The sequence below is a fragment of the Quercus robur genome, chromosome 3 (genome assembly GCF_932294415.1).
Source record: "Quercus robur chromosome 3, dhQueRobu3.1, whole genome shotgun sequence".
Lineage (NCBI taxonomy): Eukaryota > Viridiplantae > Streptophyta > Magnoliopsida > Fagales > Fagaceae > Quercus > Quercus robur.
In genome coordinates, this window is record NC_065536.1 from 49,311,190 (window position 1) to 49,383,278 (window position 72,089).

The 72,089-nt window shown below is 36.3% G+C and overlaps 4 protein-coding genes, 1 long non-coding RNA gene, 1 other non-coding gene and 1 pseudogene across 10 annotated transcripts; 4 read left to right on the forward strand and 3 right to left on the reverse strand.

The window, feature by feature from the left end:
- Positions 1-328: 328 nt before the first annotated feature.
- Positions 329-1,802, forward strand: LOC126719701 (receptor-like protein EIX1; annotated as a pseudogene).
- A 9,527-nt stretch (positions 1,803-11,329) lies between these two features.
- Positions 11,330-12,088, reverse strand: LOC126719702 (uncharacterized). The gene has a single exon (XM_050422230.1). The coding sequence runs from the start codon at positions 12,086-12,088 to the stop codon at positions 11,330-11,332; it is 759 nt and encodes a 252-aa protein (XP_050278187.1).
- An 11,529-nt stretch (positions 12,089-23,617) lies between these two features.
- On the forward strand, positions 23,618-27,303 carry LOC126716409 (uncharacterized). Of its 2 annotated transcripts, none has more exons than XR_007652116.1 (3): positions 23,618-23,820; positions 24,170-24,263; positions 26,953-27,303. It is a non-coding gene; the product is annotated as an uncharacterized LOC126716409 (long non-coding RNA). The 2 variants fall into 2 exon arrangements; XR_007652117.1 differs by lacking the exon at positions 26,953-27,303 and adding an exon at positions 25,449-25,613.
- LOC126720150 (U6 spliceosomal RNA) lies at positions 23,658-23,760 on the forward strand. The gene has a single exon (XR_007653304.1). It is a non-coding gene; the product is annotated as a U6 spliceosomal RNA (small nuclear RNA).
- A 3,941-nt stretch (positions 27,304-31,244) lies between the features above and the next one.
- On the forward strand, positions 31,245-32,570 carry LOC126719704 (uncharacterized). Its single transcript, XM_050422231.1, has 3 exons — positions 31,245-31,718; positions 31,800-32,168; positions 32,376-32,570. Exons 1-3 carry the CDS (start codon positions 31,245-31,247, stop codon positions 32,568-32,570), a joined length of 1,038 nt encoding a protein of 345 aa, XP_050278188.1.
- A 4,111-nt stretch (positions 32,571-36,681) lies between these two features.
- LOC126719705 (uncharacterized) lies at positions 36,682-38,055 on the reverse strand. Its single transcript, XM_050422232.1, has one exon. The coding sequence runs from the start codon at positions 38,053-38,055 to the stop codon at positions 36,682-36,684; it is 1,374 nt and encodes a 457-aa protein (XP_050278189.1).
- Positions 38,056-52,954: 14,899 nt separating this feature from the next.
- Positions 52,955-67,558, reverse strand: LOC126718185 (protein BONZAI 3-like). 4 transcript variants are annotated; one of them, XM_050420274.1, is made up of 18 exons: positions 67,406-67,558; positions 67,209-67,296; positions 65,293-65,492; positions 62,156-62,203; positions 60,754-60,902; positions 60,586-60,634; positions 59,606-59,662; positions 57,879-58,058; positions 57,647-57,781; positions 57,470-57,531; positions 57,251-57,347; positions 57,030-57,144; positions 56,822-56,898; positions 56,018-56,155; positions 55,139-55,303; positions 54,837-54,950; positions 54,607-54,703; positions 52,955-53,824 (listed from the first exon to the last, which is right to left on the reverse strand). In XM_050420274.1, exons 3-18 carry the CDS (start codon positions 65,461-65,463, stop codon positions 53,706-53,708), a joined length of 1,773 nt encoding a protein of 590 aa, XP_050276231.1. In that variant the 5' UTR covers positions 65,464-65,492; positions 67,209-67,296; positions 67,406-67,558; the 3' UTR covers positions 52,955-53,705. The 4 variants fall into 4 exon arrangements, with proteins under 4 accessions (XP_050276231.1, XP_050276230.1, XP_050276232.1 ...); XM_050420273.1 differs by having other exon boundaries at positions 65,293-65,498; XM_050420275.1 differs by lacking the exon at positions 62,156-62,203 and having other exon boundaries at positions 65,293-65,498.
- Positions 67,559-72,089: the final 4,531 nt, after the last annotated feature.

Sequence of the window (72,089 nt, forward strand, 5' to 3'; positions counted from 1 at the left end):
TGTTAGCCAAAAGAAAGCAAAAGTAATAAAGACTTCGGCTGCCGACAATCTTTTGTGCTTCTATCAATTATTCAATTTCCTAAACATTTCCTCACTTAAGAGCTAAACACTTTGCCATGATTTCATCATAATGTATACTTTATTTATATATAGAATTCCCCAATTCATTTTAAATTAAAACGATATTGTCAATCTAAGTCTATGGCCCTGGCCCTTGAATGAGAAAGTGTTTTTTCTAGGAAAGACTACAAAGACGGAGGTGCTCCTATAAATTACCATCCAATTAGTATTGTTTTCACAATTAACCCTTACTTCTCATAATCTGATAATGGAGGGTTCCTTTGGATTCCTTTTCCTCACTTTTCTAATTATTCCTCTTCCTAGTTTTTTCATTTTCTACACCGGACACTCTTACTCTCACTCTCACTCTCAGCTTCATTGCATCAATACCGAGCGATACGCCCTTCTCACCTTCAAGCAAGACCTTATTGATCCTTCAAATCGGCTCTCCTCTTGGACTGTTGATGGGGACTGCTGTCAGTGGGTTGGTGTTGTCTACCACAACCTCACTGTTCACGTCCAACAACTCCATCTTAGAACCTTTTATCCTTCAAGTGGTTTTGCAACTGAAGAACAATATGAAGCTTATTTGCGGTCAATGTTTGATGGTAAGCTAAATCCTTCTCTGCTTGATTTGAAGCATTTGAATTACTTTGACCTCAGCTTCAATAATTTCTCTGCTTCTCCTATTCCCTCATTTCTTGGTTCAATGAAGAGTTTAACATCTCTTAATCTCTCTAATGCGAGATTTGTGGGACTCATACCTCATCAACTTGGAAATCTCTCCAATTTGCTCTATCTCAATCTCAAATGTTATTCGACTAATGATTTATATGTGAATAACCTTCAATGGCTTTTGAGTCTTCCTTTGCTACAACATCTCGATATGAGTTATGTTAATCTTAGCAAAGCCTCTGACTAGCTACAAGTCACAAACACGTACACTCCCTTCCTTGTTTGAGTTGCAGTTGTCATATTCCCAACTTCCTTTCATTCCACTAACACCCACTGTTAACTTTTCATCTCTTGTTGTTCATCTCCACAACATGACTTCTCATAGGCACCTCGATCTATCTGGAAACAATTTCAACTCTTCAATTCCCAATTGGTTGTATAGTTTTAGTCATCTTGAGTTTCTCAACCTTGGCTCTAGTAATTTGCATGGTACAATCTCCAGTGCCATTCGAAACCTAACATCTGCCATTAGTATTGACTTGTCAAGAAATGAACTTGGAGGAAAGTTGCCAAGATCGTTGGGTAATCTCTATAACTTAAGGGAAATCAGATTGTCATCCAACAAAGGGAGTCAAGAGATATCTGAAATCTTAGAAAGTTTATCAGTGTGTGTTTTAGATAGACTAGAGATCTTAGACTTAAGTAATTCTCAACTTCATGGTCATTTGACGAATGAACTTGGTCTATTCAAAAATCTAGCTGATCTTGTTCTTTGGAATAATTCAATCGCAAGTCCACTTCCGTTGTCTCTTGGAAATCTCTCGTCTCTGACATACCTGGATCTTGAGAATAATCAATTCAACAGAACTCTCCCTCAAAATTTTGGACTGCTTTCCAAACTTGAGACTTTATATATTGATTCTAATATGTTGAAAGGTGTTGTGTCTGAAGTTCATTTTTCAAATTTAACAAGTTTGAGGATACTTTATGCATCTAGAAACCAACTGACTTTAAAAGCAAGTCAAAATTGGATTCCTCCTTTTCAGTATGAGTCTTTATTCTTGTGATCATGGAATTTAGGGCCAAAATTTCCCACATGGCTTTGTTCACAAAGGCATTTGCAGTCGTTAGACATTTCTGATACAAGGATTTCAGATGTGGTTCCTCCTTCATTTTGGAAGTTGTCTTCTCAGTTCTGATTATTAAATCTCTCCCACAATCTAATATATGGAGAAATTCCCGTGATTTTGTCTGCTTTAGTGATTGATTTAAGTTCAAACCATTTCAAAGGTCCTTTACCTTGTATTTCCTCTAATGTGTTTGTGCTAGGTCTTTCTAAAAATTCATTCTCTAGATCCATTTCTCACTTTTTGTGTTTTAGAATGAATGAGCAAAAATATATAGGATATCTCAATCTTGAAAAAAATCTTTTTTCAAGAATAATACCTAATTTTTTGATGGATTGGAACTACTTGGAGGTCTTGAATTTGGGGAACAACAATTTCAATGGCAATATTCCAGCATCAATGGGATCTTTGACTTATCTTAAATCTTTGCACCTATACAAAAAATTTTCTTTTTGGAAAGTTACCATCATCTTTGAAAAATTGTGAACAGTTGGTAACTATTGATGTTGCTGAAAATAGGTTTGTTGGAAACATACCTTCTTGGATTGGGCATAGATGTACAAGCTTGATGATTCTTAACCTTCGCTCAAACTATTTCCATGGTCACATACCAAAAGAACTCTGTGCTCTAGCTTCACTCCAAATATTGGATCTTTCACATAGTAAGCTGATGAGGCCGTGAAATCACCAGTGAGCCGCACAGTCCACGCTCGCCGCAACTAGCAACCTGCAAAGAAAAAGAAAGTGATCTTGCCGTGGGCACCGGTGTGGTGTCGACCAAATACCCTCCGACGATCAAGTTAGAATTGTTCTCAACTCTAGAGTGCTAGAGAGGGTGTTTTTTGCGTACCTTGATTTGCGAGAGTATTCAAGCTTTTATAGTAGAAGAAAGTCGGTCTTTCCTCCTTGGACTAGAAGTCTTTTCCTTGTAGGACTCTTTTTCCTGAAATCCCAAACGTGATGGGCAAATATTTCCTTGTAGAGCGAGTCTTTTCATTAAGGTGGATCTTCTAAAATTGCCCTTGTGCGAACCTCCTGATTTTCTGGGATTCCCTTGGATTTTAAACGTGCGTATCAAGCATTTTAAGCGGGACTAAGCCTTGGGCCCCTGCTTAACGTCGGCCCACGATCTCGAATCCGTCAGGCCCAAATGTTGCACAATTTCTTACCCATCAGTTGCCCCCTTCACCCTATGGTCCGTCAATGTTTTTAATGGACGGATCATTAGGGTGACGGTTAGATAAATTTGGGGGATGACGATTAAAGGTTCATAATGATAACGGTTGAGAAACTGACGTTTCTAGATGGATCAACCCGTTGGCTGAAGATTCATAAAGTTGACGGTTCCACAAAGGGTACGATCCGCTGATGCGTGCTGACAGGTTGTCAACATTTATTGGTATGCCATGTGTCAATCTCGGAATGGGTGTTGTATCGAATCGAAGCGTCGCTTCGTCTTCCGTGCATCTCCCGTATATATAGAGCTCGTCAATCTTCCATTTCTACTATTTTCAGCCAGAAATTGTTTGTCAGAGCGAAGTCGTCACCCTTGTCAGAGCACTCCGTCGAGGACCAGTATCCGCAGATCACACCAACCGTCAACTATCTTCTACCAAGTGTGGTGAGTACTTATTTTAATATCATAGTCAAGTTAAATTTATGTCCTTGCATTTTTGTTAGGCTTACTACCCCCGTCAATACTTTCAAACCCGTCAGTCTTAGGTTTCTTCATCAATTGTAGGAAATGTCTAGTGCGTCAAGTAACCAGTCGGTGGTTCGTGACGGGACGGAATACGAGGATGTATACCCGTCCGGTCATAAAGACCAAGAGAGTCCCGGCGAAGATAGGAGTCCGTCTGCCTCCTCTTCATCCTCAACAAATGAGGATGTGGAGATAGTTGAAATAGAGGGTTCTGGTGACGACGGGAATCAAGCACTGGAGTCTGTTGTAGGTGCTGATGGACTAAGGCAGTTCATCATGTTACCAGAGTGGACGGTGCATAGGTTCACATCCGTCATCAGGGAGAGACATTTCAGTACTTTTAGATCCAACTTCCAAATTTCGGACAACATTCCCATCCGTCTACCCTATGTGTCGGAGAAGTGTTACTACGAAGGGGTAGAAGGTGTTGGGGTATACGAGCAGGTGTTGAAGGCAGGACTTCGGTTCCCGCTCAGTACACTTTATAGGGAACTCTTGCATTATCTGGGATTGTCCGTCACCCAGATATCTCCGAACGCTTGGAGGGTCTTCATAGCAATGGAGATTCTCTATGGTGCAATGTCGGATGGAGAAAGGAGATTGACGGTCCGTGAGTTTCTTCACTGTTACCGTCCTGATGAGATTGATAAATCAAGGGGGATGTATAGTTTTGCTAGTCGAAGCCCCTTGTTGAAGGTGATCTTTGAGACCCCAGACTTAAATAGAGACTGGAAGAGTCGTTACTTCTTCCTGGAGGGTGACAGATGGATGAACCGTCCAGAGGAGACGGAGTACATGCCGGTTGACACGACCTGGGGAGTGATAAATCAATCGTGTATGCACCCGTCCTATTTTCGTAATACATTTCATACCCGTCCATTTTTATATATATATTTTGATCGTCTTTCTCTACAGGTAGACGGCGCCCTCAAGTTAGTCTTGAGGAATTCAGTTTTCTTGAAAAGATTTGCAGAAAAACTAAGCCAGAGGAAAGGACTTGGGCCAAGTTGGTGAACCCGAAGACCATACATTGGTACTGTGACGGTCCTGAGCCCACTCAAGAGGCTATTAGATACGACGAGCGAGTTCACAGACATAAGCCCGTCAATTTTACTTGGCCAATTTATTTCATCGCTTATTTAGTTTAATTTCATCCGTCGTAATTTGCAGAGATGGAGGATGCAAAAAGGAGAGCTTTGATTAAATCTCAAGCCGTCAAGAAGAAGGAATCCGGTGAGGTGACACCAAAGGGGTCGGCTCCATCCTCGAAGAGGAAGCTGACATCAAAACCCGACCGTCCGTTCAAACAACCCAGGATTTCTCTTGAACCAGTTGTTGGCTTGATGGCTGAGGGTGCTAAGGCCGTCACCCCCACTAAGCATGGGATGGGGAAGGGTTTTATGAAGGCCCCGGACACCAAACAAGAGAGACCTCCTCCCCTCCTCTGTGACGACTCCAAGTTCGCATTAGAGAAGCTGTCGTCTATTATCACGGCGGAGGATTATGAGAACCTAGGAAATCACTCGACGAAGGCTATGGGAGAGACGGGCCTCTTTGCTATTGCTCAAGTGAGTTATGTCCGTCAATTATGTTTGTTTTTCCTTTTCGTTTAATACATTACGTGACGGGCTCTCTTTTCGTTTGTAGTCCTTGGTCATGATGAAGGGATTACTGGATCGGTGTCTCAATCGTGAGAGTACTTTGGACCGGGTGCGTGCAAAGGCGGAACAGACGGAGGAAGAGCTTGGTCAACTCCATAAATGGAGGTCCAATATGGAGAAGAAGCTGGAGCTCTCTGAGAAAGCAAGGAAAGAGCTGGAGCAGAAGACGGACGAGGCGTTGACGGTTTTGGAGAAGAAGGAGAAGGAGATCAAAGAACTGAAGGACGAGATCCGTCATGCTAAAGAGGTAGCCGTCAAGGAGTACCGCAACTCAGACTCCTTGTTGAGCGAGCTGGCAGACTCTTTTCTGCAAGGCTTTGACGACTCGCTTCGTCAGATCAAGAAGGTCTATCCCGAGCTGGATGTGTCAATGATCAAAGTTGACGACCAAGGCCAGACTTCTGCTATTCCCGTCGCTTCCGAAAATACGGAGGACCTCTTTGGAGATGAAACAGCTCAGGGTGACGGAGAATCAGCCTTGCCGAAGGACGTTCCGGATGCCGACCCTAAGAAAGTTGATTGATCTTTTGTAATTTTTGTATTTTGAGGACGGTTTGTTCCTTTTTATACGTTTGGAGCAGTTTCATGATAGACTTATCCGTCAATGTGTACTTTAAACTTTTATTTCTGCTTTATGTCAGCCTTCATATCGAACAATGTTTTTTTCTTTGACTATGTTTATGCATATTTTCGTTGTTGATTGAGCATTTGCATCCGTGAGGATTTTTCTCTCTGTCTTTCTGTATGGGAATTGTTAATTTGGAAAAACTTACCTTTTGGAGGGTCCGTCCCATCCATGAGCACGTGAATGGGTTGCACCGGTTTTTTAATCCGTCTGCTTTTTGAGAGCTTTTATCTACCATGGGGATCCGTCCACTTTATGGTAGTTATCTCACTTCTAATTGGATCCGTCTATTAGGTGGACTCATGGATATACTATCCGTCTACTTTGTGGTGGTTTACCTTTAATATGACCGTCCATTTCATGGTTAGCTCTTTTAACCGTTTCGGTGATCCGTCCGCTTTGCGGACAGCTCTTTTATCGTCGTGGTTATCCGTCCACTTTGTGGCGGTTATATCATCTTTAAAATCACCGTCCATTTTCTGGACTTGTAAAAATTTTAACATTTTCGGTGGTCCGTCCACTTTGTGGGCAGTTCTTTTATCGTTGTGGTTATCCGTCCACTTTGTGGCGGTTATATCACCTTTAAATGCACCGTCCATTTTATGGACTTGTAAGAGTTTTCACCGTTTCGGTGGTCCGTCCGCTTTGCGGACAATTCTTTTATCGCCGTGGTGATCCATCCACTTTGTGGCGGTTGTATCACCTTTAAATGCACCGTCCATTTTATGGACTTGTAAGAGTTTTCACCGTTTCGGTGGTCCGTCCGCTTTGCGGACAGTTCTTTTATCGTCGTGGTGATCCGTCCACTTTGTGGCGGTTGTATCACCTTTAAATGCACCGTCCATTTTATGGACTTGTAAGAGTTTTCACCGTTTCGGTGGTCCGTCCGCTTTGCAGACAGTTCTTTTATCGTCGTGGTGATCCGTCCACTTTGTGGCGGTTGTATCACCTTTAAATGCACCGTCTATTTTATGGACTTTAAGAGTTTTCACCGTTTCGGTGATCCGTCCGCTTTGCGGACAATTCTCTTATCGTTGTGGTGATCCGTCCACTTTGTGGCGGTTATATCACCTTTATCTGCACCGTCCATGTTATGGACTTGTAAGGATTTTTCACCGTTTCGGTGATCCGTCCGGTTTGCGGACATGTTCCTTGTAGCATATCCATATCCATGCGAAAAATTAAGTTGTCAGTGAATACTCAAATAAATAAATAAAAAACCAAGTGCCTGCCCCCTTGGGCTTAAAAAGGCACAAAAAGATTGTATCAAAAGTTGGAGAAAACGTCGTAAAAGTTAACAGAAAAATAAATACGGGAAATTGAAAATCTTTCTCATATTCTTCTTTTTTCTACGGGTAGTATTTCCGAAGATGCTCTGAGTTCCATGGGTGTTGTAGCTTTCGTCCATCCAATGTCTCGAGGTGGTAGGTGCCCTTCCTTAGCCATGACGTGATCCTGTAGGGTCCTTCCCAGTTGGGGCCGAGTTTTCCTTGTGAGGAGTCTCTGGCAGCACCCATTACCTTCCGTAGTACTAGGTCCCCAACCCTGAAGTCCCTATGCCTTACTTTGTTGTTTTAATGTCTTGCCATGAGATTCTGATAGCGTGCTAGCCTTTGCTCGGCCGTCGTCTGACTTCGTCCAGTAGATCAAGCTAGAGGCGCATAGCTTCTTTGTTCACATCTTCGTCGTAGCTTTCCACCCGGTAGCTGGTGAGTCCCACTTCTGCAGGAATGACAGCTTCTGTCCCGTACGCAAGTCGGAACGGTGTTTCTCCAGTGGGTGTTCTTGTTGTGGTCCGGTATGCCCATAGGACACTAGGTAGTTCGTTTGGCCATATGCCTTTTGCTCCTTCAAGACGGGTCTTGATTATCTTGAGTAGGGATCGGTTTGTGACCTCAACCTGTCCGTTCGCCTGTGGGTGTGCGGGTGACGAGTAATGATTCCTGATCCCTAGCTCCGCGCAAAAGTCTCTGAAAGCATTGTTGTCGAACTGTTTGCCGTTGTCAGAGACCAGTACCCTGGGTATCCCGTACCTGCATATGATGTTTCTCCAGACAAAACTTCGGATATTTTTCTCCGTGATGGTGGCTAAGGCTTCCGCCTCGACCCACTTGGTGAAGTAGTCTATGCCGACGACCAGGAATTTTAACTGCCTGACTGCTGTAGGAAGGGGGCCCATAATGTCAAGTCCCCATTGCACAAACGGCCAGGGTGCCGTCATAGGTGTCAGATCTTCGGACGGCTGCCTGATGAAGTTACTGAACCTCTGGCATTTGTCGCAAGATTGGACATAGGCTTGCGCATCCTTCATCATTGTAGGCTAGTAGTACCCTGCATGGATCAGTTTATGCACCAGTGACCGCGCCCCTGAGTGGTTTCTGCAGATACCCTCGTGTACCTCTCTCATTACATAATTCGCCTCTTCTTTGCACAAACACCTCAAGTATGGTCGAGAGAAACCCCTTTTATATAAGATGTCTTTTATCAGCACGAATCGTGATGCCTGGACCTTCAATTTTCTGGCGGCACCTTTCTCATTCGGTAACACCCCGGCCTTTAGGTAGGCGATCAATGGCGTAGTCCAGTCACCCTCAGAGTCCTCAACCTGCATGTTTGTTTCGTTATCGATTAATGAGGATGTTTGCATGAACGACAATACCTGTTCGAGGACCACTACGAACTCGGCTGATGCAGACTTTGCTAGTTGGTCAGCCTACCCGTTCTCTTCCCTCAGGATTTGAACGAATTTGACTTCGATACTGTTGGTCCGGTACTTCACTTCTTCCAAGTATTTCTTCATTCTATCGTTCTTGCATTCGTAGTCACCATTGATCTGACTTGTTACTACTTGCGAATCGCAATGGACAATTACGTTCTCCGCTCCTGCGGCTTTTGCGAGGTCTAGTCCCACCACCAAGGCCTCATACTCTGCCTCGTTGTTGGTTATTGGAAAATCCAGGCGGATGATGCATCGTATCGTGTCTCCCTGCGGAGTTTGTATTACGACTCCAGCTCCTCCGGCTCGCCTGTTTGAGGATCCGTCTGTGTAGATTTTCCACTGTTCCTTTACTTCTGCCAATTAGTCCTCCCCGAGAGTAAATTCGGCGACGAAGTCAGCTACTGCCTGTCCTTTCATGGCCGTCCGCGGGCGGTATTGAATGTCGAACTCGCTTAGCTCTATTGCCCACAAGGCCATTCTTCCTGCTGCTTCCGGGCTGTTCATAGCTTTCCTGAGTGGCTTGTTTGTTAAGACAATGATTGTGTGTGCCTGGAAGTACGGCTTAAGTCTCCGCGCAGCTATTACTAGTGCGAAAGCCAACTTCTCCATCTGGGGGTATCTCTCCTCTGCACCACGGAATGCACGGCTGGTAAAGTAGACAGGCTTTTGTGTCCCGTCCTCCTCCCTTACTAAAGCTGCGCTCACTGCGGCATGCGAAATTGCTAAGTAAAGGTAGAGCTCTTCACCTTGCATGGAAGGACTGAGCAATGGTGGAGATGAGAGATACGCCTTTAAGTCGTTGAAGGCCGCTTGGCATTCATCCGTCCACTCAAATGACTTTCTTAAGGTTCGGAAGAATGGTAAGCACCTGTCCGTCGCCCTTGAGACAAATCTGTTTAGGGCCGCAATCTTTCCATTTAAACTCTGGACTTCTTTGACCGTCCTCAGGGGTTCCAACTCCATTATGGCCCGTACCTTCTCCGGGTTGACTTCTATTCCTCTCTGGGACACCATAAAACCCAGGAACTTTCCCGCCGTGACCCCGAACGCACACTTGCTCGGGTTTAGCTTCATGTTGAACGATCGAAGTGTGTCGAACGTTTCTCGGAAGTCGTCTAGATGATCTTTTTCGCACAGGCTTTTGACTAACATGTCGTCAACGTAAACCTGAACGTTTTTGCCTATCTGGCGTGCAAACATCTTGTTCATTAGCCTCTAGTAAGTTGCTCCGGCGTTCTTGAGTCCGAAGGGCATTACCTTGTAGCAGAATAATCCCTGGCTGGTGATGAAGGAGGTTTTTTCTTGATCAGATACATCCATCCGGATCTGGTTGTAGCCCGAGAAAGCGTCCATGAAGCTTAGGAGCTGATGTCTTGCAGTTGAATCCACCAGGGTATCTATCCGTGGGAGCGGGTAGCTGTCTTTGGGGCAAGCTCTGTTGAGGTCTGTGAAGTCTACACACATCCGCCAATTCCCGTTTGCCTTCTTCACCATAACGACGTTCGCCAGCCAGTCGGGATAGTATACTTCTCTGATGAAGCCTGCCCCTAGTAACTTCTGAACTTCCTCGGCTATGGCCTTATCCCGCTCCTAGGCGAAGGCTCGTTTCTTTTGCCGGACTGGAGGAAAAGAGGGTGACACATTCAACCTGTGGACCATGACTGATGGGTCAATACCCGGCATGTCTTCATGGTTCCAAGCGAAGACGTCTTGGTTACTTCTTAGGAAAGTTGTGATCGTCTGTCGCACCAGCCAACTGGCTAGCATGCCGATTTTGGTTGTCCGTTCAGGCCGTGCGCCATCCAGTCTTACTTCTTCTAGCTCTTCAACTGGCTCTGCCGTTACTTTCTGTTTCCCGATACACATCGTTTGCTGTTGATCCTCCATTTCTATCATGGCAATATAGCACTCTCGGGCAGCGACTTGATTTCCCCGCAACTCTCCTGCCCCGTACTCCGTCGGGAATTCAATCATTAGGTGGTACGTCGAAGTTACCGCCTTCCAGAAATTGAGAGTTGGTCGGCCGAGGATGGCGTTGTAGGCGGACGAGCAGTCGACCACGAGAAATGTTACTTCCTTGGTGATTTGCTGAGGATAGTCACCTGCTATCACTGTTAGAGTTATTGCGCCCAAAGGGAATATCTTTGCGCCCCCAAACCCTACGAGTAGGGCGTTCGTGGGGGACAATCGTTCCCTGTCAATTCTCATCTGCTGGAATGCTGGATAGTACAGGATGTTCGCTGAGCTGCCGTTGTCGACGAGTACCCGATGCATATTATAGTCCCCTATCTGTAGGCTGACCACCAGCGCATCGTCATGAGGATGGTGAAATCTCCGAGCATCATCCTCTGAAAAGTGTATGACGAGGTTACCTATTCGCGTCATCTTTGGTACAGATCCTGTGAGTTGGACGCTATGGACCGTCCTATGATAGGTTTTGCGGGCTTTTTTGGAAGACCCGGCTGCAGCTGTGCCCCCTATTATCATCCGAATGTCCCCTATTGGTGGTCTGGGGCGCTCGTTCTCCCGTCGTGGGGTCTGTTCTTTCGGTTTGTCGGTCTTTTCCCTGCTGACGAACCTTTGTAACTTTCCCTGTCTGATCAGTGCCTCAATCTGCTGCTTCAGGTCATAGCAGTTGGCAGTGTCATGCCCGTGGTCACGGTGAAAGCGACAATACTTGTCCCTCGGTCTTTTGTTGGGATCTCCTTTCAACTTCCCTGGGAATGTCAATGCTCCTTCATCTTTGATTTGCATCAGTACCTAGTCAATTGGGGCGGTTAATGGGGTGAAATTGGTGAATCTTCCTGTGGGGGGTTTGAAGCGCCTTTCATCACGCTGATCCCCGGTTCTAGCGACCTTTCTCCCCCTATCTTGTCGCATATCCTCCTGCCTCTCCCTCTTCTTAGGTTTCTCTTCGCGGGCCAACAGTGCGTCTTCTGCATTCATATACTTGGTAGCCCTGTAGAGTACATCCGCCATGGTCTTCGGGTCGTTCTTGTATAAGGAAAACAAGAACTTCCCCTTCCGCAGCCCGCTTGTAAACGAAGCTACGAGTATCTTATCATCCGCTTCGTCGATCGAAAGGGCTTCTTTGTTGAAACGGGTTATGTAGGCTCGCAACGTCTCGTCTTCTCGCTGCTTGATGCTCATCAGGCACGCGGTGGACCTCTTGTACCGATGACCGCCAATGAAGTGGGAGGTGAACTGGGCGCTCAACTCCTTGAAAGTATTGATGGAGTTCGGTGTCAGTCTACTGAACCAAACCCTCGCAGGTCCCTTCAGTGTGGTCGGGAACACCTTGCACATGATCTCGTCAGGTACCCCCTGAAGGTGCATCAGGGTCTTGAAAGTCTCTAGATGATCGAGGGGGTCCTTGACCCCGTCGTAACTTTCGATCTGAGGCATTCGGAACTTCGGTGGCAGGGGGGATGAGTTGACGGACGCAGTGAATGGTGAGTCGGTCCTGTTCACTAAATCGTCGAGGTCGGAGGATACCCGCCCCTTGAGGGCGTTCATCATGACCGCCACTGCTCCTTCATCGCCTGCATCTCCGCGATGATAGGTGGGGGGGCAGGATCCGTGAGAGACGGAAGGCTCTCGTTTTGCCGCTCTTGTCGGCTTGGGATGTTGCTGTCCTCTGGATTCTCCCGCTCCCTTCGCTCGGCACTGTCACCTTCCTGGTTTCGTTCCTGAGAGTTAGGTCCTGCATCCCTTTGATGTAGCCGTTCCTCCAGATCATGATTCTGCTTTGTGAGTTGTTCGACCGCCGTCATGAGGGTCTGGACTTGCCTTTCCAGTGCGGTAGATCTTGGCGGTTCATCTCCTTGGGCGTTGCTGGTGGTGGCCATTGAACGAGTGAGTACCATGCAACTCTTACGTCTGGGAGGCGACAATCTTTCTCGCGTTTCCCACAGACGGCGCCAACTGATGAGGCCGTGAAATCACCAGTGAGCCGCACAGTCCACGCTCGCCGCAACTAGCAACCTGCAAAGAAAAAGAAAGTGATCTTGCCGTGGGCACCGGTGTGGTGTCGACCAAATACCCTCCGACGATCAAGTTAGAATTGTTCTCAACTCTAGAGTGCTAGAGAGGGTGTTTTTTGCGTACCTTGATTTGCGAGAGTATTCAAGCTTTTATAGTAGAAGAAAGTCGGTCTTTCCTCCTTGGACTAGAAGTCTTTTCCTTGTAGGACTCTTTTTCCTGAAATCCCAAACGTGATGGGCAAATATTTCCCTTAGAGCGAGTCTTTTCATTAAGGTGGATCTTCTAAAATTGCCCTTGTGCGAACCTCCTGATTTTCTGGGATCCCCTTGGATTTTAAACGTGCGTATCAAGCATTTTAAGCGGGACTAAGCCTTGGGCCCCTGCTTAACGTCGACCCACGATCTCGAATCCGTCAGGCCCAAATGTTGCACAATTTCTTACCCATCATAAGCTATCAGGAAGCATACCTAGATGTGTTAAAAATTTTAGTGTCATGGCCATAAATAATATTTCAAATGATCACTTGAATTCTTATGGTTCCTCAAATCCTTATGGTGAATCTTTCCATCTTGAAAGAGCATTGCTTGTGATAAAGGGAAAATTTCTTGAGTATAGCACCGTTCTCCAACTGGTAAAAAGAATAGACTTTTCCAAGAATAGTTTATCAAGAGAGATTCCCAAAGAAGTGACCAATCTTCGAGAATTACAATCATTGAATCTATCATATAATCTCTTGATTGGAAGTATTCCTATGAATATATGTACTATGGGTTCATTGGAATGTATTGATTTCTCTATGAACCAACTTTCAGGTCAAATTCCCTCAAGCAAGTCTAGTTTGACATTTTTAGATCATTTGAACTTGTCAAACAACAATTTGATTGGGAAAATCCCTTTAAGCACCCAGCTACAAAGTTTTGAGGCAGCTAGTTTCATTAGAAACAAACTTTGTGGACCACCACTTACTGATAATTGTATTATAAATGGTGTAAAACCCAACAATGAAAACATAGGGAGTAAAGGTACTCTTGGACTTGGCTTTGCCATTGGGTTTTTGGGTGTATGTTGTACTTTACTATTGAATAAGCAATGGAGAATTATCTACTTTCGATTGCTAGATCACATGGGGAATAGGCTTAGGGGTGTTGTTTTATTGTAATGTAATTAAATTGTCTAAGATTCTTAATATTTAGTTCAAATGTCATGTGATAATGTTAATTGATATTTTGTTGATTTCTATATAATATTTGTGCTGCTTACTACTTATATTATTACTTATGTTCACTCCATTGGCATATATGAATATGGTGTTTCTTCTTATAAATTTCAAAGGCAATCCAATTTGTAGTTTTGTTTAAGCAATATGCTATAATTTGAAATGATGAGGCAAGTGTTCTTTCAGCTATCCTTTTAGCTCTCTTTAGAATCTCCTAGCGATCACTTTATAAAGTCTCGAAGAAAGACAAGAAGATTGTGCATAACTTGGCAAACTTAGTGTGTTCTTTGTAACAAATTACTAGGCTATTAGGTAGATCCCTTTCCACCAGTTACTAAAATGAATGCCTACATTGAGAAAGCATGGGTATATACTGTCTACTTCTCATTCCATGTCAAATCTAGCCTTCTCTGCCTAGTTAATTTTTTAATAGCTCTCTCCTAAAAGACGCGTCTCTCAGCAGTTCTCACCTCTAGTTTCAAGACATTTAAAACTGGAGTTTCATTTTTTTTTTTAGAGATATCATTCATTTAATATATTGGTCGTGCTTGCAGGGTAGCAATAGCTAAAAGGTAATGTCTGAAAGGGATCTAGACTCTAACTTGTGATTGGCCATATGGAAGTTTTACACTTTTCTAAGCGATGGAGAAATAACAAAATTTGAGGCTTTGATTCATATCTTTTTTTTCTCTAAACATCATGAACACCTTGTTTTTGTTGTTTTCGATTTTTCTTCGTGATTAATATGATTCTTGTTACTTATCAAAAAAAGAAAATTCAAATTTAGGGGGTATCATGGAATGCTATTAGACTTACTGCACCAAATGTTTAGTAATGCAAGCTTTCTTGGTTTTCTAAATCTATTTGCAAGCTTAGTTTCATAGCTTGGCTAGCAATTAAGACTAGATCTAGGGATTGGTGGCTGCTATGGGTTACCAAGATGGTGTACTGTGTTGCTTGTTTAGAAGATGGGGAAAGTAGAGATCATCTACTGGGCTAGCCCATGGGTCATGGGCTATTTGATGAGCCTTAATCCAACATCAACTTGGTTGGTTTAAGATTCGGGTCATTAAATAAACAAGTTCAAGAAAGAAAAAAATATATATACCTTCATGCGAGATCCAGGGGTATTTTGGTGGTTCCTAAGGGTGAGGTAGGGAAGTATTCACTCAAATCTTAAATCTCAATAAGACCAAGAGATGACAAGCTTTTTTCCTAGGGTATAGGCTTGTGCTCACTCATAACCTGAACCTCACTAACTCTAGGAAACGACAAACACAATGCCTACTTCACTAGAACTTTTAAAGAGTGAGAAGAAAGGGATTTTGATGTCTTTGGAATGAAGGAGGACAAGGGTATTTATATTGGGTGATGGGGGTTTCGGAATGAGATTTAAGTAATGAGGGACTAAGGGAATTCTGAATTTAGGTTGAAGTTTGGAGTTATGGAGGTCTGACTAGTGTGGGGAGCAAGCAAGGAACCCAAAAGAAAAGAAAATAAGTGTTTTCTGATCGACACTTGCTTTCTTTTCTTTTTTTGCATGATTCACATTAATGCTTTGATTCACTCAATTTTTTTTATCCTTTCTTGCTATAATTAGATGTGTTTGGTTCTCAAGTTCAGTAAATTAATCTCAACTAGTAAGTTGCCTGTGTGATGCACGGATAATTTTGTAATATTTTATGTAAGACAACTTTGGATAATATTGTACATATATTATAAAGAAAAAGTAAACTAAATTAGAGTAAAAAAACATATACATTTTGAGATATTAAAAATTAGTTTAGTAGTTTCACTACATATTTGTAGCCTTCTCAAGGTAAGATTTAAAAAATATATATATCATGAAACCAAAGATAAAAGCAAAAAGTAACGGAACCATGAAAATCAACTAATTTGTGTTGTGTTCACATATTTCATACTATGAAATGAAAGTATACGCAACTCTGTCACTGTCTTTTACTCATCGACAGTATGACATTAAGACATGATGTGGGCAAGTGTATATTCATGTGTCTTATAGATGATTTAAAATTAAACCATGGTAGAATATGGTTTTACATTGCACACCACATATTCTCTCTACTTATATACCCAAAACAAAAACTATCCAACATTCCAACCAAATTACCCAAACCTAAATCATATTTAAGCCCCTAATTTTAAAAAGAAAGAAGAAAAATTACCCGTAGGGGTTTCGGTGTCTTGATGGTAGTGGGAGGCCAATATAACAGAGGTGGTGACCCATCAGATTCCTTTTTCTCTCTCTTTCAAATGTTTTGTCAATTTCATGTCTTTTATTTGGTAATATATAGTGAAACAGTATGTTTTATTTAACAATCCACAATATTTCTGTATCTCTATATCTCTTCAGGGCCTTATGTGGTTAGTTATTACTTATTATTATTAGTCCTTAATTATTATTATTATTATTATTTTGCTTTTTTAAAAATACTAAAATGGTGGGTATACTAAAAGACATGAAAAATAGAGAAAGGTGTGCTATAAGCTTAGGCAATTAATGAGATATTAATAGTATAGCAGTAAAATAAGTTAATGTGAATTTCTGTATCTCTATATCTTTTCAGGGCCTTATGTGGTTAGTTATTACTTATTACTATTAGTCCTTAATTTTTTTTTTTTTTTAAAAATACTAAAATGGTAGGTATGCTAAAAGACATGAAAAATAGAGAAATGTGTGGTGTAAGCTTAGGCAATTAATGAGATATTAATAATATAGCAGTAAAATAAGTTAATATGAATTTCTGTATCTCTATATCTTTTCAGGGCCTTATGTGGTTAGTTATTACTTATGACTATTAGTCCTTAATTATTATTATTTTTTTGTTTTTAAAAAAATACTTAAATGGTGTGTATGCTAAAAGACATGAAAAATAGAGAAAGGTGTGGTATAAGCTTAGGCAATTAATGAGATATTAATAATATAGCAGTAAAATAAGTTAATGTGAATTTTTGTATCTCTATATCTTTTCAGGGCCTTATGTGGTTAGTTATTACTTATTACTATTAGCCCTTAATTATTATTATTATTATTATTATTATTATTATTTTAAATACTAAAATGGTGGGTATGCTAAAAGACATGAAAAATAGAGAAATGTGTGGTGTAAGATTAGGCAATTAATGAGATATTAATAATATAGCAATAAAATAAGTTAATGTGAATTTCTATATCTCTATATCTTTTCAGGGTCTTATGTGGTTAGTTATTACTTATTACTATTAGTCCTTAATTATTATTATTTTTTTGTTTTTTTAAAAATACTAAAATGGTGTGTATGCTAAAAGGCATGAAAAATAGAGAAAGGTGTGGTATAAGCTTAGGCAATTAATGAGATATTAATAATGTAGCAGTAAAATAAGTTAATGCGAATTTTTGGATAACAGTTAAAAAAAAAAAAAAAACAACTTAATGAAAGAGGTAAAAAAAAATGCTAAATATAAAATTATAGCGTCATTTGGCAGGACCTCATGCTTTCCTATATGAGGTCTCTGCTTTTATATATATATTGATTGATTAATTATACTAAATCAAGTCTAATTAACAATTTATTTAACCACTGTGCATTCTTGGTGCAGTGGTCACTCCACAAGTATAAATGCTTGTAGGGTGTGGGAGGCAAGGGTCGGGGTTCAAGTCTCCAGGAGGGAGTTTCATACACATATACACTTTGATTAGGCTATAGTAGAAATTCTATCTTGTATAAAATATATATATATATATATATATATATATTATTTAACTTAATCAAGATTTGAATTAAAGAGCCATAGTGAAATTAATTGCAAATGTGCATCCTCAAAAAAAAATGTTAGCCTTTGGCCAATGAGATTATGACACATAATTAACTTTTATTTAACCACAATTGGACCAATCAAAATTAAATATCCATAATCACGTAGGGTTAGGCTCATCAATATGGATTTATCTTTAGTCGCCAAAATTTGATTTGACAATAACTTTCAATCCAATGGTCCGATTAAGGCATGTTATTAGTCATTTTGATTGTTAGGACATCAAGATCATGTTAACAAGGGGAAATTGAAGATCAATGGTCAGAGTTAAGATGTTATCCTCGGTTATGAAATTGCCATTTTTCTCTCTCATTGTGAGGTTAAATTAATGTAGGTTTCAGATTGGGGTGTTCGCACATACTTACATGAATGTTTGTTTCAATCTTTAATAATTTGTTTTTGGATGCTATAACATGTTATTTGGATTGATAGGCCAAAAATGTATTGACCTCTTTGGCAAATTAATTAATTGATTATCCAAGTTAATTAATTAAGTCAATTTAACATGTAATAGCGTGGTAGCACAAACAAATCACCAAATAACTAAATGCAGTAGAAAATAAATTCGATACGGGTGATTTGTTTACGAATGAGGAAAACCACTGAGGCAAAATCCCACCGGGTGAATTTAAGGTCATCACTCCCGAGAATCCACTATTATCAATCACAAGCAATTACAAGTAAAAGAAATCTCAGTACCTAATATCAACCTACAGTTGAACTCTTACCCCAATACCCAATTAGACTTGTATTGTAGCAGCAATCTTTCCTTTCAATGCACGAATCTTAGTACGTGACTAACCAATGATGCACGGATCCTAGTATGTGACTAACACATCAACTTGAGGAAGATGTTGGCTGCAATGTTCTTCAGTTCATCCAACAATGAAGATCAGGAAGCTCCTTGGTCACAAAACCCTTGGCACAAAGATACAGTAGCTTCTATAGAAAATATGATGAACTAGAGCAATTTTAGCTTCCGGTCACAATATGCATGGATTATTCTTTTGCAACACCTTGCATCCCCTTGTGGCGGCTTTTGAAATAATCCTTATATATGTCTAGGGTTGTGAGAAAAGAAACCCTACACAAATACTCAAGGATATGCGTCTAATCAGATTTGGAAAACTAGATTTTGTAATTCTCGACAGATATAGCTTATGTCGAGCTTCTGTCGAGCTTCAATGTTAAATCTCGATAGAAGTCTTTTTGTCGAGACTACTGTCAAGCTTTAATGAGCAGCACTTCCTTCACTTGTTTCTTAGTCCAATTTGTATGGCTTCAATACTAAACATGAACACTTGTTTCTTGAAGTACTAAACCCATCCTAGATTTACCCAATTACAAGAAAAGTGCATTTTGTCAAAGGATTAGCCAATTACTTCAAATATGTCCCTAACATGGATAATGTAATATGACCATTCACCACCATAGTTTAGAAAACTGGTTTCATTGGGTAAGATGAGTGTTTAACACCTTCCAATCTTGTAACTTAGTCTCTGAACTTAGATAGAAGGTTTGTTGATAAAAGTTTTTCCATATAATTTTCAATTTCTAGATTGTAGATAGGATTAAATCCATGTACCTTGTCTTAGATTGTATATAGGGCCAAAACCATGAAATGTTATTTTTTCAATAAATAAAAGTGATGTATTTTCATATGGTTTCTCATTTTCCTTTAATTAAAATAAATGACGATTCTATTGTAAAAAAAGAGGAGTCCAATATAAGTAAAATGACACAAAATTAAACTCTAATTGAAATCCAATTTTTATATTGAATTAACTCACTTTGTACAAAAATTTAAAAAATTAGATTAGATGGGACACATGACGTAAAATTAGACTCTAATTTATTTCAAATTTAAAATCTAATTGGATTTTCTCTCAGTTTTATCTATTAATGGATATATTATTAATCATGAGTTTATTCATGTTTAAAAGGGTCAATTAAGTCTAAATTCATATTATTAACCAGAAAATTTCATTAACAAAACTTAGCAGTATATATATATATTTATATTTGTTGATGAGAATGAGTGGTGGGGTAAGATAGAGCAGATGAAAGGAGGAGGGGAAGAGGAGATGATAATTAAGCACAATTTCAGTCGAGCAGGCCAGCAAACCTTATATGATATAGCTTATCAATTGGGGCTTTATTTGTAAGTGCTTATAAATAATTGGCATAAGAGTGGTTTGTGTGCATAGGTGAATTGTGCGTTAGGCGTATAGGAAATGCTGTTTGTATTGTCTATCTTCTAGCTTAGATGAGTATAGTTTGATTGAATTTGTATAATTTATTTGTGGGAGCTATGTGATGTGTCATCAGTGGATGGTTTACTTTTATTTTATTATATTGTGTGCTTCCACATGAGTATGATTCACTCTCATCACAGTGACATAAAATATGCTTTGGACAAGAAAGATTGTGCTTTATTATTTAGCAGGTATTGTTTGGTAGATTAGATGTAGAAATATGGGGATTTAGCAGGTATTGTGCTTACCAAACACCACTTTATCTATTTTACCAACCCATTTTTAGAAAGAGCTTGTAACTCGTGCAAATGGACGGGATTTTTATTTAAAAATTTTTAATAATTTTTTTGTTGTATTTTTGTAGCATCTCAAAAGTATTTTTTGTTTTTATATAACATCATCAAAAGTAAATCAAATCATACTTCATTATAGTAACATATATTAACACACTTTGAATAAGGGGGAAAAAATTAAACTTACAAAAGTGGAAAACAAATAGTTTTCTTCATAACATCATAAAAATTTAGGTACATAGCTCAAAATAACATTTATAATCTTAAAATAAACCAAAAGTCAAATAGTTTAACCCCTTAAAAGTTTATGGGTCTAATGTTGTGAGCAACCAAGCCATTGATGATCTTTTTGCATACTTGGACATATCAGAACTTTAAAAAAATATATGTTAAATTGATTCCAAATGAAGAACACATACAGATGCGAAATTAGTTCTACCATCTCAAATCTAAATCACATGAATTAGTGTTAGATAGCTTATCATTTCTTTTTCCTTTAAACACGTCTAATAAAAATCTCTAAAAAAAATATAATTAAAAAAAAAAAAAAAAAACAACAACAACAAAAATTATCATGAGTTTATTCATGTTTAAAAGGCTCAGTTAAGTCTAAACTCATATTATTAACCAGAAATTTTCATTCACAAAACTTAGCAGTACGTTTTTATGATACTCCCAATGTATTCAATAATTTTTCTTCTTTTATGAAACGAAAAAGAAAAGAATCATTAAAATTTTCTCATTAAATTAGAGCAATGTTACACAATAAACATTTTTTACAATTATTGAGTTAGTAAATTGTTATTGATTTTCGGAGTCATCATTAGGACAGTAACATTACTTTCTTGACTACTGTTAATAACTTATCATATGAATAAGGTAATTATGAAGTATGTTGTTAACAATATTGTGACTTTAATTTATCTTATTAATTTAATTTTCTTTGATGGGGAGGTGGGCTTGTTTTAAGGCCGAATCCGATAGACCCTTAGACCAGTGGGTGGAGCCGAAGCCTCTGATCAGTTGGATTCAGTTTGTTTTCTTAGTAAACCCGAATATTCGGTTTGGACAATGGGTTAACAAAAGGATGAAACGTGGATTGATGGAAATCCCACCACGTGAACACTTGGCACAATTTCCACTTCAATTGAATTTGGGATAGATGTTTACACACGTTTTTTTTTTAATTATTTTTTTTTTAATGCCACATAATGTTTTGACTTTTAGATGTAGGAGCCGTTTGGTAACGTTATTCTACTAATGTTGTTTGTATTTTTTTGAAATACGTGTAGGTGAAAAAAAGTGTGAAAATACGTGTAATATTGTTTAAAAATTGAAAATATATTGTTAAACTACTCTACCAAATGGGGGCCTTAGACTTTACACTAAGGCACATATTTAGTCTAGATTTATATCTCTAATAAATAGAATATGAATAGCCTATCAAATAATTGACCAATAATAATAACATAAATAATAAAAAAGAGCTAACCTTTGCTAAGAAAATAAGTAGTTAAAAAACCTCAATTCGTTGGCAACAGAATTTCCCAATTTTATGACAATCTCCTGTGGAAGGAAAAAACCACACCAACTAAGGACATAAACTATAAAAACATAGATGACCTTTGTTAAGACAATAAGCTATTTAAAGACCCTTTATCATATGGGTCACCAACAAATTTTTATGATAAATCAGAGTATGCTATAACACAATAAGGGGAAGAAGAAGAAATAGAAGCAAATGTGCTTATTTTTAAAGCATGGGCAGACAGTGCTATGTGTGAACTAATAGATGTGCTCACTATCATATCAGAAACGAACCACTACATAAAAACAATATCATATTTTGATAACTATAATGACCAGCTGATTGACAGTTACGCAGTTCGCAATTGATGAAGACAAAATAAAGTTATAAAGTTAAGCTTTGTTGTTTATTTTATATATATATATATATATATATATATATATAATTATTAATTACTGTTCACTTATAGACTATGATTGAGGGGAGTCAAACATGGTACAACTGGACGAAGACTAATTGGAATTTACCTTGTACTATATTTTTTATTTTTATCTTGCACTCGTAAATTGACAACTACACCTACACGCCTCTAGAGTCTTCTTTGCAAAAGCAAAAATCAAATTAGCAAAAGCAAAGATCAAATCAGCAGAAGACAGAAGCTCAGAATTGCTAAAATTGAAATGGAAATCCCATCTCAAACACTGTTCCACAGAATCCACACGCAAGCCTCAGTCTTCAATGAGTTCAATCCCATCTCAGATCTGTTCTCACTTCTCAATATTAAATCAAAATCTCACTCTCAATCTCAGAAGTCTCCGTTCTCTCTACTCTCAATCTCAAGTCTCTCTAGTCTCAAGTCTCAACCCTTCACTGACTTCACTCCATACCCTCCACAATCCAAACCCTAGCTGTTGCCGCCGCCGCCTCATCACCACACTCACGGTTTCGCCTCACTGTCCACCATGGGTTAAGGCTTCCCATGCTGACGGATCAGCTTCTTAGTCTCGAGACTCTCAAGTATATTTTCTTCCTTTTTCATCTATCTTTTTCTCTATTTGGGAATATGTTTTTTTCTCTATTTTGATATTTAGTTTTTTCTTTTTTTGGGTGTTTTAATTTGCTTATTCACAAAAACGAAAGAAAGCATAAGCAGATGAAAGAAATGAGTAATCAAACCTTAGGAAGAATTCGTTTTGCAGAGCAGGACCTTTAAAATTGTGAAGAAAAGTACAATCAGAATAGATGGAGAACCTCTTCCTATATAAGATACAGAAATACCCAAAGGCATGCATCATTGATACCGAGATATTCTTTTGAAATTCCATAGCATTAATTGAAGAACCGAGATATTCTTTTGAAATTCCATAGCATTAATTGAAGAAGAGGGGAGCTGTATTTTGAAGAAGAGGAAGGATTTTGGGTTTTGATTATTGTAGAAGGGGAGGTGAACCTGAAAATACGCGAGTGTGAAGAGCAGAATGTTTTATTCACTCAAAAAAAAAAAAAAAAAAAAAAAAAGCACAGCGTAATCTGATCCCACTTAATTTTAGACCGATGGAGGAAAGACACATGTCACAAGATCAGAGATCTAATTTGAAATTACAATCTGGACATATGACACAAAATTAAAATTTTAATTTGAAATTGCAATTTGAGTTTTTCATCTATTATTATATATATATATAGATTATTATTATTATTTGATATAAAACTTAAAACGCCCCAAATAATATTCTTGCTGGTTTTGTGTTTTTAATGAAATTGTTGCAGTAGTAGCTATAAGACTACAAAAAGACTAGTACATAACCCGACGTTTATTTTGTTTTTTAAAAAAAAGTCTTAGCACCGTAGAATAGTTACTACAATGTCGCGCTAACACGTGTGTAAAACCAAAAGCCAACTAAATTGGGCCTTCTGGTTGAGAATCAACAATCCCACATCGTTTAGTTACACAAAGCTATCTATGTTTATAACAAAGAGCGAGAGTGCAAGGCTTGTCCCTTCGGGGACATCCGATAAAATTGGAACGATACAGAGAAGATTAGCATGGCCCCTGCGCAAGGATGACACGCATAAATCGAGAAATGGTCCAAATTTTTTTAATTTCCCAAACCCCATGTTTGAATTCTTCCATGGCTTCCACTGTCTCCTTCGTTCTAGTAAGCTGAAATTTTTAGCTCACACTTCTTTTGGATTCTCGTTATGTCATTTTGTAGGGTTTCTTTATAGAATTATTGAAACCCTTCTGAAATTTGATCCAGATTGTAACATTCTGAAATTGGGTTTGATATTTTTGGAAAATTTAAATTTCGAGTCTTTCATAGCTGTCACACTTTTTATTTTTATTATTTTATTGAACGGTTGAAGCCTGTGAGGCATTCCAAATTTTGGATTTGCAATAGTTTTTTGTGGTTGGCTTGGATATTAGCACAATAATATTCCTGAATTTCATTGAATTTCATTTGCCGAGTTAGAGCTTCTTTTGATTATTGTAAATGATGTTTGTAGCACAAAGAAGTTGCACAGGGATTGCTGCTAGGACCTCCATCAGCATCATGTGGGACCTGTGAATTGCTCTTAGACTAGAATAAAACTTCATCAGGTGAATTTCAATCATTTTGAAACTCTAATCTCCTTTATATGAAATTTGATTGTACAAAAGCACACAATTCTTTTTATTTAAAATAGGGGTAAAAAATGCAGTGTTACAATCAAAAATTTGTTCAATTATTTGCTTAATCAAATCATGACCCAAATAGCTACTCCAATTTGCACCTTTGGCCATAGTCCAGAGAAAGGGCAAATGGTGATACTATCAACAGAAGCCCATAAAAGTATAAAACGTATGATCATTTCTTTGGTTCTCATTGAAGCTAACCAAATTGATTGAAGTTACACTTGAGTCTGCCATGAATGTTATGAGCGATTACAGCCATTTACATAGCTTATCATTGTAAAATTCAAAATGGTCGTCGTTCCTCAGCTTGGATCCACACCGTGAAAATTTTCAAAATACAAGTCACTATGGTAGTGGTGGTCAGGATTCCAGAGGTAGCATTTGAGCGGATCTCTCAATTACTGCTCTGCCTTCAGGAATCGAGTAGTGTTTGGAGTGTATGTATTTCACTGTCCCTATGACAGAACATTGCTACTGTGGAGATTGCATTGACTTGGCTCTTCATTTAGTAGAATCACTCATTGGAGTTTAACAAAATGCTGCCCCACCTGAAATCTGCAGGTTGCCTGACATTGAATTTGCAAATTTTTGTATTAATAAATGACCACTTATGTAATTTTAAAACTTTGGGAAAGGATCCCTGCCAATTCCCTTCAATTTTTAGATAGATGATAGACGTGGCATCTAAAAAATCCAATGGTCTTAAAAATCACACAAGATCAAATAAATGTCACTTGTCATAAATTTGGCTAAAAATTGGAAGGAATTGGAGGATTTAGATGGGAGGGGATCTTTCCTCACGGAGTTTTGTTCATTATCTAAACATTTGATTTGGAATTTCTTGTTTGATGGTGTTTTTTCTGCTTTAGATAAGTCATTATAAGCTCCGGATGAATTGGTGCCACTTGTAGTACCAGTGGTTTTAGTGTGTGAACTCCATTTGGACAGATATAAGTTTACAGTTTAAAGTTCAAACCAACTCTATAGGCTAGAAGTTTGTTAGGTATGAGTGCTACTCTTGACCATCATGATTTAAGATTTTTTTTTTTTTTTTGGATAAGTCATGCTTTAAGAATTTGCTTTAATCGATTGATTGTCTGGCCATGGCAGTGCAAACATTTTAAGAGGCTGATGCAGAGTAACATTGACAAAGCTGAGGAAATCGATTGGGTAATTTTTATAGAAAAGGAACAAGTGAATAGATAGATGAAATTAATGTTCAGCTATACAATACTATGTGTTTAGTTTGATGAAAATTTTGAAGTAGATTTTCTTATTCGGTTCATGATGCTTACTATACTCATGAAGCAAAGGAGCCTCTCAATATGCTTTGAAATGGAGAGAGTTCTTTTCATGGGAAAGATGTAGTAGTTAATAGATCTAAAGGTAAGTATAGTGTCACATCATTTTGAAATCAGTAAATCAGTTATCATTCCTTATTTGGTGGAATGAAATATTAAATTAGAGAAATGCTACCTTTATAACATTTTTCACAATAAATCTTTGGTGGTAAGTTATTATTAATTCAATTTGAACCTAACACTGAAAAGTGATAACTTGTCACTTGGGATTTGTTGTGAAAATGTTGTAAACATAACATTTCTCTTTAAATTATGTGGGGCTCATGTACACTATTAGATTCACTAAATCAGAACCATGAAATGAGGCAAATAAAGAGCATCCTGATATGCTGATGAATGTATGGTGTGCCTAATTACCTTAGGTTACTTAAGATATTGTTTTTCTTTTAAGAGCAAGAACAAAATTATGACAGTTGCTCACTGATTGGAATGCTGAATGATAACACGAGGTCCTTGGTTTCCCATCCTTGGGCAACGATTCCAAAATTTTTGTGATTTTAATGTTTTGTTTTGTTTTTTTTTTTCTTTTGGGCATTATTCTTATAGTATTGATTGCTCATTGTGTTTTTATTTTTATAGTCGTTTTTTTTTTATTTTGTTGCCCTTTTCTCTTTTGCATAAACAGTGTGATTCCTCCATGTAATGAATAACTGTTGCAGTCCACATAAAATCCTAGAGTCAATAAATTAGATAACTGCGTAGCTAATTGGTGGCCAATTTTTTTTCTGATAAGAAAATTTATCCATCTAACATGGGCACACACATCAGTGTGTAATTACTAATTACATAATTACTAATTAGTAATTAGTAATTAGTACACATGAGTGTGTAATTACTAATTAGTCTCTCTAGCTATGAGGTGTTGGGACCTGAAGCCATGTAGCGTGTACCAAACTGTGCCACTAAATGACCAACTGAGAATGGTATTGGATTTTTTCTTGGGAAAGAATGGACTGGTGATATTTGCGCTTGTACTAATGGAGGGGATTCAAAGAAGTTAATTTTTAAGGAGAATTTGTAATTAGTAGTAAGCTTTTATTAAACTCAATTCGAATTTACTAGTGAAGTTTGAAATGCTTACCTACAGATGACATATAAAGAAACCCTGCAACGGTAAAAGAGAGAGAGAGAGCGGTCTGTTTGACGTTTGATTGCATTATTGCTTTGCAGGCGGTTTTGTACTTATAAACATTGCTTTAATGTAAAGGATCGAGTGCTTTGTTTATGTTAATTCTTTGTTTTTTTTTTGGCAGTGGTTGTGGGTGTTTTTATACTCTCTTTGGTTTTACAAGAACAAAGAAGCTTAGTTATGAAGGCTGGTTGGTTTCTTCCACAACTGTGGTAGAGCAAAGCAAAAGATGTTCTTTCAGTTCCGTAGAAACCTCGACTGAAGAATTTATTTGGAGGGAAATAATTTATCCTCACCTATCCATCAGGTCATGTGAGTTTGTGACCAAGTCCAAGTCTTAGCCATACCATTTTTTTAATGGAAGCATTCAGTACCTTATTATAAAAAATCAAAAAATAAAAAATAAAAACCTTAAAAATGCAATATTTTTTATTAAATGATAGAAACAATGCAGTTAATCTATAACAATTTTTTTTTTCTTTCTTCTCATCAACAAAAAAAATCTATAGCATTTTTGATATATTTTCTTCTATAGCATTTGGTAATTATTATTTAGTAATTTTTTATTTAATTGAAACAAAAATGATAGTTTTAGATATGTTTTCAAAAGTATTATATTGTTGCTACTTAATTTATAACCTACAATAAACATAAATGACCCTACAATAAACATAAATGACGACCAAAGATATTTAAAATACACCAAAAAATATATACTATTAATTAATTAATTTATGTACCACAGACCTGTCGTGTCCTAGTTTTTTAGGAAATGCAAGAACCTCTTACTTGTACTCGTACTCGTACAACTTAGCATCTCAAGATTCTCAATTCTCAATTCTTACTTTATCTTTTATTAGTCTTCTTTTTTTTTTCTTTTTTTCTTTTTTTCTTTTTTTTGTGTGTATTCATTTTGTTAGTAGAAGAAAATTGTAAAATATCATGTATTTGCAAATTTTTTTTTTTTTATATCGATATATTCAAGTTTTCTTTTTATTAGATTTGTACCATTTAAGTTTCTTAATGACTATCCTAAAATAAATTCCTAAAGCTGCTACTGCTTGGCCTTAGTTGGTTTTGCAAAAGACTATATAAAAAGTGCCCGGTTAATTATTGCCCTTAGGGCATTTATAAACTATTTTAATAAAGTTTTGATATTATTTTTATAGAAAATATAAAATGCTATAAAAAAAATTGTTACTTTTTTATTTTCCCATAAAAATTTTCTAAAAAATATTTTCTAAACTTGTAATAATAGGGTATTCGTTAACTTTTTCATATAAGGATAGAGCATTTGTAAACTATTAGTGTATATTTGGCAAAGATTATTTTTGCCAACTTATTTTTGCTACTATTCATGTGTCTCACTGTATTATTTCATCTAACTTTTACCTTTATCTATAGTACATTCAACAAAAAGTTTTTAGTTTCAGCAAAATAAGCGAATCCCCAACGGACCCTTAGTTTAATACATCTCATATGGTTTTTTTTTTTTTTTTTAACATCTCATATGAAATTTTCACACAAATATTTTTCTATAGATAACTAGATCTCCAACCGACTATGTTGGATTAAAGAATCGAGTGGCCTTTAGATGGCCATCCTTCTTTCTTTGGACTTTGCCATTCAAACCAACCAGTTTATAAGAATTTAGATCAAAAGAAAAAGTTTGTCCCCAAACTCCCCTTATTTTTTTTTATTGGATATAAATTTTAACAAATTCACTATTAAATTGCATTTTCTTATTATATTATCTATGCTTATAAAATTTCAAGAAAATCAAAAGTTAATAGCTATGTCTTCAATCAAATGTTTAAGTTTCAAGTTTTTGTAGTATTAAATTATGCATAAAAATATATATTTATGGACAAATAGTAATTAACGTCTGATTTGAATGAAATTTGACATGCATTTTAAGAACATAAAAAATATGTGTAATCTAACAATTAAATTTTCAAAATATATAGCTGTAGGTTCACAATTTGGAGCCTAAACCCTTATTTTGTAAATCTTGGTCCAAAGAGCCCAACACAATGAATTTTTGTAGAGTATGGATCAAAAAACTAGGTTTTAATAAGTTAAACGGGGTATTGCATGGAATAAAGTGACACATGAACAAGAACAAAAGCCATTATATTGAAAGATCACACGATTTGATAGGGCTAAAAACTTAACTTGCGTATACAGATCAATGCAGTGGGGTTCCTTTGCATGTTACAATACTCTCTCCTCTTCTTTCCTCCCCCTCTCTTATGGGGGCTTCTACACATTATATAGGCATTTTCTTATCATTTGGGTTTTACACTTGTCGATCATCCAAACCTCCACTTGAGCATCTGTCCCATCAAACACCTCTTTCAGGTCTTTGTGAGTTGCGGTAGCCAAGGTAGCACTGTTCAGAGGTCTTCTCCACATTAATGCGGCCAGGAAAGTAGCTGTAGTGCATTCAATGTGGTGGTGGCAGCTTTTGGTTAGATATTTTGTGTTTCCTTCCTTTTCACGTATTTAGGGGATAGGCTTTAGTGGCTTGGATGCCCTTTCGCTCCGGAATTTCAGTGTTCGAGGAGAAATTCCTCCTCGGACCTGTTTTCTTTGTTTCTAGTAATATATTTAACATGGATTGCTTGAGCCACGTTAACTCCTCGGATGGGCTGGTGTCCTCGGACGGCTCCAAGGCCCAACCTGTTACTTTGGGCCATAGTCCCCACAATAGCCCCTCAAAACTCTGGTTTTTATCTCCTTCCGAGGAGAAAAGCGGGGTTTTGACCTTTCAAGGGATAAGATCAATTAGTTTCCGGTTCGCACGTGTGGGGGCAGTTGCTTCTGACGCGTTACGATTTACGAGGCGCGGCTTATTACTCCAGGCGGCTTTATGTCTCCCTCATCTAATGGTGAGGCGCGGATCTAACAGCTGACATTCTTCCTAGAATTTTGAGCGGGAATGGCCTTCCCTTCTCTCTCTTGCTATATAAGGTCTTGAAGAAGCTCTTTTTGCTTTTTCTTTTATACTAATGCTCCAGTTTGCCAGAGAATTTCAGCGCCCAATCCTTCATTAACATTCCAGGCTTTCAAATTTCCGCGATTACTTCAGTGAGAAACTTTTCCCTGAGGAAATCTCTAAGAGTTTCAGAGATTGTAAGGATACTCGTAAGTTCTACTTCCTCTTTGTAGCCTCAATTTTCACCTCCGCCCTCAATTTTCACCTCGGCCTTCTCTCTCGACCCACCGGTTTGACTAGATGGGTAGATTCAAGTATTTAGTAGATACTCCGACCGCCATGGAGGCCTTTAGGGAAAAATATCGCATCCCGCAGGGGGTGGTTTTGGAGTACTGTCCTTCGGAAGGAGTGCTAACTGATAGGAAAGTGGGTCAAGTCTTCATTCCCATGATCGCTTTTATAGAAGGAGGAATGACGCTTCCCATGCGTAGGATTACCCGGGACTACTTGTTTAACCATAGGTTGACACGGCATTAGTGCGCTCCCAATATGTTTAGGGTCTTAGGCAGCATAGATGTCCTGAACGAGCGGATAAGTCTAGGCCTTACATGGCATGACGTAGTTCACATGTACGAATGCCACTACCTTGACAAGGCGGGATACTATCTTAAATCTCGGTCCAAGATCGTTAGGCTAATCTCCTGCCTTCCTAAATCCAATAAGGGTATGAAAGATGACTTCCTTATTGCCTCAAGAAAGTGGAGCGACGGTCTTCATTATCCAACTCAAGCAGGAGATCCAGGTGTGGTGCCTTTAGGATCAATCCTCTGGGAAGGGGGGTTCAGCCCTTTAGTTTTATTTTCTTTTGGTCGAAGATTCAAAAATTTTTGTAACCTAACTAAAATTTCCTTCTCGGCTATTTTGTAGATAGATCACACGTCGCTCCTCGGCTCAGCCACGTAAACGTTCAGGCCTTAAACTACCTTTTGAGGTCAGAGATCTACGTTAACGAGGACGGACAATTACAAGCAGCTCATCTAATTTTGGGTTATGAACCCTTGTCCCGTACTTTCCAAGACATCGGCCAATCTATAAGAGTTGGTAGTCCAAGGTTGGCTAGGATCGACGTGTCAAAGCCAAAATTTTTAGCTTGAAACAATCTGAGGCCGGTTGTTTTGCCTGTTGTTCAGAATCCTCAGCCAGTTGCACAACCACTTCCACAAGACAGTCCCGAAGCTGCTGCGCCTGTTGAAGAAGAGACTGAATCATCTCGTCTTTCTCTTGAGGAGGAGATAGACGAGTTTTATTTCGAAGAGGATATTCCAAAAGCTCCGCTGATCGAGCTCTCGGACGTTGAAGAAGAGCAGGACAGAAACTCCGTGATAGGCGCTCCATTTATTATCGCCTGTTCGGACGACTCTTCAAATGAGGAGGTGGACAATATAGCCTCCAATAAAGGAAAAATTTTACGAGAGTTGATGGCTGCTCGAGGCAAGGGGCAATCGTTGAAGGCGCCAGCCAAGTCTCAAACTTCTTCCCTCCCTCCTGTTGCTCCTCAAGTCCCTGCCGACCTCGGCCTAAAAGCTAATCTCGACTTAAAGAAGAAAAGGCCAATTGAGTCCCTTGAGGAAGGCGAGGTAGGTCCTCGGCAGGGAGGCAAACAACAAAAAAATACTCGGGAGCATAAGGACAGAAGGGCTCCATCTGTGGAGAGCCGAGAGGAAATGGAGCGAGCTGAGGTGCGCACGACTCCGCGCACTTGGAGCCCTCGACTCGAAGTGGACGGAGCATCCATTCTTTACAATGCCTCCGTCCGAGAATATAATCGGGGTCGAGCAGGCTACATTGCGGAAGCCTTGGAGCAGCCCGTTCTCCTTCCGAGGGATATGGAGGCTTACAGTCGATTTTCACAGCCTGAACTTTTCTTATCCTTGAAGAGAGATCTTGCGATGGTAAGACAATTTCTCCTCTCATCGGTAAGATTATTGGGTCATATCTTATTCTAACTTGTCACTTTTTTACTCCTTGGGCAGATCACTCAACAAGTATTTGTGGCCGAGGAGTGGTGCCGCGACAACCGTAAATTAGATGAAGCTGAAGCCCTCTCTGAGAAGCTCAAGGACACCGAGTCAAGCCGTAAGAGTGCTGAGGCTGGCTTGAAGACTGCTGAAAGGCAAGCCGAAGATCAGCGCCAAAAATTGTACGTGACTGAGACCAACCTTGCTACTGAAAAGCAAGCCGTATTGGATCTCAAGGCCGCGTTGCAAAAAGCTCAAGAAGAGGCCCGACTTGCTAAGGAAGCAGCTCAGTTAGCCAAGGAAGCAGCTGAGGCCGAGAAAAAGGCTGCTTATCAGCTAGGGGCGGAGGAGACTGAGGCAAGACTCTCCGAGGAGCTGCCGGAGGTATGCAGGGATTACTGCAGTATTTCATGGGCTCAGGCCCTTGATGCAGCAAGGATCCCTGCAGACTCTGCCCTGAGTCTGTCTTAGAACGTTTTCTTTCCTCTAGAGATCCGGGAGATCCCTGCCAATGCCATTGAAGTTTTCGAGCAGCCCACGACTATTCCTGATGCCATCCCCCTTGCTGAGATTACCGAGGGCTCTGGTTAGGTCACCGCCCAGGCTACGGATGTGGAGAAAGAGAAGGGTAAAGGCAAGGGTAAGGGAAAGAAAACCTCCTCCAAGGCCAAGGATTTTGCTAAGGACGCAATCAGTGAAGCTGAGGATCCTGGAGCAGGTCCCCAAGTCAAGGACATCCCTCCTCCTCAGCCAGTGCAGGAAAAAGATCCTCCTGCTAAGGCTTAGCTCCTAGGGCTCTTTTTATTATTGCTATACTATAGGAAAATTTTTTTTACTTACTTTGGGACGGAAGCTATATTGTATTGTGTTCTTTTGCCAAGATCTTTCATTGTATTATTTTTGGTTTATCAATACAAACGCTCTTTTTCTCATCTTTTTGTCTTATGATTGATGCTGATGGAATTTTATTACATTTTTCCAAGTTAACGTAACTATTTCTTTAACTGATGTTTGCAATAGCCATATCAATATAGAAAAATGAGAAGAAATAGAACGGTGCAATGAATTTTGAACAATAAATGTTATTATGCCAGGCTGAACATACCTTAGAACTGCATAGGAGCCCTGAGTTATCAATTTCTCCCAAGTCTATGGTTGGAATAAGTTGTTAATTTCCCCTAAGTCTGTGGTCCGAGAAGCCGTGCAGGACTTAAGTTCTGTTTAAAACTTAAATAGATGCCATAAGTTGTTAATTTCCCCTAAGTCTGTGGTTCGAGAAGCCATGCAGGACTTAGGTTCTGTTTAAAACTTGCGTAGATGCCATAAGTTGTTAATTTCCCCTAAGTCTATGGTCTGAGGAGCCATGCAGGACTTAGGTTCTGTTTAAAACTTGTGTAGATGCCATAAGTTGTTAATTTCCCCTAAATCTGTGATCCGAAGAGCCATGCTGGCAGAACTTAGGTTCTGTTTAAAACTTGCATAGATAGAAGTGAGTTGACAAATGCGCGATGATCAGGGAATACAATACAAGCATAGCTTTTTTCATTAGTAATAATATCTTTTCAAATTATTTACATTCCATGGGCGAGGTACAGTTTTCTCGTCCACCCACCTTCCCTTTGCATCATCTAGTCTTCTTTTCAACTCATTCACTATGACCTTATTCACAGCTTTGGCTTGCCCGTTTCCTTGGGGATAGGATGGAATGGAATATCGGTTTGTGATTCCAAAGTCCCAGCAGTATTTCCTGAAGTTTTTACTATCAAATTGAAGGTCGTTGTCCGAGATGAGGGTGCGAGGAGTTCCGAAGCGCGTAATGATTTTTTTCCAAATGAACTTCTTGGCATCCACGTCCCTGATGTTGGCTAAAGGCTCAGCCTCTACCCACTTGGTGAAATAGTCAGTGCCGACTATTAAGTATCGCTTGTTCCCCCCTGCTTTTGGGAAAGGGCCGACAATATCCAGACCCCACTGAGCGAACGACCACGGACTAGAGAGGGGGTTAAGGACTCCTCCCAGCTGGTGGATATTTGGGGCGAATCTCTGGCATTGATCACACTTTTTTGCATATTCTTGGGCATCTCTCTGCATGTTCGGCCACCAGTACCCTTAGGTGAGTGCTCTGTGTGCTAGCGACCTTCCTCCCGTATGGCTCCCACATACTCCCTCATGCAGTTCTTCAAGCAATGATTCTGATGCCTCTGGGTGTATGCACAGTAAGTATGGCTCAGAGTAGGAGCGCTTGTACAACTTGTGATCCTCTGACAACCAAAATCGAGAAGCATTCCTCCGTATCTTCTCGGCTTCCAATTTTTCTTCGGGTAATACATCATCTTTGAGGAAGTTTACTATGGGATCCATCCAACTCGGATTCCTTCTGACTTGACAAATCTGAATTGTATCTGTTTCGATGGTGCCTGTTTTGCACAAATCCTCAACAAGGATCATTCGTGGTAAATCCTGTGCGGAAGACGTGGCAAGAGTGGCCAACGAATCCACATGTGTATTCCCGCTTCTAGAGACATGCGTCAAATTAAAAAATTCAAAGTCTGATTGTAGGCGTTTGACTTGATCAAGATATTCCTGCATTCTCATATTTCTAGCCTTCAACTCGCCCCTCACCTGGCCTACGACCAGTCTGGAGTCCGAGAACGCTTCTATTGCTTCTCCGCCCATTTTTTGCACCATGATCATTCCCTGCAGCAAAGCCTCATACTCAGCTTCATTATTTGTAGCCGAGAACCCAAGTCTTAATGACTTTTCAATGATAATCTTTTTGGGCGATATTAGAACTAGCCCTACCCCAGATCCTTTTTGGTTTGTCACGCCATCCACATAGACTTTCCATCGCGAGGCTCCTTGCGCATAAATTATGCCAACCGATTTTCCATACATGTTTTCCTCCTCGACCACTGCTTCCACAGCGGGCTCAGCAAATTCAACAACTAGATTCGCGAGGACTTGGCCCTTAACAGAGGTCCTAGGCATGTATTTAATATCGAAAGCCCCTAGAAGCGTATTCCACATGGCAATTCTTCCTGTGTAATCGGCACTTCGTAGCACCAATCGGAGGGGGAGTTGAGTTAGGACAATGACTGTGTGTGTCTGAAAGTAGTGGGGAAGTTTTCGTATGGCATGCACTACTGCAAGAATTGCCTTTTCCAGTGGTAAGTAGCGCACTTCAGCTTCATACAACGATTTACTTACATAATATACAGGTCGCTGTATCCCATTGTCAACCCGTATCAATACCAAGCTTACAGCATGAGAGGCCACCGCTATGTGTGCGAACAAAGTCTCGTCGGCCTCAAGGCTAGACATGATGGGTGGCCGTGACAGGTATTCTTTAAGTTGCTGGAAGGCTAGAACACAGTCCTCAGACCACTCCACTTATTCATCAAGAGATAGAAAGGTCGGCATCGGTCCACAGATCAGGAGATGAATCAATTCAATGCTGCGATCATTCCAGTGAGTTTCTGTACTTCTCTGGGATTCCGAGGAGCTTGTAGGCTATTAATCGCTTTGATTTGGTCCGGGCTTACCTCTATTCCTCTGTGAGTTACCATATAGCCCAGAAATTTCCCAGACCCGACCCCAAATGAACACTTAGAGGCATTGAGGCGCAGTTTGTGCTTCCTTAAGATGCCAAAAAATGACTTCGAGGTCTTTCACATGCTCAAACATCACTTTACTTTTTATTACCATATCGTCTATGTAGACTTCAATAACCTTGCCTAGCTGTGGTTCGAACATTCTAGTCATCATCCTTTGGTAGGTTGACCCTGCATTCTTTAAACCGAAAGGCATCACCTTATAGTGGTAATTTCCAACGGGTGTTATGAACGCCATTTTCTCTTGATCTTCTAGAGCTAATGGTATTCGATGATAACCTTGGAAGGCATCCAGGAAGCTTATTCGGGGGTGGCCTACAGTCGCATCTACCAATCGGTCTATTCGAGGCAACGGGAACGGGTCCTTCGGGCACGCCTTGTTTAAGTCTGTGAAGTCTACGCAGATCCGCCATTTTCCTGTCTTCTTTTTTACCACCATCGTATTTGCCAACCATTCGGGGTAAAGACTCTTTGATAGCTCCTGCCTTTTTCAGCTTCATCACTTCATCCCAAACAGCGTCGGCATGTTCTTTCGACGGGCGCCAGGGTGGCTGCTTCTTTGGAATAAAGGATGGGTTAACGTTCAGGTAGTGACAAATGAGACTAGGGTCAACCCCTGGGGCATCGTAGGCGTCCCATGCAAACACATCAACGTTCCTCCTCAGAAACCCTACCAATTCCTCTTTTTCTTGAAGAGGTAATTCTAAGCCGACTTGGAAGAATCTTTCTGGATTATTGTCAACGGTAACACTTTCTAAACTTTCACATTTTATCTCCTCGACTAGTTCGCTGACTGGTGCTGCCGAGGTGGTTGATTGCTATAAACTCTTCACAAGAGCTGAGGACTCGGCATTGGACCGACGTGAGATGGCGGCCATCATGCATTGCCTAGCCATGGCCTGATCTCCACGAATTTCTCCCACTTAGCTCCCTGACGGGTATTTTACCTTTTGGTGAAGGGTAGAAGACATGGCTCCCAGGGCATGGAGCCAAGGTCTGGCTACTATGGCCATGCAGGGTGAATAGGCATCGACCACAATAAAATCCACCTCCACCACCTCTGATCCGGTCTATATGGGTAATCTGATCTGCCCTTTTGGTACGATAGTCTTCCTTTCGAAACTTATAAGAGGAGAGTCATAAGCCGTTAAATCCTCAAGCCTTGAGTTCAGCCCCTTGTACAGATCAGGGTACATTACTTCCACTGCACTGCCCGGATCTACTAGTACCCTCTTCACGTCGAAACCTCCAATCCTCAACGTAACCACTAAAGTATCGTCGTGAGGTTAGATAGTTCCCCCCTTGTCCTCGTCCGAGAACCCCAATATTAATGAGTTTCCCTTTTTAGATCTTTTGGACTCCCTCTCACCATCCTCGGCGGGGAGCCGAGCCACGGACAGCACCCCAGAAGGAAAAGAGCCGGTTCTTCCTGGGGCGGCGAGGATGACATGTATCGTCCCCGTGGGAGGTCTCCAAGATACATCTTTCCAAGGCTCTTGTACTGCTTGGCCCAGATGACCGCTAGAGGGGTGTAAAAGATGACGTAACTTTCCTTCCCGGACCAACTGATCCAGGTGATTCCATAGATTCCTGCAATCCTCGGTGGTATACCCGTGGTCTTGATGATAATGACAATACAAGTTCTGGTTGCGCTTCAAGGGGTCTCCGGCCATTTTACTCGGCCATTTGAAGAAAGGCTCATTTTTTACCCTCTCCAGAACTTGTTGCACCAGCTCTCTGAATATGACATTAACCGTTTGCAGGTTGGTTTGTCTAGCCTGTCTCGAAAAATCCTTCCTCGACTGGTTATTGTTATATCGTTCCGACCTGTAATCATTTCCTTTGGGGGGAATGATCTTCTCCTTTCCTCTCCCTTGTAGCTGGTCTTCTTCCACCCTTTTGTATTTGTTAATCCTGTCCATCAGTTGGCGAACGCTGGTGACGGGTTTACCAGTTAGAGATTTCCTTAAGCCGTGCTCAGTGGGGAGACCACTTTTGAACGTGCTAATGGAGACGTCATCGTGGCTTTCGTCCATCTCGTTATACATCTCCCAATATCTGTCCGAATACGCCTTTAAGGTTTCCCCCTCATGCATAGACAGAGATAATAACGAACTTAGGGGTCGTGGGACTCTGCTGTTTGTAATAAAGCGAGAGCAAAAAGCCTGAGTGAGTTTCCTATAGGAATCTATGGAGTTCGTCTTCAAGCTGTTGAACCATCTCATCGCCACTGGTCCCAAGCTGGACGGAAAAACTTTGCACATCAGAGCCTCATTCTGGGAATGGATAGTCATTCTCTGGTTAAACTGGCTCACGTGCTCCACGGGGTCTGCTCGGCCGTTATAGATGGCGAATGTAGGTTGATTTAAACGCCGAGGCAATTTAGCCCCCTCTATCCTATGCGCAAAGGGTGATTTGGAGACCTGATCTAGTGCCTTGTTCATGGCATCATTAGCCAAAACCTTACCAGATGGGCTCTTACATCTCCGTTCAGGGCGCGACTCCTTCTCGTAAGAAAAGGTTTCACTTGGGGGAGTTCTTGACCTCCGCGTGTAACTGACATCCTCCTCCTCATTAGAGGATGTATCTGAGCTAGAACGGGACTGCCTTCGCTGTGCACGACGCAACTTCCTTTTTAGGTCATTTATCTCTTGCTGCATGGCCTGATAGTTGTTTCGCCTCTAGGATATGTGACTACCTACTTGAGAGTGGTTTTGGCTCGTCTGAGTAGTATGTATGCTTCCCTCTCGGTTTCTTCCATTGCCAAGATTTAGCCCTGGGTCAGGAGGATTATTTTGCCGCTGAGGCCCAATAAGTTCTGTCTGCTGAGGGTCAGGTTGGCGTAGATTCTCTTGGTGTGGACCTGATCCTGCCATGCTTAACCTTCGTACTTACTAACACTCAAGTTCTTCCCACAGACGGCACCAATTGTAGGTTCACAATTTGGAGCCCAAACCCTTATTTTGTAAGCCTTAGTCCAAAGAGCCCAACACAATGAATTTTTGTAGAGTATGGATCAAAGAACTAGGTTTTAATAAGTTAAACGAGGTATTGCATGGAATAAAGTGACACATGAACAAGAACAAAAGCCATTATATTGAAAGATCACACGATCTGATAGGGCTAAAAACTTAACTTGCGTATACAGATCAATGTAGTGGGGTTCCTTTGCATGTTACAATACTCTCTCCTCTTCTTTCCTCCCCCTCTCTTATGGGGGCTTCTACACATTATATAGGCCTTTCTTATCATCTGGGTTTTACACTTGTCGATCATCCAAACCTCCACTTGAGCATCTGTCCCATCAGACACCTCTTTCAGGTCTTTGTGAGTTGCGGTAGCCAAGGTAGCACTGTTCAGGGGTCTTCTCCACATTAATGCGACCAGGAAAGTAGCTGTAGTGCATTCAATGTGGTGGTGGCAGTTTTTGCTTAGATATTTTGTGTTTCCTTCCTTTTCACGTATTTAGGGGATGGGCTTTAGTGGCTTGGATGCCCTTTCGCTCCGAAATTTCAGTGTACGAGGAGAAATTCCTCCTCGAACCTATTTTCTTTGTTTCCAGTGATATGTTTAACATGGATTGCTTAAGCCACGTTAACTCCTCGGATGGGCTGGTGTCCTCAGACGGGTCTAAGGCCCAACCTGTTAATTTGGGCCATAGTCCCCACAATAGCTATGTTAATTTTTTAGTGAAAGTTTGAAGGATTTCTCTCCAAATTAATTTGAAGAGGTACTTTGTCCAAATATAAAACAAACAACTGAGCTAGATATTTCACACATCAATATCATGTAATTTTTAAATTTTCTTTTCACTTTTATTCTCTTTTCTATTTTCCTTCCTAGCCATCTGGTTGGGTTAGCTTCCTATTTAGGGTCACTTTGGGATTTAAAATTTTCAATCTCAAATGTATTTGTGATCTATTTTAGGAATTTTTTTTCTAAATAACAATAAATATTAAAAAATTTAGTTAGTTGTCACGTTTCAAAATAATATTGAAAACTAGCATCACGTGTGTCTAAAACTCGAGTTCCAAGATAAAACTCGAGTTTTTAAGTATCGATTTGTAAGAGGATGGGTTTAAACGGAGAAAAAAATTGACGTGAAAATCGAGTTTTAAAGACTCGATTTCCATAAATTGCAGAAAAACGCCGCTATATGGATTTAAAACGTCACTATAGGGCTTAAAAATGCCACTATAGGACTCCCTAAACCTGGTACTTATAAAAAAAAATTGTAGGAAAACGCTGCTATAGAGCTTTAAAACGTCACTGTAAGGCTTAAAAATGCCACTATAGGTGAAATTTTTTTTGCATAAAACTCGAGTCTTAAAGACTTGAGATTTATGTGGCATTTTTACACTCGCAACGCGAGTCTTTCGGACTCGAGTTCTAATATGGATCTCGAGTTTCTAAAACTCGAGATCCTACTTTCCTTTATTATTTTAAACGTTGCCTAACTAACTATATACAACCCCTTTACACAGCTATTCTGCACATTACCTCCTATTTTAGTTTAGTTTAGTTTAAGTTTATAATTTTTAAATTAGAAACATGTGGTAGCTCAGTGACATAAAAAGTAATATTTTAAAATCATTGTTAGTTATGTTAGCCTCTTCCATTCATCAATTAGGAAAAATTGTCATGATATCCCCTAAACTCTGGAATAATGGTCATTACACCCCCCTTGGTTGAACTTTTATTTTAGCCAATTCGTTCCATAAATTTCACATTTGCCAAATTGATACTTATGTTTATCTACTGTTCAAATTCACTAATAGTTCTCGCATAACTCACGTTCATACTTAAAAAATAATAATAAAAATAAGAAAAAAAATATTGGGTTTCAATTTTTGAGAGAGAGAAAGAGAGAAGAGATCTCCCTCAATGGAACTACCCACCATGGATCTCGCCGCCCATGGTATTGACCATGCCATTCATGGTCCCACTCCCCCTCGGAACAACAACAGCTAAGCCATACCAAGAGACACTATGGTCACAAAATAGATAAACAAATGAAATCACGATGGCATACTCTCAAAAAATTATAAACTACAGCCACGTGCCCTTAGCAAAATAATAATAATAATAATAAAAAAAAAAATCTTCAAATTAAGAACAAGAACCAAAGCTTAGGAGATTTACTAATTGCACTATAATCTATGTTTTGTATTTTTTTTAATTTGTAACTAAAATCTCACAAAATTCATACCCAAACTAGTAAGCTCTCGAATCAAAAATTTAAGACTAGGAGGGCGTTTGGATTCCCCGTTTTCCTGCGTCCACGTTTTGCTGTTGCGTTTTCTTTGTTTTTTTTTTCTCTTTTGCCCGCATATGTTGACTTTGGGGGGACAAAATACACTGTTATGAACAGTGTATGTACTGTTCATGCACTGTACATACACTGTTCATATATTAAAAAATATTAAAAATGGGTCCTACGGTACTATTCACACGTTTAAAAATTATTTTGCTACAGTGTTTTCAGTTTTCAGTTTTCAGTTTCAGCAACAATAAGCTCAATCCAAACAGACCCTAGGACTGATGCGGTACTGTGTTGTCCTACCACTGAAAGGTGCTATTGGTACCGTGTATTGAGGAGATCTCTCTCTCTCTCTCTCTCTCTCTCTCTCTCTCTCTCTAAAAAACTGAAACCAAATTTTCTCTCTCAATTGGGTGAAATTGATTTTTTTTTTAATTTTTTATATTAGATATGAACGTGCGTGTCATGTGAGATCTTGTTAGTAAATTTATTTTATTTTTTTTTAAATGGTAGACTAATGAAAATATCAATTTCGCAGATATGTAAAATTCATAGGGTGAATTGGCTAAAATAAAAGTTTAGGGGTGTAATGGTTACTATCCCAAAGTTCAGGGGTGTCATGACATTTATCCCCATCAATTAATGCAAGAACTATTTTAAGACAATACCAAAAAGTTTGGAACTAGATTGACAAGTGAAATCTTAGGGACTGTTTGAACACATTGGACAAACTTTACTTAAACATTTTTCTACATTCACCTCATAGCCCTAATACTTTACCAAAAAAAAATCCATAAAAAAATTGCTCTCATTTTGAATGAGGGATGAATTTAAACCTACTCCGCATAGCAAAGGGGGCAAGGACATGGGTTAAATCCTCCCCCAAAGCAGGTTCGAGGCACTTGCCTTGTTTATGCTTAAAAATGAAATAAAAAATATTTTTAGATATTTATATAGTTTTTTTTTTTTTTTAATATGGTGTGTGTATATATTATTAACCTTCAAATTTAAATGGTGCTTTACCTTCAAACTTAAAAACTGATGATGTGTTTTGGTGTTATATTATAGATTATATATTCTTTGGGTAGAAATTTATAATTTATACTTGAATTATTGTTAAATTTTAATACTTGAATTATTGTATTTTTTTTTTTTTGGAAGGTTTTGTAATGTTAGAACTTGTTTATATTTAAAAATAAAAATATATATTTTTAGATTTTTTTTATATGGTGTGTGTATGTGTTTTTAACCTTCAAACTTTAAATGGTGCCTTACTTTCAAACCTTAAAATTGATGATGTCTTTTGGTGTTGTATTATAGATTTTATATTTTTATGTTTAAAAATATTTATAATTTATATTCTTTTTTGGTAGAATTTTATAATTTATAATTTTTATATTGTTATATTTGAATCTATTTTTAATGGTTTTTAATACTTGAATTATTGTATTGTTATTTTTTTAAAAGGTTTTGTAATGTTAGAATTTGTTTTTTTTTTAAATATATTTATGGGTTTTAATTTAATATATAATATACTTTAAATAAATTTTAATAAATCATAAATAAAACGTTGAGTGGGTGGAATGGGCACCTGCAGGTGCCCACTAGGATAGGGTTGAGATTAAAAAAAAACCTAGTGACACAAGGGAGGGGTGGGTGTTTGGGTGAGGACAAGAAAATAGAAAATATTGATAATCCATAAACATATTATATTATTCTAAAATCTATCGAACACCTATCACTTTTATATAATATATGACTGGGAATACAATGTTTCCAAATATAATTTCTATTTGTCATTTTTATTATGATAAATACATATAGTTTGGAGTGTTACTTTGTCTAAAGGTGAAAATAATAACGGTTGGTTTTTAGGAAAAATGTATTGTTTATTGAAGCTAATAGTGATTCCAATAATTAATGCATTTATACTATTGTTGGTTTCTCTTGTTAAAAAAAAGTTTTTAATATTCATATACATATGTTTATTCATTTATTAACTATATGTTACAATTTTATTAGTCCCTAATTGGATTGATTTTATTTGAGAACTAAATCATGCTCTTACACACCCATTATTGGTGGCCTCACATCCTCAACAAAGCTTGACAAAACAAACTAGAAATAGATGAAAATATTATGTACTTTTAATATTCATTAGTCATAAGAGGATTCAAATTCTTTTGTACTTCTAACCTTTTATACATTTAAAAAAAAAAAAAAAAAATCTGCATCACCCCAAAAAAGCACCAATTTGTCTCGAATGTCGCAACTCAAACATGCCTTGTTCATTGCTCTAAACTTGACTTGACTCTATATATATATAATACCATATTCACACAATTAACCATAAATGTAAAAGTAGATATAAACATAGACATAAACATGTTAGATCTTCTCAATTTAGATTCAACCGACGCATTATCGATTCCCATGGACTCCTTGGATTGTGGGGAGTCATGTAGTGCTAGTGATTTCATTTCATAGTCATTGACAATGAGAAACCTAATATGCTATAATGACCAACAATTAATGGTGAAACTTTGCATGCTTGCCTCCTATAGCCTTCTATAGGCTCAAAGAGACTAGAGAGAACAAGAAAGCTCTATACCAATGAAGGAAAACATTGTTTTCATGTTTACATAAATCAAAATCAAAATTTTCAGTACTTACTAGTTTCAATAAGAGACTTCCGTAACCTTGTGCAACTGATGTGAACGAACCAAGCTCCTTCCCATGTATTCTTTTTACCTCCACACTCTCCATACTACTTTGTCTTTTCTTACTGATGCATAAGAACCACAATATGAGCCTCTTGCTTTGGAAGATGATTTTTATTTTCAAAAAATGGATTTTGAAAAAGGATTTTTGAGACATATTCCAATGGGAATGTAAATAAATATTATTTACAAAAATTTTCCCATGAATTTTATTTTGAAAAATAGCCTTAGATTAAAGGGAATTCCATAGTTTTTGAAAGAAAACAATTTTGAGAAAAAAAATTTCCAACGAAAATAATAAGAGACAATTTGTTTTTTGGGAAAATGATTTTTCATGAGACATCTCATGGGATTTTGGAAACGATTCTCTGAGGAAAATATTTATATATATAAAAAAATCCCAATGAGGTTTAAAAAAAACTTTATGATGCGGGTGTGGAAGTGATAAGGAGCAAAACCCGTTTTCTTCTGAAAGATAACCTAGAATCCACAAGGATTATTCAAATCCGAAAAAAGAAAGGGGTCTTCAATCTACCAGAAAATAAAGAGAAGGTTCTATATTTTTATTAAATTTTAATTTAAATTAAAAAGAGAATTGCTATGTCCATAACATTTTTAAAAAACTTTCACAACAAACTTTAAGTGACAGGTTATTACGGGTTTTTAATTTTAATTCACCACCAAAACTGCTTTCTTGCCCACCAGTAACAACCCGTAACAACATACCACCTAGAATTGTTGTGAAAATGTTGTGGACATATCATTTCTCATAACGTTTACAAACTTGAAGACCTATTTAAAGGCTTTGTAAAACTTGATAGACAATAAAATATATTCTAAAATAAATCCTAATTAATACCTAACCATAATAGGAACCTAATTTGACAAAACAAAAAACATTAAAAGCACCCAAAAAAAAGAGAGGAAATAGTAACCCTAAACCTAAAATAAAGAAAATTACATAAAAAAAATTACCACAATTAAGGAATTACAAAAATTAAATGGTAGATTCTGTCCTACGTCAGACCCTTCCACTTGAAAAAAACATATCCTCGAGTTAATAGTCAAGATCTAAAATCTTCCACGTCAAACAACCAAATACATTGAATACTTCATCATCTTTGTCTTTCTAACCAAACTTGAAAGTCATCAATTGAGCAACTTGAACTTCTTGTTGCTTGATCTTCATGCAATTGACAAGATTCACCATATAGGAGTCAATGATTGCATCAAACCTTTCAAACCCAATGAAATTAATAAACTTTGGTTTAGTGCCTCCCACCAAAATAATAGGAGATTGAGCCTTATTGCAATAATCTAAATTGATTTTATCAAGATCTTTTGACAATTTTCTCTTTAATTTCTTTCTTAATGGTCTCTATCGTCTTGACTTCAAGATATTTCTTTATAATAGGATCTTCATTAATCTCCTCTACATTCTTGATTTTAGGATCTTCTTCTATAATGATGCTTTCATTAATTTCCTCAAAAATCTCTATATCTTCTTCTTTTGACTTCTACTTAATCTTCAAGAAAAGTATTTTCTTCAATATGCTTCCTCCCTTAGTTGTGGAATATATGCCTCAAAATAATTCAAGTGTGAACTTCTTGGCCAATAATCTTGCTTTATATATAAAAAAATTTCATCACAATCCAAAAAGGGTAAAAATTAATAGCAAGCATCTTTTTCATTCTTGGCCATGAACAAATTTTTTCTTTACGTTGTCGAATTCTATCAAACTATATTCGTTCACACCAATGTGAGGTATACTCACTAAGTTTATTAAAAGCAGGTATAGGTTTACTCCTATCAGAAATATTCTCGTAGTCAAATAAATTCACTAAATCAAGTAACCAATCAAGAAAAAATATTTTTTTATAAAAATAACGATTAAAAGTTGCAATTCTTTTATAAGGCCTATAAAAAAACATACTTACCAATAGGTGGCCCATGAGTTACGTCTCCACGACAATTATCCCTATTGTTTCCATGCTCCATTGACACCATCCTAGAAAAGATATTGTGAGTGCTTGATGTTCGTCACGTAATACTTGTTGGAGTCACATTGATATTGAATGATTTTCCATCATCTGAATTACTACCGTCTCATACGTTAGCCACCAGGATAGGATAAGGACAAGACTCTGATATCAACTATTGTAGGTGTGGAAGTGACAAGAAGCAAAATACGTTTGATAACTTCGAATCCTCCTTGAATCCACAAGGAGAAAGGGGTTTGGAATCCACCTGAAAATAGAGAGAAAAACTTGTATATTTATTAAACTAAAATTTGAATTGAGAAAAAACGTTTACAAACTTAGAGGCCTATTTGTAGGCTTTGCAAAACTTGACAGAGAAGAAAATATATTTTAAAATAAACCATAATTAATACTTAACCATAATAAGAACCTAATTTGACCTAAAAAACATCAAAAGCACAAAAAATAAATGAAATAATAACCCTAAATCTAAAATAACAAAAATTATAATAAAAAAAATACTAAAAATGAATAAATTACAAAAATTAAATAGTAGATAGGAATATGATTTTAACAAAAACTGTTTGTAGGAAAAGGTCTTTGTTGACAAAATCCCATGGGCTTTGAGAGCAAAATTTTTTTCTTTGCTGAGAAAAAGTTTTCCTTTGGGTTTTCAACCAATAATTTCTAGGGGAGAAAAATGGGTCTCATAGGAACTTCCAAAAGGCAACCTTTTCTTTGAAAACGTTATCACAAAACTTGATTGATTTGAAATGTGTCTTTGGAGACAAAATTGATTTGAAAACCATTTCATTTTTTATAGCAAAATTGAGAAAGATGCCTTTGAAACAAGTCTTTTGATGTGAGGATAATTGAACCCACATTTTAGAATGTACAAGAGTAAATAAGGATTTCCGGTTTTCTAGCGTATCGTTGACAGAGGTGTGGTTATTATTGCTAAAGGAATAGAAATTAGAATAGTTATAGTTTAGTAAATTGTCTGATCATGATGCTGGAAAGATAATCAATGTGTATGGCAGCTGTGGCGGCTCCAGAAATTTTTCTCAAGATGTTCCTTAAGGAGTATAAATTACACAACTCACTGTGCATTATCCACCACAGCTTAACCCACTGCTTAACATAATTTAATTTGTTTGTCTTTTATAATGTATTGGTTAATTAAATTATTAATTATTGTTGTTTAGTTGCTTCATTATTTTTCTTTACTGACTACTAGTAGTCTAGCATACAACCCACTGTGCATTATCCACAACTCAACCCACTGCCTCGTGCCTAACATAATTTAATTTTTTGTCTTTACACTGCCTCTACATGCCTTCAGCCTTTACTGCCTCTACTTGTCCACTTCCCCAATTCAAAAATCCTACCCCACGGCCCCATGGCCCCCATCCACTCCCCACTTAACAGACAAGAGTCACAAGAGCAAATCAACATTTCACAAAATATTAAACAAATAAAACATTCACAACACACAAAATTCACAATATACAAAACAACAAACTCACAAACCAATAAAGTCAAAATGTCAAATAAAATTATAAAGTAAAGGCAATTAGATATTTAGACATAGAGAAACAGAGAGATAAAGAGAATCTCATTTCAGTTCAAAGAGAAAGAAAGAGAGAGCTCTGCTCTCACTTAGTCACTCTCAAATCAGAGCACAACAATTAGCAAAGCCAAAGATGTAAGATTTAGATGAGATAGACTAATAGAGAAAAAGAGAGAGAAGTAAAAAACTGAAATACCTTGAAGCCTAAGGGGCGGCGCCACGGCAGCACGTCGAGGCGAGGACTCAAGGGATGAGGGTCGAGGCAAGCCAAGCAATCTCTAATCCGATCTCCAATCTCCCTATCACTGTTGCTCAAGTTTGAGGCCCGATGTGCTCTGTTGCTCGAGTTTGAGGCGGTCCAGGCGAAGGCGCCATCGCGCCGATGTGCTTGGAGCTTGGTCATTGATAAGGTTTTTTTCATTTAAGTTAGGAGTTCAGTTCTAATTTCAGTTTTGCTAATTTGCTTTACCATTTGATGATTTTGATCAATCAGCGGATGCGTATTGGTAATTTGGGTTTTGATTTTTTTTTTTTTGTGAGAATTTGTTTGGGTTGGGTTGTATTTAGTTGATAAAAATTTAACTAAAATTTTTTTGAGAATAAGTTTGGATTGGGCCATATTTAGTTAATAAAAATATAAATAAATTTTTTTTGAGAATCTATTTAGGTTAGTTTTGTTTAGGATTGATGTTGGGCTTTTTTTTTTTTTCCCTGGGGTGGGCTTGCTACGTTAATTTTTTTTTTTTTTTAGTTAAAAAAAAATTTTGGCGTTTTTCTTTTTACTTGAAAGTAGAACCTTTAAGTGTCCAAATACACAAGGAACATGTCCACCACCGGCCACCAATTACACTCATTGGGATCAATCTTCATGTACATTGAATCTCAAACTTTATGTGCCCCATTTCATTGTCACTGCTTCCCATGCAGATGGTGTCTCTCCCACATTACATTCCCTTCTCCAAGTGAGTTATAGTTGACCTTGCCCCCCTTGTCAAACTGCACTGCCTGGCCATTCTTTCAAAGGAGATGTTGGGATATGAAATACCACGTAAGAGACGGTTTAAAATTCAACCCGATCGGACAGTTAGATTAAAAAGTTAACTTTTTGACCATACTTGATTGAGATTTTTGGTCTTAATTTTTATCAGATGGGTTTAATTTGAATGTTGCAACTCTTTGATCTGCCACCCGATCATGTTGCGTTTATTTATTAACTTTTTTTTTTTTTTTTTTTTTTTGCTTTGAAACTTGTAATTTGTACATTTTTCTCGAATTTTGATTTTTTTTTACACGTGAATCGGGGCCGGACAAAATATATGATGGACATACATATCAACATGCATATAACATGAAATTATATATTGTGCACACAAATGACATATATCTATGACACAAAATATATAATTATATATATACACATGTATTTGAGCCATACCAATTTATTTATTTTTATAGGGTATCAATATATCGAATAAAATAAGATGTTCTTAACCACAAACTCATAATTTCTTGCCTCTTAGATTGCCTTTCATTTGAGGGCTTGAGATTTCCGCCATTTAAATATTTAACTCCAAGGCTTCAAAATTGAATCTCCACGAAATCTTTATTCCATTGCCATCATTCCATTTGCGACCATAAACACTATATTAATACATATATAACCAATGAATTTAAAGAAAAATCTAGAATGATTTTATTTATGGACAAGAAACATATATGTAGTGAATTCTCCAGTTTATCAAATTTATATTTATAACAAGAATTGTAAACATTGTATTGTCTCAAATTGTTGTTCCTAAGAACAATAATTAATAAATAAATAATCTTCAAATAAACATTTAAATGAAAAATATTTCACAAGTATTAGATTTACCATAAGATTAGATAAAATTTGAAAGACATTACCTTGATGGTGTGTAAAATATGTCTCATAACATGATAAATAATTTACCGTCAATTCTTAAGTTTTTAGATGACGGAGTTGAGACATGGACCAAGTTACTATCTTGAAACAATACATGCCGTCTTCGGGTTTCTGGTGTAGTAGACTAATAACATTGTACGTGCCGCCCTCAAGATACAACAATCAAGCCACCTTACTAATTGTCCTTACAAGCTTACCCAACTTGTAAGATCTAAAGCTCTCTCAATATAATACTTTCCTAATCTAAAATATAGTATAGTTTTATAAAATATATATGGATAAAAATTTGCTCTCCTATATATATAGAGATTACATAGCCGGAGATAGACATATGGGAAAGATATGTGCCATTAGTCATTACAAACCGTGTTTAATGGCATTAAAATTAGTCATAACTTCTTTCCATATATTATTTGACTCATCAAATCAATGACAAAATGCTAACATTGATGTGATTTGACTATCCTATAAATAGATAGTAAAAGACAATTAAATTGAATCAAATACACAATATATCGTAAAGTTAAATTTATTCAACTATGTGTTGGCTTTATTCCGTGTCAAATTTGCTTGTATTTCAGCATTTAGAAACCTTGTATTTAGGTGGGAATACTGTAAGGGTTGTGTGTGAGAGAGTGTGAAGATTTGATCAAGAGTATGCAACAAGAAGGTGACTTACGACTGGACTTGCAACTGACTCGCGAGTGGTGACTTGCCAAAATGAAGCACACACGTGAAGCATGCTAGAAGATGAAGAGTTAGGGTAGCTGGATCACTACAGGACAAAAATTACAGTCTGGTCTAGTCTGGTAAAGTCGCGAGTGACTCGCGAGTGCACCCTGTTTTGCTGAAAAGTGACTTTTCACATTCCATCTCATACCCTACTATAAATACTCTTATATCCGTGAAATGTAGAGAGCTTCCAAAGAGAGTTTTAAGAGAGAAACCCTAAAGAAAAACAAGATTGATTCATTCACAATCTTATACACTTGATTCTCCAAATTCCTCTACTCTCACCCTCTCCATTGTCATACCCATGAGAGGATTATAAACAAAATCCTTACCTCACCAAACTAAGAGTACTGAGAAGGTTATTGGTGTTTGGGAAGCAGTTCAAGAGAGAACCAATTCATATTGGTTGTTGCAATGAGCTAATTGTGGGATCCGGTAAACTAAAGAAGACACGGTTCGGACTTCGGCGTAACCTTGTTGGAGCAAGAAGCTTGGAGGGCTTAGGTGCATTGGGTAGATTAGGCTTGGAGGGTCTATTGCTATTCATGTATCCCAAGTGATTTTCTAGTAGATCATTTATCGTTTGGAGGGCGGCGAAGAGGTTTTTCGCTGAGTTCTTCGGTTTTCTCTTCGAATGTTTGTAAGTTGTAACTATAATGTTACAATTAAGTGGTTTTATATCTATAATTTTTTATTTTAAAATATCCATAATTATTAAGTTCCATAAGATATAACAACATAATATGAATTTATGATGACATCTACTATCCCAAATAACAAATTATTATTTACTAGTTTTAAAAGAGAATTTTTCTATTAAAAAAATACAACTTAAGATATAATTAAAAATAATAATAATAATAATTGTAATTCAAGTCCAATACAGGCAGCTATTTTGTCAGAGCTATATTAATATTTTGCAAGTGCCGGATAATTTCTGAAGTTGGTTTTATCTCCACTTCTCCGGTTTTCTTTGAATTGAAAATATAATAGAATTATGTTTTTGGAAAACGATTCCTTCCAATTGGTTTTGTCACCACATATATAATATAATAATAATAAGAAGTTTTTTTTTTTGAAGCATATTGGGTTCCAACTCATTCAACTAATGAATTTTTGTCAAGATTCTTGTAATTCGACTGGTTGGCTCATCTATGTTCATGACATCTCTAGGGTCCAAAATCTTCCCTTTTCTATTATAACTATTGAATTATCCAAAAAAAAATTGACAAATTCTTTTACCCTTAAATAATACACTAAAAAATTATATTAATATTTTGGCTTGGTAATAAACATTAATTATTATAAAACTAACGCATAAGCTCAAGTCATATAGTATCCATAAAGTATTTGAAAAACATATAGTATCCATAAAGAAAAAAAGAGTAATGATAGTTACACACTCCTTAGTACACACTCATGATACATGTATTGCCACATGAATTAAAATGTGAAATCGTGAAATTGTGTGAATTCACAATTTTCAAAAAAAAAAAAAAAAAAAAAAAAAAGAATCTACTTGGGTCACATCTTGTGTGGCAACAATAAAGTGCTAAATGTAATTGAGTATAGTGCTAAATGTACTACAAATTTTACTAAGTTGGCTTACAAGCTAATCTGTTACCAATCATAAAGAGTCAATTTAATTGCCAAATCAATTTATAGTTTTATGTAATAAAATTTGTAGTATGGACATTTTTTTTTTTAGAGATGCTACGTCTACAACATTTTTACAACAAATCACAAATGATTAGTTGTTATTGGTTCAAATTTCAAACTAACGCTAAGATTACTTTTTTGCCCCAACAATAACAACTAGTAACAACTTGCCACTTAGGATTTGTTGTAAAAATGTTGTAAAAATATTATGGACATATCATTTCTCTTTTTTTATAAAGTTTGTAGGCGACATTTAGGTGCATCTTCAATAAACATTACCCAAACTTTAGTTTGGGGTTTGAGCCGTCAGTCGTGAGTTGAGTGGGCTTACAAATATTCATAGTCAATGCAAATCAAACAATGACTTTTCCCTGCATATGCATACAAGAGAGCTTAGGCACCAGCAACAATGCACATATCAATCACGCAGCCAAAAAAACAACAAACAAAAGGTCATACTCATATCAATTCAAACTATATAGCATGGTTAGGCATGAGTAATTTGCATGGGATGCTTATTACTTCTCGTTTTGTTTACTTAAGCAAGCCCATATAAACAGTAGACACTAACTAAGCTTTTAATTAATATATAATTAACTATTTAAGGTCCCCTTGTCCCTTGGGCTTTGTTCTACATCCATGATTTTATGAGTATTATAGCAATCTGAAAAGTCAAAGCACTTTTTATTTATAAAAGAAATCTTAAAAGGGTCAAAGTCAAAGTTCAACAATTGGAAGTACGAGGGTCGGAATTCAATGCAAAAAGTGAAGCTTTCAAAACAAGAAGAATGTTGTTATCTGATATTCATATGTAACCGCATTTTGTACATTCTACGCCTTGGCTAGTTGGCTTTGCTCAAATGATCAAGATTCAAGAGGATCTTCAAGCTGTTAATGTAAGTTCTTTTTTTTTTCTTTTTTTTTTTAAATTAAAAAAAATCATGTACTTTGTTTTCTTTCTTCACTTTGAAATCTTAGGTTTAATTTATTTTTATTTCTCTGCTTTCTTTTCGATCCTAGTTTAGAAGTAATTGCATGTTAAGATAGTGGAGATATAGAAATTAGAGTTACTAATGCGTGCACGTAGCCCTCCATTATGTATGCATCTTGAAGCATTGTGTAGTGTGTACACTGCTCTAGTCCCTACCTAAGCATATGCCTCAGAGAAACCCTAAATTTCTGCTTTCTTTCATTGGTTTTCTTTCAATAAAAGTGATTCACATGTGATGCTGGTCAAGGTGATGTCTGAGCAACTTCGAAATTGAAAATTTCCAATTAGGGTTTAATAAATGAAGCCCTAAAACTAAGACACCCACCTCTAAGTGATTGATCTTTGAGCCTATGGTTTATGTATTTAATCCCATATGTGTGTGTGTGTGAATTTTACATGCTTAGAAGGGAACCAACTTAGTGGGACCTTGTTAGAAAATGGCTAAGCAGTACAAGTGGAGGCTAGTCCTTTAAGCTAGGTGTGCATAGTTGCTTAACACATTCCCAAGTTCGTATTCTAACTTCAAAAGACTTAAAGTTTGGTGATTTAACCTCTACATAGGCGTCAAAAGAACAGTTCTTAGACCCAACTCAAGTGACGACTGATGACTAGCTCCCATCTTTGCCCAAACCATGATCTAGTGACATATTATCATATTTATGTGTAAGAGTATTCACATCAAGCAGCACTCAAGAGAGTCATCCCATGGTAGACATTGTGGAATTCACAAAACATTTGAAATCATTCAAAAAAGAATCCTTTACATTCTTTGTAATATAAAAATTGAAGCATTTCTAAAAACATTATAATACAATGTAACAAGGCTTTTTGGAGGAATGTCACTATTCAACGCTCACACAACGCAAATAGTCAAATACTTCAACTGCAATACATTATTCCTTTTGTTAACAGCTTCCCAATTAGATATTGATTTAATCTAAAAATGTTTGTAGTCCACACAATACAGTGACATTCGATAAGGATGAGTGAACCTAGATCCTTATTTAGGGCCAAAAATTGCTACACCAAAAATTATCGCCAAATCACATAAATGTGAGCCCATAGCGTGACAATAACACCTTCCTTACGGATGGGTGCTAAAAATCCTTGTGAGAGTCCTACTCCATGGAACTACATATAGACCAAAAGAAACTTTCTCCTTGCAAAACTAACTTCTTTTTCATTGCTTTGTTTACTTAACATATAGGTTGAACTTGAATAAAGTTTAAACTCTACCTATACAAGATAAAGATTTTTTTTTTTTTTTTGGTTAAAAAATCTGTACATTTTCTTTTAGGATAATATAAAGAAATTTTTTCAGGAAATTCAACCTGTTAGTGGTTCAAACCTAAAAAATTTGTTAATAGAGAACTCTCAAGTAAGTTAACTTGTGATTGGTTCAGACCAAAATTTTTTCAGTTGATGTGAGCAGAATCAGCATATTTATAAATCTTGTGTACTTGGTAAATGTTAGTCAAGAAGAAGTTGAGGCTGCATGGAGAGGGCTTGGCTTGATATCTCTACTTCGCATGTATGTCAAAAACTGTCCAGGTAGCTCTTCCAATAGAGCTTGAACCACAGAAATCTGCCCACCTGTACAGACCACAGCTAATTTGTTAGATGAAACACAATGAAGAAGCTCAGGCCAAATAAAGAACAAGTACAAGAAGTTGAAAAAATAAGGATATAATCCATTCCAATTGATAAAACAGATAATAGACTCAAACAGATGATAAAAAAGTCAAGAGGAAAGATCATAGAAATGGTTTTAAGGTTGTAAGGGAGCCAAGCAGTTTTAGAATTTGTAGGGCTTGGTCAAGCTGGGTCCGGTCAGGCTCAGCAAATCAACTTGTTGAGCACGCATTCACACTAGATTAAAACCATGATCTCATTTTCTACCAATAACATGTCTAATGTGTACAGACAATCTAGCCAAAAACTGTGGATCAAAACAACAGACAACAGTTCTAGAATTTGTAGGGCTTGGTCAAGCTTGGTCCAGTCAAGTTCAGCAAATCAGCTTGCTGAGCACACATTCACACTAGATTTAAACCATGATCTCATTTTCTACCTATAACATGTCTAATGTGTACAGACAATCTAGCCAAAAACTGGGGATCAAAACAACAGTGGCAAGGGCAATCCATGCAACATTTTTGTTAAACACAGTTTCAAAGTTCACACACACCCTTTTGTCCTTTCTTCACTCCACCCATCAATAGTTATCTGACTGGCAGAATTAACCAAATGTTCATTCCATTTTGTCTAGAATAATTATCTAACTGGGATAGTTGTGAATGCAAAATTATAGTTAGTGGATTCTTTTAGATATAACCACAAAAATTTTGTACAGACAAGTGCCATTATGTACTCACTATGCACATCTCGCATTGGAACAAATTGCACGATGTCACGTGTAGCCACACGACCCGTAGAGCTCTCTAACCGTCTTCCATTGTCAGCATCAAGAACCTACCCAAAAATTAAGATACATTACAGCCATTCAAGCGAAAATTCTAAAAGCTAAAATTCCACCATTTTTACTGAATAATTAAAATAATGCATAAAAGGGTATAAAAGACATCAACTTAGGAAAACATTATACCTCCATTTCTCTAAAATCTGCACCCCCCACTCCAACAATAAGGATAGATAGAGGCAGATCGGATGCCCTGACCAGAGCGTCTTTTGTTTCTTGCAGGTCTGTAATGACTCCATCCTAGAAAGATGACAATTTTTATTGAATGATTAATTGAAGAATTAATTTAAAGAGGCATCAAATAAAGACAAAATTCTCTTTAGGAGAGCTTTGTGTATAAATCCTGTGTACATAAAGTGTCTCATCTGCTTCAATAAATATAGTAATTTATCACAAACAAAATAAATTTGATTCAACATTCTCTTTACCGTTATAATGAGCAAGACAAAGTATTTGCTGCTGTTGTATGAGATGGACTGGCCAGCAATTTGTGCAGCTGTGTTAATCACTGGGCCAAATAAAGTGGGTCCTGCCAGGGCAACATTATGTAGAGCCCTTGCATAAGCAGCCATGATGCCTTCAACTCCTTCAACCTATTAATAAATAAAATAATTTGATTAATTCATCTATTAAAAAGAAAGAAACTGGATGTTACATAAGAGTATGAAATGCAGTGTTCAGAAATATATGAACAACTTATACTCAATAGTTATTAACTTACAATGAATGATATGAATCCTATGATACCATTTACTTGTAATCCTTTACAATAGACATCTAATCTTATGATACAAAACATATAATGTTCCATATTTTATTAGGTGAGATAACTCAATCTATTTAATTTGCACCGTTTTTGTGGACTTCTTTTTAAGGGCATCTGAGACTTTCTCAAACCTTTTGATGATAAAATTAATGTATTTGGAGATTTTGAATGTTTGTTGTAAATAGGGTTTAGAACTCTTCGTGTTTGGTTGAAAATGTTTGTGATTTAGAGGTAAAAGAAGAAGGTAAAACATCGATGGTGACAGAACCAGGTTTCAGATGCTATTCAATAGAATTATAAATAAATAAAAAATTATATTTGAGAAAAAGAAAGGAAATATGAGATAATAACAGTAAGAATAAGAAGACATGAATAAGCATAGATTTCACTTTTATAAAAATTAAGGGGTTTCCAATAAAAATTGCAAGAGGATTACAGAGAAAGAGAGAGAGCTGTGTGAAAACAGCTAGGCAATATGCCAGCCAGGTCAGATTCTTCAAAGATTAAGCAAACAAAGCATTACAAAGTCAACTCCTCTCACCTCAAAGGCTCCTGTACTTCCATTCAAGTTAAAACAATGTGATGTGGTACCATCAATTGTTCTTCCTCCAAAGCCCCAAGCAGGAAAGCACCTATTGGAATCATAAAACTGAATGACCTCCCCAACCTCCGTTATAGCCTGCAAGTTTTCTTAATTAAGTATACAATGACTTCATCAATCAATGAAGATTTGTTTTAAGTATATGCAAACAGAAGAACCCTAACAAAAATTTCAAAACAAAGAAACTTTTTTTACACAATCCACAATCTCAGACATGTTCCACATATGGTTTTTTTTTAACATGTTCTGCGTTTAGTTGAGAGTAAAAGAACCTGCAACCTTGATATGAAAAACAAGCTGCTTGATCATATTGAGTCATGACAGACAAAAGATAGCAAAAGATAGTTGCTTGATCATATAGACATTGCTATCGACAAATTCAATGTAAAAGTTATTTTTTCTTTCCCGTTGCTTGATCATATAGACATTGCTATCGACAAATTCAATGTAAAAGTTATTTTTTCTTTCCCAGGTTGTTTTTGTGCGCCTCTTTTTGGACCAATTCAATGTAAAAGCTATTTTTCCTTATTCTACAAGCAATTTTCAGGTTATTTTGTGTCTTTTCTTCTTCTTTTGGCGTGTGTGTTAGGAAAATACAAGTCACAAACCCATACAGGATTAAAACTGTATGTGGTGGGGGGGGAGGGGGGGGGGGGGGAATGTTTAGAAAAAAAAACACACACACGCAAGTGCCAATGAAAAGCAACTACCCTATTGGGAGCACCAGAGGATGCAGAGTCTTACCCGTTGATAAGAATTCAACCGGCCAGAAGGATCAATGTAGTGTAAAGAATCTAGATTTCGAGGATTTCCATTTGAGGCTAAAGAAAGAGATATTGAATATTCAAAGCATAAATCAGTCATCAGCCAAAACATTTTGAACTAGGAAAAAGAGAACCCAAAAAATAAAATAAAAAACTATATAACTCCCCTAGAATGTGATATATTTTACCTGTAAAGTCAACAGCAACCATAAAGTTAAGCTCAAATCCACTGGAAATGTAATCCAGAAAACTGTACTGTTGCTTTTTACAAAATTGATCCACAAACAGCTGTCCCTTCAAAACCTATATTAATAAATTAGTAAGCAATGTAAAAATTTGAACATAAAGATTACCATGAAGTTTTTTTTTTTTTTTTTTTTTAAATATAATTGCAAGCATGAATAAGTACCTTCTCATGACCATGATGAGGAGATGGTAAGGTGAGATTTGCACCACTTCTTTCTATATGAAGTTTTTCCAGGTCGGCCACAGATTTCTGGAGCTTACTGATGAGGTAAATTTTAAAATAAATACCTTCTTTTAGTACCAAAGACTAAATCGTGATAACTGAAAAATTAAAGTAAACAAAAACAAAAACTAATCCAGACAACAATAAATTTTAGCTTACCCAATAAGCACATGATTGCCACTGCTATTGAAATCAAAGCACTCGATAATTAATGGGTTATCCTGTAGCAAGTGAAATTGCATATGCCATGTGAGTCTTCATTAACTATCAAAATTACAAAACATCCTATAACCATAATCTAATAGGAAACCAACAATCAAAAATCGACAAGCATACCTTACTTCCAAATTGCTGTATGCTCAAGCATAGGGGTTTCCAAATTGGATTCAAATTGTCCTTCACCACTTCAGTTTTGCATATTGGAACAGAGCCTCCACTCTCAACAATTCTAGATATTCTTAAGAAAGGATCCTAAAATAAATGAAGAAACTTAAGAAACAAACACAATCAAGAATATGTATGCTTAAGGTACATGAAATTTTAAGGTATCTACTTTGTGAATACATACACTTTTAGAGAATAGGTCCTTGTTATCCAAGTGGGAACAATGGACTACCATCTCAACACAACTCCTCGAAGAAGCTGTTTCCTCTGCATGGATAGTGAGTGCCCCTAAGTTCCTCAAGCTCGTATGCCCATTTTTGTTATTGAGATTTAGGGTTAAACTCCGAGTTTGTTTTGCCACTATCTGCCATGAAAATAGAAAGGGAGAAAATGAAGGAAAAAAAAACACCAAAGTTTAGTGCATGTTGACCAAATCATTCTAAAAGAATTTAAACCACTAGTTACATTTGAAACATAATTTTTATAGGCAATTACACTTTGCTTGCCTATAGTTTGCTCAAAAAACACTTTGTTTATCTGTGGTTTAAAAATTGACACTTTACTCACCTGAAGTTAGCTCCGTTTATTCCCGTTACCCACCTCAATTAAAAATAATGATAAATTTGTATTTTTATTATCTTTTTATATCTCTCTCCTCTCAAAACATAAAAAACTAAAAAATCAAGGGAAAAGTAGATCTAAAATCTAGGTTTTGTAAAAACTAAAAAATCAAGGGAAAAGTAGATCTAAAATCTAGGTTTTGTAAAAATTAAAACCTAACTTTTACATCTTTTCACGTATCAACTTTTAGATTTCCATTTTAACACATTAAAAATTGAATTGAACAATTTTTGGAAAAGAGTGTACTCCACAACACTGGATGTTGAGCCATCAGTTTCTATTCCCATTGAAAGACACCATAAAAAATATCACTTAATTTTTCATCAGAATCTGCATTCCCAAAGCCCAAGAGCTCAATGTCTTCAGAAAATTGTTGACCACCATCCCCTCCAAATAGCCTCGACTGAGTGGACAATTCCTTCTGATGTCTAAATTCGTCCAATGACTGCTGAGAACCAGCTTCTTGTCCTTGTCAGTGTGACTGTGAGTTGGTAACATGTGGAGCTAAGGAGCTACTTCCAATTTTACATCTCTCAAAGGCCAATACTCTAATGCACTCTGAATTGAACAATTTTATACCAAGTGCTACTGTTTCATTCTTTGCTGCCTTGAGTGCCTTCTCTATCTTTCACTCCCCTTATTTTTCCCAGCTTAATAAATTAAATAAAAGTCGCATTTCTAATTTTCTATCACTATTAATACTATAAAGTACTCTCTCCCACTCCAAAACTTTTTTTTTTTAGTACTCCGTAAAATTAAATAATACAATACATTTTTGTTAAAATAGAAGATTTAAAAGTTGATACATGAAAAAAAAAATGTAAAAGTTAGGTTTTAATTTTTACAAAACCTAGCTTTTGGATCTCCTTTTCCCTTGATTTATTAGTTTTTTATGTTTTGAGAGGAGAGAAACATAAACGGGTAACAAAAATACAAATTTACCATTGTTTTTAACTAAGGTGGATAAAAAGAGGCAAACGGAGCTAACCTTAAGTGAGTAAAGTGTCAATTTTTAAACCATAGATAGGCAAAGTGTTTTTCGAGCAAATCATAGATGGGCAAAGTGTAATTTCCCCTAATTTTTAATTGCATCATTGGTAATCTAAACCATATGTTCAAAATCTTAAAATAACATTATAGTGAAGTGGCTCTCACAATTGTCTTTCTACCTTTGCAATTTCTAAGAATAAAACACTCAAACTTAACAAAAAATTTTACTCAAATTGCACCAGCATGATATATATGCTTTATATAATTTCAATGAGCCCAACTGAACCCAAGGCAATATACCTCAGATAGAACACAAGTAGCCTCTCCAAGAAATTCTTGATCATTCAATTTTAGCGTCTGCAAGGCAACATAAATAAACTTTTAAAATAAAGACTTCATCATCAACTAAATTTGTTAGATTGTTCTAGATGAAATGATAACAAATCAAGAATATAATCCTTATAAGTTACCTTCTTTGCTCACATCTGAATATGATTTAAATTGTCACAATCTTTCGAAAGTATCAATTAATTCATAATTGTTATGGTTAACCAATCAAATTTGGTTTTTTGTCAAAAAAATTTGCATTCCACGCTTTGTATAGTTACCAAAATTACAACCGTGGAGTAAAAGATTATTAAGAAAATTACAAACATCACCAATATTACATGGAGGGCTTTAGAGTTTAAACTAAATTGCCCTTTACTTTCATTTCTTATTTGTTATATAACTTCTTTTCGGTTCATGGCCAAATTGACAGAAGCAACAAATCCAGTTTAATTATTTTTGAAAGAGCTAAATGCAACACACTAAAGAAAAAAAAAAAAGTTTCATAATAATTTCTAGCAAGTGATTTCCCATACAATTACACCATGCACAATCACATGTATAGCTACTATCAAAATAATTTTTTCCTGAGATTATCTGAGACATATCACACAATTGGCATCAAACATTTGTTTATAATTGTTCACTAATTACTTTTGTTTCCACTTCAATGTTTTTGACCATGTATTGACAAATTTAGTGCTTACTATACCAGCAATTTATAGTGTGATCTAGTCAAATCAATACACATTTCACATATTACAAATGTTGATAAGAGTTTTATCTTGTGAAGTGCAACATTCAGAACTTAAAGATTGGCAGAAATGCAACAAGAACACTGAGTATGTACACGTTTTTGTGTGTAATTTATTAACAGTGCAAATAATTGAACATAACCTACAAAACATGAATTAAAATAATAAATAGTTAAAAGAGCTAAAACTAATATATACCTTCACAGGTACATTATGATATTTTGAATCCACATCATATACATGAAATCTGGCGCCAAGAAAAATAAAGGCAAACACAAGCCATCCAGTCAAATTAGAAAATCACTTATAGTAAAACAGGATTTATCTACGCAAAGATAAGCACTTAAAGAAATTTGTAAAACTTACACCAATGGCTGCACAATCTCGAACTGAAATGCAACTGTAACTTTTTCTATCCATGCAGGATTCAAACTATTCAATACAACCTCAGTGCGACCTAACTCCTCTAGTTTTCCATCTCTTTTCTTTGCATACACCACAGCCATTGGATCACTCTGAATGAAATAAATTATATTTTAGCAAAAAGCATAGTAAGACAAGCCTGATCATGACATGCATGCACGTCATACAAGCACATAAACAAACTACTATGGCTTGACAAATTCAAGACCCTCAGATATATGAGAATCTTTATCAAAAACAGCCAACATAACAGTTCAGCTTGCTACATATCCAAGAGTATACAAAGAAGTGCTTGTCTGACATAAACACTACTTATGGCACATGTAATTTTGACATACCCCAGGTAGGAACCAAGGACTATAAGTCATACCCATAGCACAACTCACCCATTTTTACAGGGTTTGAGAGAGGTGATTGGTAAGTAGCCTTATCCCCATTTTTTTGGAGAGATCGATTCCCTGACTCAAACCCATGAGTGCTAGTAAGTTTACATCTGTTATTTAGTGATAGGCAGCTATACCTAGCACTATACTCCCACCCTAGCAATAGGCCAATGATTTCTTTTAAAGCATTTTGCATGTGTTATTTACTAAGCTTGCATATCCTAACAAGCTTAGTTTGATTGGTAAACTAAAAATATGAAAGAGAAAATTTCTCACTTTAGTAGGTGAGTTGTTGTCCTTGACTATCAAAAGATGTAACAAGTTTAGCTTGAAACAAGTATGTAATGTGTCTTTCTTTTACTTTTAGGTAATAGGTTATTATTGCTTGTCTTGTTTTGTTTTGGAATGTAGTGTGTAATTTTAGTCTTTCACGTATACTATATAAAGCTTGATTGCAGGAGTATGAAAATGCAAGTGAAATAATAAGCAAGAGTAGAAGTGAAATGTGATGCAGTGTGTGTAGCAAAGGATATGTACTGTTTTAATTATCAATAAAAGTCCTCTTTCATTGAGAACTCCATTGTGTATTTTGCTTGAGTGTGGTGAGACTTATTATGAAGTACTTGATAAGATACTTTCTTCCTAAGTGCAAAATTTATTATTCTGACAAATCTTCCCCAACAAGAAATCTCATTTAGATAATAACTTCCCAAACTGTCACATATTAGAAATTTGACGGGAAAATGAAAAAAAAGAAACTCAAATTTCATACTAAAACAAAAGGAGGTTGGATAGTGTTTGGATGATATTTTCATTGGCATATTTCTATTTAAAATAAACTGGAATTTTAAGCTAAAACAAATAGAGTCATAGTAAATTACCAAAATATTAGCAAGTTGGAAAATTATAGCATACCCTTAATAAACTCACTATCAAATGTGGTTATGTATAGAGAGGAATACCTTTGAAGTGATGTCACGGTCAAGCAAGTTAGATGCAGATACAGATAACTGCAGCATAAAATTGAAACACAAGAATGCATGAATACATAATGAGAAACCAAAAATGGGCAAACCACATAGAATAATATGAAAAGTAATGAAAAAACAGAAGAGCCATTAGCGTAGATTGAATAACAATTCCAATGGTAATGTACACAAGACTAATGTCCTAGCTTGAGTTAAATTATATAAGACAGTATTACTGCTTCGGAGCTTTATAAAAAGCCATCCATATATAATGAAAGGGTGAACCAACGAACTCCACAATACCCATCTGTTAGAGATGAAAAAATGGTAGGACAACTCATCCTTTTCAAAAATAGAGGCACTTCAATTACTTAAACCTAAATTAAGATAAAATTTCTTTCCATTGATAAGTTACACATGCCCCCAATAGGTCTTGAACCGACAACCTTATCATCTATCCCATTCTTATGAAAGAAGGAAATGCCATTTGAGTCAAAACTCATTGGACTAAAATGAGATTAATATTTTTACTCTTGTATGTTAAAATGCAAAATAGTTGCTTCACAGAGCTTCTTCAATGTCCAAGTTTACTAATATTTCATCAATATATAGCTTGATTAGCAATTTGCACCACAACATCAAATTTATGAAGTTAGTTACTAATTGAAGTAGATAATTAAAGGACCATCACAAATCGCTTTTAGGTTTCATGACTTGGCTAGCAATTTCGACATGATAATTATATATATACAAGGAAAATTCAAAACTGTTGACCCCAATAGAACTTGCAACAAAGTACACATCAATAAGAAAAATCAAATAAAAGCATCTAGCGGTCTTGAATATAAGCAAATGAATATAGATATACATTTTTCTACACCACAATAAAACGAATTTTTGAATCAATGGTTTTATCTGATGTTCCATTGTTAAATTGGAACCAACAAATGGGAATCTTGCTAGTGTTCCCCTTGGGGTAGCATTTTGTAGTGCAACTTTTAGGAGGAGGTCAAGTGGGCTCATTGATGTGGACCTTGGTGGCGACAAAACTACTAACCATACAAAGCATGCAGACACCTACATTTTCAAAAGACCTAACATGCATAGAGAAAAGGTTCCTTGCTGTGAAGCATTGGAACTTGGTGGAAGCCCTAACTACACGATCTATTCTCAAATTCTGAGAAATTGTTCATTGGCCAAACAGTGCGCTACATATTGATCACCATATTAAGAACAGAATACGAAGTCAACATTCCCTACATGTCCTACATGGTCCACTTATTAAGATAAACTAAGAGCTTGAAAAGAACTAAGGGAAATGAAACTTTTAACACCATTGAAATAGTAAAAATCTCCTCCAATATGCAATGATAATTAATTTATCAAATATGTCTTTGTACACAAAACAATCAAATGAATAAAAAAAAACTGTCATTTTGTTTTAAGTCCAACAACGAAGATTCCAAAAATCTTTTAAGATCAAGTTAAATCCTTGGATTTATTTAAGCAACAACTATAGCAACAAAAGTAGCATCACTAACGAACTTGTCCTAAACAATAAATATTTTACTTATAATAAAGATTAATCATATTTATGTTATTATTGTTCTCACTACTGTTGTTTTCAAAGCAACATCGATTGTAATAATCAGGTAACATATATATATATATATATATATAATTCATGAATCAAATAATTCTTGTCATGAAATCAGAGACCAAGATCTAAAGCTAGAATCCACTGTAGTTTCTCCCAAAGAATTGTCACACTCTTTAAGTATGAGACTTTCATCCTAAGTAATCATTAGGATGCATCTTTCATGACATGCCAAAGCAACATCTCATGCTCTGATTCACTGTGGAATTAACCATTATTCAAGATACTTGTATCTAAAGTTCTACCTGTGTGCCTTGTTTTATTCATTGTATTTCCTCACTTATTTTTTAAATGAAGTTATTTACTTATCAAAAAAAAAAAAGATAATTGTATCAAAAGTATAGACTATAGAGTATATCAAAATTGCAGTCTACCTACAATTTGTAGGAAATTAAAAACAATCTCAAGCCCTGTAATTTTTTTTTCAGCATCCAAAGTCCAAGCTATAATAGCAGTTCCCATAAAAAATAATTATAACATCACACTATAATAATTGGTCCCATTGGTTTCTTTTTCTTAAAAAACAAGTACAATTGTTACCTTCACGTCCAAAACTTTTTCTCAACAACCAAACAGAACAATAAGGAATCTTAAAAAATAATTATAATAAGCCATATATATATGTAAAAAATGAATTTGAAAAAGAGGAATAGATAATGCCCAAATCGACAAAACAATAGATTCATATATATATATATATATATAAAAGCAGTACCAGCAAGCACTAATACAGTAAACATTAAAATCAACAAAATTACAAACATAAGGCACACTAAAATATTTATAAAAAAAATAATAATAATTCTGGGAGTATGACCCAATGTGGGGAATAGAATATAGAAAAACACAAGTAATTCTTAGGTACTCTAGGAGCACAATGAATGGTTCTTCCTTCTCTCACAATCATAGTGGGGTCCGCTCATTAAATTTATAGTGGGGTACATCATGAATACGAGAAAAGGGATCACCATTTCACTATACTCGGGACTTCCTAAGTTTTTTCTGAAAAACACAACCCGTACACATACAGACAATATCACCATTAGCACTACGGTGAACATTAAAATTGACATAGTTTACATACAAAACAAAAAAAAGACCCAAAATTTTTCAATGACTATAGGAATTGACTGAATTGGACTGACTTTTGACCCAAAGTGGGGTACAGAATAAAGATTAATACAACCCATACACATACAAAATATGGTCGTGTGTGTGTTTATGGGGTAATTTTTACATGCTCCAAGAGCAATGCTCCCTCCTCTCACATGAGGAGTGGGCTCCATGGGGGGACCCACGTGTGGGATCCACCCCTCATGTAAGAGGAGGGAGCATTGCTCCCGGAGCACCTAAGTTTTTTCCTTTTCCGTGTTTAGGTAATGAGATTTTCAATTATACATATAAAAGCATAACGAAATATTGAAAAAGTTTCTAACATTTTCTTATTTTGTACTTTGTATTTGACATATATTACCTCAATTTGCGTGAAGAGAGGCTGAATGCCACGAGACCTGAAGAAGAACTCAATGGCGTCGTTGTGTTCGCCATTGTTGTTGTTGTTGGTAGTGGCAATACTATTGGGCATTTGTTGGATCCCACCCACCGCTTGCTTGCCTCCCTCCACATCGGAAAAGCAGTTCCCCATTCTCTCTTTCTTTCTTTCTTTCTTTCTCTCTGAAACTGATTGAAAGAAATATTATTATGCGTTTGGAGGGAGACGTAACAGATAAAACGCGTTTTGATGAAGTTTCTCCAACCCAGATTGTGAATTGTGGATTGTTATGTAATCTCGATATATATATATATATATATATATAGAGAGAGAGAGAGAGAGAGTATAGGGAAGAAGAACTGTGTTTCTCTCTTGTTTTGATTAAGAAACTTTGGAGGGAATTTAACAAGGAGTTTCGTTGCAAAAGCCAAAATGGATTGAAGCTTTGAATTTTTTTTTCTCTATTGAATATAAATGGTCTTAAGATCCCTAAGAGCATTTTCATTAAGTGTGTCAAATGCCAAATATTCGACATTTGACACACCAAACTCTAAAAAATCACCTCCATCAAGTATTTTAAATGCCATAATATTTTGGATTGATGAATAGTGCAATCTCATATTTGAGACCACACTGTTTACCAATGGTAAAACTTATAATATTTTTTTATTCAATGGGGCCCACTTTCTTTCCTTCTTATTATTTCTCTCTCCCTCATTTTTTTCTCTCAATCCGGTCTCAGCCTTCTTCCTTCTCTGTTTTTTTTTTTTTTTTGAGTGCCTCTCTTCTCCCTCTATGGGTTCATGGTCGACATTCTTGAGTTGGCGTCGGCCTTTTTGGTTGGAGTTAAGATTGGAGAGGCTGGGCCACTGGGGTGGTGGTTATTTTTGTGGCTAGGGTAGATTTTGGCTGGGGTTTTGTGGTGGGTTTTGGGTTTAGAAAACTAATTTGAAGAATGGAAGAACAAGGGAAGGGCGGTGGGTGGTGTTGCTCGATGGGTCTCACTGGAATACTGATGGTTTTTTTTTCTTTTTTTTGTTTACTTAGGTTGCTAGGTAACGGTGGTGGGTTTGTGGTTGGTGTGTCGTGGGTTGAGGTAGAGAGAGGATGAGAGGGAAAAGTGGGTTGGTGTGCCGTGGTTGTGCTGTGGGTAATGTTGTGGGTTGAGGCCGGTGGGTTGTGCTGTGAGTGGTGCCATGGGTTTATGGTGGCTTAGTGTAGGTTTGTGGCGGCTTGAGTGATGAGAATAAAAAATAATAAATAAATAATATTTTAATGAAGTGGTAAAAAAAATAGAAGTCTTAATGTTAGGTGTATTGAAAAGTAATATATTAAATGGTATAAAGTTGGGTTTTTAAATTCTAAATGCTAAAATTTTTACAATTCTTGACGAGAATGCTCTAACTATGATCTAACGATGGAGTCAATTCTATTCCACGCGTGTTTCCCAATACTTTAAGAACAGAAGAATTTTTTATTATTTTTTTATTTTCCTGTACGAGGAATCAAGGAGAACTTGTAAAGAAGGATCCAACCACAACCTTAATGTGGTGGAGGGCCACATGGTTGGTTGTTGTGTTTAATGTTGTGTTGCGTCACTTGCGTGCTGGTGTTGTGTTTGTTTTTAACTTTTTATGCTTTTCATTAAACAAAGGAAGAAAGGATTGCTGGAACGTGCGTTTGGGAAGCGTTTAATATATGCTGTTTATAGAGTCATAAAAGTCATTTAAATATAAATTTTAATATAAATTTGAGTTTTATAGTATTATTAATATATTTAAAAATTATTTTGTTATTATATTTTTCACAATAAATTTTTAATTTTTAAGAAATATAAACGATAACCAAACACCGCCTAAATATAGATAGAAAAGTCTAGAGTCATAGTGTAAGTTTACCTCTTTGACTCTTTGTCTCTGCCTCTCTGGTTCAGTGGTTCGTTCTTTCTTTCACTCTTTCTCTATAGACTCTGCCTCTCTTCAAATTCTATTCACAATTTAATCAAACAAGCATGAGAGATCCAGATATGAGAGGGACTGAGAGAGGGATACATAATTTTCATCCAAAAAAATAAAAGAGATTGGATATAAATTACCAGGTTTGGGCTGACAGGGACAGGGCGGTCTGCGGCGGACTGGTGGTGGCTGGTGGCGTCAGGCGTGGTGTGGAGTTGGGCTAGTCTGCCTCTCTTCTTCTTCTGCGTCAGGCGTTAGGTTTTTTTGTTTTTTTTTTTTTTTTAGGAGTGGCTTTGAAATCCCCTTTTTTCTCCTTTTTATTATGTGTGCGTGTTTTCTACTCCTACACTAAGTTAAATCTCTGGTCAGAATCGGCTTTGACTTTTTTTTTTTTTTTTTTTTTTGGTGTTTGTTTTAAAGTGTTGTTTGGGCTTAATTTTATTTACTGGACTAATTATTTTTTAGCTTATAAAAATATCAATAATATTATTGAAGGGTGTAAAATTTAATTTTATTGAAACAAATTACTAAAAATGATATATTATATAATTTTTTTTTAAATATGAGGGGGCTACTTGCCCCCCCGGGTCCAATCCCTGTATATTATATAAATATATATATATATATATATATATTTATATAATATACACAGGCACATATCCACTCGTGGTGAGGTGGGAGAAGAAAAGGCGGGTCATGCAGCAAAATCCATCCACACCTTGCCCTTTTTTGGAGACAGGAAAATTTCGTAAGATCTAAGTTTAGATCAAGCAAGGCGCGAAAAATTAGATATCCCTAGTACATTTTCATATCTGGAAAAGGTTATGTTTTCTCTATTAATTTTAAGTGATAATTGTAGATTTATATCCAATTTAATACTCTTTCTAACTCTTTTTTTTTTAAGAAAGCATACTCTTTCTAATTAAAATAAAAGCTAGTGTATGTTATGTATTCAACTTGTGTGTGTATATATATTAACTCGATCTTAAGTATTATTATTGACTTTGATTTTTGTCCCCTATTCAGAATTAGTTTAGTTATGAATAGAAAAAAAATTTGATTGATAAGCCAATCAAGATAAACCTTTAAAAAATTGAAATAATTAATTTAGTCTTATAGCATGTTAGACTATAGATGATTTTAGGATATTTAACTTAACTCACAGCTTATATTTTCTTCTTACTATTATTTGTAAAACAAAAAAAACAACATTAAAGTGATAGGTAAGACACTTAATATATATAATATTTATAAAACTAAGTGAAATTATATATATAAATCTAAGGATATTTTTGAGTAAATAAATAATATATATATATATATATATGTAAAAGGTTCTCAAAAAGTATCTCATGCAAATTTTATTTGTTATACATCTATTTGATGATGGGAGTCCAATTACTCGGTAAATTACATGTGATACCAATAAAGACAAAAGTTTATCAAGTGTATTAACAGTTAATACCACTAGTTCTATTGGAATTTGATGTTTACAACATATTAATTAAGCTCAAAAGCTATGAGAGCTACGTGTTGTCTAACTGCAACTTTGGTTAGGTTAATTTGGGTTGGTATGATATCAACCTCAAAGCTAACCAGCTTAATATTAGGGTGATTGATTCTTGTTTCCTTTACCTAATTAAAACCTAAAAGAACTTATATAGTATTAAGAATTGAATTCCAACTCAATCTATGTTGTTTTTGGCCAACGAATCGGTTTGTTTTTCAATTAAAATTTCAAGGTTTTAGGATTTTTCTCACTAAATCTAAAGTGGATAACCTAAACCCCCTCACTCTTGTTTTTCAAATATATATGTGTATATATATATATATATATATATAGAGAGAGAGAGAGAGAGAGAGAGAGAGAGAGAGAGAGAGAGAGTTGGGTTCAAGTTACACTTGGTGTAACTCTAAATATTGTTACACCACTCATTAACTTGTTATTAAATTCATATTTTGAAAATTCAACTATTGAATTACATGTTTTTTATGTTCTTAACATGCATGCCAATTGCATATAATTTACCATTTGATCCATAAATTCATTTTTTTATGCATTATTTAAAATTACAAAAACTTGAATTTAAACAATTGTTCGATGACATGACTATTGATCTCTAATCATCTTTAAATTTTGTAAACATGGATAATGTACGAAGATAATGTAATCCAGTAGTAGATTTATCAAAATTCACATCTAATTAAAAAAATATTAGATGGTGTAATATTGTTTAGAATTATACCAGAAGTAACTTGAACTCAACCATATATATATATATATATATATGAGGAAATCCAAAACCTTGAAATTCCACGTAGAAATAGTTTATAAATCCAAGTTGATTTGCTGTGAACTTTCTCTAGCGTTGAATGTTTGGATCCAAGTTATCAAAATCGTAATCCAAAATCTTACCTTCCTCAATCAACTCAAATCGCTTTAAAATTTTAGGAAAATTAAGAAAAATGGTTCTAGGAAAACAAGCACACAACAGATTTTTCAAGATATATGAACAGACCCTAAAGAATATTTATTAGAATTGGCCCCTTCAAATCTTCAAATGCACTAACTTGCCCCTCAAGTCTCCTTGTTTAATTCAAATTTATTTAACTATGTTGACCCGTTTGTTAGTCTTTCTCCATCTCTCCTTATAGAAGCTTTTTATTTCACCTTTTCAATTTGTATTTTTTACCTACCTTATTATTTCATATTTTCAATTTGTATTTTTTACCTACCTTATCACTCACAATGAAAGTGTTCCTTAATCTCTCTACTCCTCCATTTCTTCTTTTTCTTTTTCATTTCTATTTACCTTAATTTCTATTTATTTATATTATGGTTGGTGATTTTTTCTTCCTTTTATTTATTAATTCAATTGATAGTCTATATTTTTATTTTTATTTAGTATTTCATACTAACATACTAAAACAACCATATTTAAGTAAGATTTGGTATGACAAACACACCCAGTTAGATTAGATGCATAAATCTTTGTAGTCTAATATATGGTACCACTAATCTTATTTGAAAAATCTCATCATACACATGCCAAAACTAACAAATTTGTCTTTGTGTTTGACATTTGGAGAAGCAAATGTTGAAGTTGATGTTTGAAAATTCTTTAGTGCAGTGATGAGTGAATCATACATATATATACATAGATTGATAGATACACACATACAATAATAATAATAATAATAATAATAATAATAATAATAATAATAATAAGCTCATAAATGAGATGAAAGTAAAAAATTCATGGAGGGGCGGAAGATGAAGAAAATGTCTAGGACTCCAATTTGGGCTTCTTGAAAGTGGAAAATTATCATCTTCGCTTACCATTAAAAAACTCGTAATTAAGGTGTGAAGTTGTAGTACAAGTAAAAATTTGCGTAACAATAAGTCTTTGGTACAATAGTACAAGTACTATTAGTCTATAAATCTTGGCCAATATCTCTAACGAGTAACACCAAAAATTTAGTTTATAACCTTATAAAAAAAAATTAGTTGGTATAATTGAAATAAAGTTACAAACATATATATATATATATATATATATGATGGAAAAAAATTATTTGGTATAATTGACACCAAAAGCTTATTTCTTGTACTGTAAGGTCTAATTAAACATGGGTCCGGTTAATGTATGTCTTAGGGCATATATTAATTATCCATTTTAGAAAAAAAATTTATGAGAAATTGAAAAAGCTGTAAAAACAGTTAATCACTTTTTCATTTTTTTATAAAAAGTTTCCTAAAATAGTTTATTAATATATACCTTAATGGTCCGTTTGAATTAAGGGAAAGGGAGGGGAAGTAGAGTAGAGTAGAACTAGCACAAAATTAGCCTACTTTTAGTCAACTCTACTTTACTCTCCTTCACTCCTCCTCTCTTCCCCCTCAATCCAAACAAGCCATAAGGGCACATGTTAATAAAAATCATTAAACATATATACATACATGTACAGGTAGATGTAGACATATACATAATATAAATGAATTCGAACCCTAGAAAGAAGTTTGTTAGTAATGACCAAATCCCATTAGAGATCTTGGACAATCTTCAAATAAAAGTTTTCCAAATGTCTTTGATTGTCCATTTTTTTAATAAATTTAAAAGTCATACTTTTAGCTAGCAAGATAGCATTAGATTTGCATGTAAGTTTGCGTGAGTGGAATTTTGACCTGAAGAGACAAATCAATTGAGTGAACAAATAGGACAAAACTTAGGTACAATACCTTAGGTACTGTTCTTTAGGTTCTCCTCTTAAGATCTAGTCATGTAGCTACTTAACTTATAAATACACTAGGTTCCCATAATAAAAAATCCACATGACAGAATTTTAAAAGGAGAATCTAAGGAACAGCACCTAAATACTATACCTAAATCTTGTTCAAACAAATAATATAACAAATAATTAAAGGGGAAAAAAAAAAAGTCCCTTTTCTTTTCTATGAGTCATTTTATATCAGTTTTGAGTTAAATAAATGCAAAATTCCCTAAAGAAAGAAGATTCCAAAAGGAACTTGGCCTATCAAGATTTGGCCTTAACTCCAATAACTACAACGAGATTTATATTTCATTATTAGATACCGTGTTGAATTCATTGCTAATTAAGTTTTCGAAATAACAACAATATAATCTTAGTCTCAAATTTTGAAGTTGATTGCTTAGTTTTCTATAATGGTCAAAATTTCTAATAGCTGGAATTCTTGAGAAAAATATAGAAAGAGATCAAAAAATGTAAAATCTTCTCAAAGTTTGGTTAATTTAAGCAGGGGGCGTAGCCTGAAATTTTAGTTTGGGGGGGCCGAATTACATA

Excerpts from the sequence above, each read along its gene's own strand:
- LOC126719702 (XM_050422230.1), bottom strand. The coding sequence starts at position 12,088 with ATGATGAACGCCCTCAAGGGGCGGGTATCCTCCGACCTCGACGATTTA.
- LOC126719704 (XM_050422231.1), top strand. The coding sequence starts at position 31,245 with ATGGCTGCTCGAGGCAAGGGGCAATCGTTGAAGGCGCCAGCCAAGTCT. Across the intron at positions 31,719-31,799 it reads TGAAGAGAGATCTTGCGATG|ATCACTCAACAAGTATTTGT; the intron begins GTAAGACAATTT and ends CTCCTTGGGCAG. Across the intron at positions 32,169-32,375 it reads TCTCCGAGGAGCTGCCGGAG|GTCACCGCCCAGGCTACGGA; the intron begins GTATGCAGGGAT and ends GGCTCTGGTTAG.
- LOC126719705 (XM_050422232.1), bottom strand. The coding sequence starts at position 38,055 with ATGCAGCAAGAGATAAATGACCTAAAAAGGAAGTTGCGTCGTGCACAG.
- LOC126718185 (XM_050420274.1), bottom strand. The coding sequence starts at position 65,463 with ATGGGGAACTGCTTTTCCGATGTGGAGGGAGGCAAGCAAGCGGTGGGT. Across the intron at positions 60,903-62,155 it reads ACCGTGACATCACTTCAAAG|AGTGATCCAATGGCTGTGGT; the intron begins GTATTCCTCTCT and ends TATTTCATTCAG. Across the intron at positions 55,304-56,017 it reads GAAGTACAGGAGCCTTTGAG|GTTGAAGGAGTTGAAGGCAT; the intron begins GTGAGAGGAGTT and ends ATTTATTAATAG.